The sequence below is a fragment of the Lonchura striata genome, chromosome 8 (assembly GCF_050655825.1).
Source record: "Lonchura striata isolate lonStrDom1 chromosome 8, ASM5065582v1, whole genome shotgun sequence".
In the NCBI taxonomy this organism is placed as follows: domain Eukaryota; kingdom Metazoa; phylum Chordata; class Aves; order Passeriformes; family Estrildidae; genus Lonchura; species Lonchura striata.
The window spans coordinates 231,266-300,517 of record NC_140710.1 but is presented as its reverse complement, the minus strand read 5'-3'; the positions used below and the strand labels follow the sequence as shown (position 1 = coordinate 300,517).

The 69,252-nt window shown below is 47.8% G+C and overlaps 2 protein-coding genes, 4 long non-coding RNA genes and 1 pseudogene across 15 annotated transcripts in view; 5 read left to right on the top strand and 2 right to left on the bottom strand.

Moving 5' to 3' along the window:
• LOC144246733 (uncharacterized) overlaps nt 1–23,568 on the top strand; it is a 25,257-nt gene extending 1,689 nt beyond the window's left edge. For 3 of the 6 annotated variants that reach the window (XM_085586045.1, XM_085586043.1, XM_085586044.1), the window contains exons 3-4: nt 12,819–12,913; nt 13,258–15,652. In XM_085586045.1, the coding sequence (XP_085442171.1) occupies nt 14,067–15,128 (1,062 nt within the window). In that variant the 5' untranslated portion in view covers nt 12,819–12,913; nt 13,258–14,066 and the 3' untranslated portion in view covers nt 15,129–15,652. Of the gene's footprint in view, nt 1–1,325; nt 6,532–12,818; nt 12,914–13,257; nt 16,680–21,092; nt 21,229–22,881 lie in introns of those variants that run through there. The other 3 variants (XR_014956969.1, XM_085586046.1, XR_014956970.1) reach the window with 3 other exon arrangements.
• Nucleotides 23,569–23,576: 8 nt separating this feature from the next.
• LOC146766711 (uncharacterized) lies at nt 23,577–26,888 on the top strand. Its single transcript, XR_014956973.1, has 2 exons — nt 23,577–24,262; nt 25,480–26,888. It is a non-coding gene; the product is annotated as an uncharacterized LOC146766711 (long non-coding RNA).
• Nucleotides 26,889–30,009: 3,121 nt separating this feature from the next.
• On the top strand, nt 30,010–33,614 carry LOC144246748 (UBX domain-containing protein 1-like). 4 transcript variants are annotated; one of them, XR_014956972.1, is made up of 7 exons: nt 30,010–30,296; nt 30,542–30,595; nt 31,081–31,200; nt 31,922–32,054; nt 32,299–32,442; nt 33,039–33,090; nt 33,348–33,614. XR_014956972.1 is itself a non-coding variant. In XM_077785295.2 (7 exons), the coding sequence occupies exons 1-4, from the start codon at nt 30,244–30,246 to the stop codon at nt 31,929–31,931; spliced, it is 237 nt and encodes a 78-aa protein (XP_077641421.1). In that variant the 5' UTR covers nt 30,010–30,243; the 3' UTR covers nt 31,932–32,054; nt 32,296–32,442; nt 33,039–33,090; nt 33,348–33,614. The 4 variants fall into 4 exon arrangements, 1 of the variants encoding a protein (XP_077641421.1); XM_077785295.2 differs by having other exon boundaries at nt 32,296–32,442; XR_013340422.2 differs by lacking the exon at nt 31,081–31,200 and having other exon boundaries at nt 32,296–32,442.
• A 3,327-nt stretch (nt 33,615–36,941) lies between these two features.
• Nucleotides 36,942–52,362, top strand: LOC144246621 (uncharacterized; annotated as a pseudogene). Its single transcript, XR_014956966.1, has 4 exons — nt 36,942–38,262; nt 38,357–38,476; nt 40,043–40,117; nt 40,239–52,362. The product of XR_014956966.1 is annotated as an uncharacterized LOC144246621 (transcript).
• Nucleotides 45,257–60,276, bottom strand: LOC146766710 (uncharacterized). Its single transcript, XR_014956967.1, has 5 exons — nt 60,138–60,276; nt 59,982–60,054; nt 55,563–59,904; nt 46,366–53,985; nt 45,257–45,875 (listed from the first exon to the last, which is right to left on the bottom strand). It is a non-coding gene; the product is annotated as an uncharacterized LOC146766710 (long non-coding RNA).
• LOC144248588 (uncharacterized) lies at nt 56,525–65,402 on the top strand. The gene is made up of 4 exons (XR_013341876.2): nt 56,525–56,665; nt 57,923–58,054; nt 58,146–58,431; nt 58,856–65,402. It is a non-coding gene; the product is annotated as an uncharacterized LOC144248588 (long non-coding RNA).
• Nucleotides 62,904–68,130, bottom strand: LOC144248585 (uncharacterized). The gene is made up of 3 exons (XR_014956968.1): nt 64,972–68,130; nt 63,025–64,894; nt 62,904–62,946 (listed from the first exon to the last, which is right to left on the bottom strand). It is a non-coding gene; the product is annotated as an uncharacterized LOC144248585 (long non-coding RNA).
• Between the last annotated feature and the right edge of the window lie 1,122 nt (nt 68,131–69,252).

Sequence of the window (69,252 nt, the reverse complement as noted above, 5' to 3'; positions counted from 1 at the left end):
ATCTACATGGTGAAAGCAAATTCAGCAGCCCAGGTTCCTGGTGTCAGTTTGTAGGGCTCCCTTGGGACTGTCAGGGAAGCACAAGTTTGGGGTGGGGGCAGCTGGGGTCTGAACATATCCTTCCATGTTCGGATTTTTTTCAGTCAGCCTCACCCGAAGTCCCAGGGGGCTCTGGGCAGAAACACAGGCCATTTTCCCTGGGAAAGAAAAGTCACCAGTCCAGGTTCCTGATGTCAGTTTGTAGCGCTCACGTGTTCTAGGACTCATGGCAGCTCAGCCTCCTCGAGAGTAGCTGCAAAGTTTCAAGACAGACAGGTGATCTGCTCCTCTCTGGCTAAGAAGGATGGATACTGGTGATGAAATTGGTGTTGCTACCTGAAATAGTAAAACTTTAAAAAATTCCTGAAGGTACAGCTGATATGTCTGCTCAGTCTATTCGAGTGTATTTCAGAAAAGGAGAAAATTCTTGGAGTAGATTCAGTCACCTTGGAGGGGTGCAGCACCTTGGAGGATGCTCATTAATGATTTCAAAGGGAAGTGTCACTGAAAGGCAATGTCACAAATCCTCACAAGTGGGTAACAGCAGTCAGGTTAATGTTTGTGGCTCTTCAAAAGCTTTACTTGGATGTCTCTTCAAAACAGTCTGGATGCACTGAAGGAGGGCTGTGCCTTCCTTTTTTCTTTTTGAGTAGCTGCCTGAAGATAAATATAAGATGGACTTTCTTAAAACATAAATGAGAAAACACCCAAGGCTGGGTGAAAGTCTTGAATGCTCAGACTTAAAAGTCATCAATTCCCCAGCAATGTTAGATGAGCCTAAAGTGTATAGGTCAGCAACAACTTCAGCAGGCAGCCTAAAAAACACAAGAAGATTTATTCTCTTGGATATTAAACATGGCATCTTATTCTTTGGCAGCTCATAGGTGATCTCTGCATGGGGCTGCACATGCCTTTCTCTGCGTGTGTGTATTTGCCTGCAAGTGTAATGTGACAGTCCTAAAGCATTTGTGGATGCAGATAAACCAAGTCCAGCTCAAATGTATTCCATAAACAGCTCTTGAGGTACACTCATCTTTGTGTTGTTTCATTTGTTCAGTTCTTGGAAAGTCACAGGAGCTTATTAGACTGCTCTGGCCTATGCCCAGGGGAGTCACTTAGGTGGGAATTGGACACCTCTAGCCGTAAACCTATAAAAGGAAGAAATGCATACCGTTATTTTTGTTGGGTCTTATTGAATGAACTGGCTGCTCATCTTCTGCAGAATCCTAAGCACTGTATTTAAAGCCTCCGAGTAAGTTCCTTACTTTGAATAATTGTCCCTGCAGGTCTGACATGCTGGAACAAGGCGGGCACTGGGGGTGAGAGAGCCCAGTGCTTCCTCCTCCTCGTGTGCGAGTTCCTGCAGTGCCGTAAGAGCCAGAGCTGTGAGCTTTTCCTTCGAGGGCTGGGCACGGCCACAGCAGATGGAGGCACGGGAGCAGGAGGCTTCAGGACAGGGCTCTGTGGTGCAGGGAGAGCAGCAGCTCCCGAGCAGCTCTGCGCTACAGGAAGGCTCCAGCTCCTGGCAGCACTTGCTGCTCCAAGGACCACTGTGGTCTCGTCCAGAGCATGTGCTGGGTGGGCTCAGACAAGCAAACAGTGCTGTAGAGAGCTGGTGACAACTCCTGAGGCCTCTTCTCCACTAAGTAAGCCATAATGTAACTTCGCTGCCATAGGTTTGTCTGTGAGTGGTCTGTGATTTTGTCTTGAAGATCGGTGCAAATTGGATGATTGGCTGTAGAGTGTGTGCATCTGTCTCTTCTAAGGCTGATGGAGGACTGCAGATCTCCATCCAGAATGTGACCCACCGGGAGCATATGCTGTGCCATTGGTGATGCATGTGGCAAGGACTAGTGGCCCATTTGTCTGCAGCTTGTCCCCATATGATTTCTTGCATGCCCCGTGGCAGGGCTGGTCTGTGTTACTCGAGTTCCAGAAGGCTGCGATGCAGTGAGAGTGGCATAACAAGTAGTTCTGACCTGTAAGGGCACTGGTTCCCAAATGCCTCCCAAGCAAGGCTGCTGCTCTCTCTTTGGCTATGCCAAGCAGCACATCTTGCTGCATATGTGGTCACCAGGGTGTGCAGATTGCACTGCACCAAAAGTCTCCACCACCAGTGCTGGCTGAATAATGTATTTTCACAACAGATATTATTCTGCATCTGCCTTGTGACTTTTAATTTCAGTTTTCTCCGGGAGCGTTTGGGCAATGATTGTTATCCGGTATGTGCCAGATTCTCACCATTGCCTGAGTGTTTCTTTTTGTCAGATTGAGTTTTCCTTTTCTCCAAGGAATTTGCGGCTTTTAAGCAGAAAATAGTTACATTTCTTAGCTGTTTGCCTGTGTGGTTAAAACAGGGCAATGCATGAGGCCAGGACCTCGCTTTGCTTTCAGAACTGATCCCGTCAATGCTTCCTGGCAGTGTTTCCTTTCGCACAGCACCAGGTCAGGACTGTTTCAGCATTTTGCTGGTAGTCAAGGGTGAGTCCAGCCATCCAGGTTGCCCTTGCTGTCCCCATATGGAGGATGCTCCAGCAGACTGAGGTCAGAGTGTGTTATGTGGCCGTGAGCTGAGCCATACACAGTCACTTCTTGTCTCTGGGCAGAGGACTTTGCTCCTCTGTTCCATTAAGTTACCAAGAGTGATCGTTGCTGAAATTACTCTGTTAAATAATCCAGAAGTTTGCCTTTTCCTCCTTTCTTTCCTGAGTTCAGAAGTTGGTAACCTAAGCACCCAGCCGTGCTGTGCATCCCTTAGTGCTGTGTGTGTTGCTGCAGGGCCTGGGGCTTGGGTCCAGAAGGTCTGGCTTGTTTGTTCCCCTGGGTCTGGAGGAATACAGATTTTATTTATTTTATTATTTTTGATTTTTTTTAATTTAAAAGCTATCCAGCAGTTTGTCAGTTGAAGCAGAAGACAATCCTTTGCACCGATACGTACTCATGTGCACATGCTGATCAGCTGAAGTGTTAGAGCTCAAGGTGAGTGCTCCAGCCTTTAATCAGTGACCAGTCATTGATTTAGCACATCCACAAGTTTCAGGAAGTAGTTCCTCCATTGCATCCAGCTTTTAGAGTACCTTTAGACACTAGAGATACTTTTCAATGTGTAATTGATGAGGTAAATGGTTTCTTAATAGCATGTGCTAAAGAGAGATGTGAAAAGCAGCTGAGCAATATTGCCACTTCTGGGGGTTACAGGTGGTGGGTACTATCAGTCAGAACTGGAAAACACAGAACTGTGACCTTTTATAAGTACTGAGCGAAACACTGAGTTACTGCTGGTCAATTAAAAGCAGTTTGGGTGCTTAATAGTTGTTTCTGATGATACTCATACACAGATGAGTGAGGAGCTACTTGAGGCAATGTGTGTGCAGCTGTCCAGCCAGAACTGAAGCAGCCTCTGGTGAAGGTGAATGCAGAGAGGCTTATGTGGCAGAGGAGCTCAGCAGATGACAGGGGGCTTGTCCACGGACTGAAAGAGGCGCTCGGGATGGGTGTGGGGTATTACAAAACAGCAGATGTCACAGGGATTGAGCAAAGGTTTAAAATGGAAGGAATCGGCCATGAGAGAGTGATGGCCAGATGGAAATCCAGCTAAGGCCCTGAAGTGGGATTATGTAAGGCAAACATCAATGAGAATCAGCTGGGGAGCAAGAGCAGCCAGCAGCCAGGCTTGTTTCTGGTCTCTTGCCATAGATCAGACATGCTTTAGGGTGTGCATGATGACTAGAGGCTGTGATAGCTTTAGCTGTAGCACTTCTGTCTCCAGCCATTGTGAGTGAGTTCTGTGCTTAGTTCTCTGCTCTGGTGCATTGCAGGATTTTTAGGGTAAATATTTTTTCCATCAGTGTAACCCACCAATTGCCAACATCTCGAGGCAGCTGGATGGGGTGGTGAATATGTCATTCTTTTGCTGGTGGCTATCAGAAACGCGTAAGAGGAATATTTCATCTTTGTTCTACATAGTGCTGTGCTAGCAAGTGCTTTCCAATAGGCTGTAATTCCCAGAGCAGTGGGGCAGGAGCTGCTCCATGATCCAGGAGCAGGCTCCCATGTAGTGGGTTGGATGCAAGGCACCCACCAAAGCCTCTCTTATCACTTGCCGCCACAGCTGGACAGAGGAGAGAAAATACAAAAAAGGGTTGAGATAAGGACCAGGAGAGATCGCTCGTCAGATACCGTCACAGGCGAAAGAGAGTCTTATTAGAGATACTAATTGAATTTATGGCTAAATAGTCAGAGCAGAATAATGAGAAACAACATAAAACCTTAAAAACATCATCTTCCCACACCCTCCTTCCCAGCTCTACCTCCTACCCCATCTGTGCAGGGACACAGGCAATGGGGGTGACAATCAGTTCATCAGGGAAAGCAGTCGCTCTCCTGCTGCTCCTTGGGGTCTCTCCCATGGGAGACAGTTCTCCATGAACTTTTGCAGCATGAGTCCGTCTCGCAGGCAGCAGATCCCTGTGAATTGCTGCAGTGTGAGTCCATCCCACAGGCAACACTCCCCATCACACTGCTGCAGTCTGTGTCCCTCCAGTGGGTGAAAGTCCCTTCAGGCTGCTGCAGCGTGGGCCACCCTACCACGGGTACAGCCTTTCAGGGACAAGCTGCTCCAGCAGGGGCTCCTCCTTCCACAGGCCTCCCACGGGGTCACAGCCTCCTTGCAGGCATCCCCCTGCTCTGGCATGGGTCTCCTCCACAGGCTGCAGGTGGATCTTTGCATCCCCATGGATCTCCATGGGCTGCAGGGGCACAGCTGCCTCACCATGGTCACAGAGCAATCCCAGCTCCTGTGCCTGGAACACCTTCTCCCCCTCCTTCTTCACTGACCTCGGTGTCTGCAGAGTTGTTCCTTTCACGTACTCTCACTCCACTCTCCTCTGGCTGCAATTACAACTGTGCAGAAACTTATTTTTTTCTTTTTTCTGAAACACATGATCACAGAGGCACCACCACCATTTCTCATGGGCTCAGCCTCGTCCTGAAGCACATCCATCTTTGGAGCTGCCAGGGACTGGCTCTGCCAGACATGGAGGAAGCTGCCAGCAGCTTCTTGCAGAAGCCGCCGCTCTGCCCCCCACCCTGCTACCAAAGCTTTGCCTTGCAAACCCAGTACAGTTGTATTTCATTGTTGGTCTGTCTGCACAGGCTATTAATGGTGGGGATCTGCCACCTCTTTGTTCCCCAGTACAAAGGTAAAAAGGATGTCTGCAGCTCCACGTCCAGTTTTTGGGGGTAAGGAGAGGAGTAAGCAGCAAAGGACGCACAAACCCAACTCCCATTCTGCCACGTGCCAGGTTTCCACAAGACAGGAACATAACGCACCCTACCTCTGCTCAGAAGAGTGTGGGGAGCCTAAAATTCTCTGTGCTAATTCAGTCAGACTGCCCAATGATACGGCCGAACTGTCAGCAGCTTAAATAGTTTTCATGGCTGTCATTGTGGTTGGGGAATTGCTTCATGTCTGGGTTTCTTGCCAGAGCCTGAGGAAAGGAAGTAGCCAAGACCAGGTGAGAAGCGGTGTAAGGTAGGCGATTAATTTCTGGATTCCTTTGCCACTCACAGAGCAGCTGCTAATGGGCTGGGCTTGGGGAGTCTGGTTTACAGGCACTTGGAAGTGCTGATACCATCTGGTGAAATGTTAGGTGTCTTTTTAAGAGAAAAAAAATGAAAGTGTTTCTGTTACAACCGTGAATAAAGAGCCTGGGCGCAGCAGTGACTGCCTAGTAGCAGAGGGACAGAGGCTGCAGGCAGGTTTGTATCCTCCATAGAGCTGGAGCAATGGCAGGATTACTTTGCCTGCACGTTCACTGCTTTGAGGGAGGAACAGGGTAGGAGAAATTAATGTAATAGGAAACAGAAGCACAGACTTGAGACTGTGCTTATTTCGTTGCTGTGGTGAAATAACGCAGGGACATTTGATGATTTTTAAAAATGTATTTATTTAAAGAAAAAAATGTGGCAAATCTTATCAGAAGAGTTTAGGTTCCTGGCAGCTTTACAAGTCAGGTACCCTGTGCCTACATACAGTATTAATAATGGCTTTGCAGTATTTTTGGTTAAAATTTACGTTCATTAAAAATTCTTCAAAGCACTTCGTAATTGGTGAGCAGCATATGAAAGGTTAATGAATGTTGAACATGTTTTACAGTTACCTTTGAGAAGGACCCTTTACATCCGTAAATGCCTGCCTGAGGTGGCCTCTGCTTTAGGACTTTAAAGCTTAAAGAAATCCTACATACAGAAGAAATTCTTCCCTGTTACGGTGACAAGGCCCTAGCAGAGGTTGCCCAGAGAAGCTGAGGCAGCCCCACCCCTGGAATTGTCCAAGGCCAGGTTGGATGGGGTTTGGAACAACCTGCTCTAGTGGAAGGTGTCCCTGCAGGGGATGGGATGAGAAAAGCTTTGGGGTCCCTTCCAACCCAAACCATTCTCTGATTCTGTGATTGTACATGTTGAAAAAGGAGGCTGTGGCCTTATGTGCTTAGGTACAAACCTCCCACCTATTCTTCTGAACATACCAGTTTAGTCATTTATTCTTTCCTTTGTGCTTTCACAAGAAGCCCTTGTGCCCTTCAAAATCTCCGTAGGAGTTTGTGGTCAGTTTCCAGAATAAACAGGGATGGAAACCCGAGCAGTTTGGTGCATCCCTACTTACTGCTGGAATGATTGTGGATTTGACTGACGGGGTTTTGTTCCTGAACACAAGAAAAGTTTTATTCCAGTGCCACACTCAAGCGTAGCAGTGGGGCCGTGTGCGTGGCTGACCCAGCAGATGGGGCAGAGTCTTCATAAAGTAAATATATAGTAGCAGTCCTTAAGGATGTGGCCCTTCTGGGAGTGCTTGCATGTGTATGTATCAAAACCGTTTACAGAGAGGGAGGGCCCTTTTAATGCAGTTGAACTGCTACGGAAAAATTTTGGTTTCAAAACCATTTAATTAAGGTTAATGAAATCTGGGACTTGGGCACTGTATCTCGTGCAGTAACGCACGTCTCTGTTCTTGATAGATGTCTTCCATTTGCAACAGTAGTTACATACTGGGGACTCAAATCCCCATTGTCCCCATGCCTTCAGAGTAGGGCAGGCTCTTGTCTTAATTTTACATTATAACCCTTTCCAAATGGAGACATAATGACGTAATTCATTGTTGCATTTTGAAACAGTGTGGTCAGCGTGAGGATTTGATCGAGCAGTTCCACTCTTCCAAAAGTACTAAGGTGCTTGCAGATATTTGATATTGAGCTATTTTGGCTCTCAATTGCAAAATGAATAGGTCAGGCAAGGCCTTTGAAAGGAACTTAATAGATACATGTCACAGTCACAGAGAAGCAGGAAACTCTTCTGCTAAAATGAGGCTGGGTTTGTGAAAGGTCACAGTTAACCTTTTAAAGTAAGTTTTTGCAGGTCTGCAGAGCAAATACTGCATTTTTAATGGGTATGGGTAGAATCTCTGTTTTACTGATAATGCTCCAAGTTTTATTTTTTCTCCAAATTGTAACAGAGCTTCTTGTAAGCTAAGCAAGCCAGCCTTAAGGCGTTTGCTTTATTGCTTCATAGTGAACTACTGAAATAGCAAGGCATTGAGCAGTAAGTACAAGAAGCAGCATAAGCTGCCAAAATAGCAGCAAAATACTTTATTACTGTTGTTATTATTATTACTATTGGTGACTTTTAAGTGCTGTCATCATTTTTTCAGAGACTGTTGTGACACAAATAGCCACCCAAGTTGGCTTAACTTAAAAGTTCATTTTGTTTGCCTCTATAAGCACCAATCACTTAGAAATTTGGGGAGGGGTCTAAAAAGGACTTCATATAGATACCGGTGTAGGTGGGTGTACAGATGTCTGTACATATTTAGCTATCTATTTATCTATCTTTACATACAGATATATGAAACACTTATAATAACTATACTTTCCTCCATTCCTAAGCTTCTCCCAGAAGTGCTTTTCTGCTGAATTTGGTGTTGCACATGTGACACGGGGGATGGGTTAGAAACCTCTGGTGGGGAGACAGGAGTTCAAATGCAGTCTTGGGCCTGGCATCTAAACCAAAACAAGCTTCTTCCAGGCTCCTAAAGCTTGCTCTGAGCCAACAGACACTTCTCTAGGCTACGTGGGCTGGGGTTCTCAGTAAATAAGTGACAGTGTCATTGCATCATATGGAAAGTTTAGATTGGGAAAGCGGAAATTGTCCTCGCTAAACTTTGGCATGTACTTGTATTTGAGAACATAGAGGCCCAGAGGATGTTTGTCATTGAGTGTCACAGCAGGAAGGAATGCAGGAAAAACCCCTCTTTGGTGGGGTCAGGACAGGATCTGCACCCTGTTATGCTCCTGCCCTGACAGAAGCTCAGCAAGCTCCTGTTGCTCCGTCAGGCCCCTGCAGGAAAGCTTTGAACAATGGTCAATGCAGGAGAGATGTCACAGGTGATGGAGCGTGTTTGTGCCAAGGCACAGTGCAGAAGTGAGCCCTGGCTCCAGTGAATGCCACGTATTTTTATGAGTTTTCAGTGTGTTTTCAGAAGTATCCCTTGGAATGCAGAACTGAGGATTAAAACTAATAGCTGGCTGTGTCAATACTGAGTGGTTTTACTCTGTAATGGTAGAATTCAGTGGCCTCTTCACTTCAAAGGTGTCAACTGAAAGATGTTGCAATGAAAAAGAGGTGGAGATGAACAGTGCTTTGAGAGAGCAGAAATGAAGGTTGCGGGCAATACTGAAGAAGAAGCAGATGCAGGTGGTGAGGGAGTTGGGTTTTTGCGAGAAGAGAGTGTTTCTCAGGAGCAGAGAGCCAGCGGGCTCTCCGGGGACAGCAGTGCTGGGGATGAGGTGAGTCTGTGCCCTGCACAGCTCCCTGGCCCCGTGATGGAGAGTTGTCCCAGTGGCTGTAGCTTGGGGGCCGAGTCTCCATCCTCTCAGCTTACCATGGGAGCCTATCCCAGCCCAGCAGAGCTGCTGGAAATCTCCCTGTATTCCTGCTTAGACTCTGGTCTTTGGTTTGGTCTGGGCAGTGCCCGGTGCTTTGCTCAGGGACCGTCTAGCCTTGCCCTGTACTTGCACTGCTGACCCCAGCATTTGCCACACTCTTCCCCGGGCTTTGATTGTGTTTCTGGACTCAAAGCTGTGCTTCTGACACTCGGTTTCCTTTGGCCTCGCTATGTGTTAGCTCAGTCTTTTGCTACCAGCCTGCTTCCCTGCTCAAGATTTCAATTGCTGGAGAGATGTGCAGACTCCCTGTAGAGCGTAGATTGGAGAAGCTCAGAAGCCATCTGAGGGCCTCCCCCAGAAATAAGCCAAGGGTTTGGTGCCTGTTTAGCTTCTCCGTGTTTGGCAAGTTCAGCTGTGCAGCCTGCCCTACAAGCAGGCATTTAAGCTAGATCATACTCAGAAGTCTCTCTTAGGCAGAGATAAATAATTGCTTCTACACTCAAGTCTCCCACCTCAGCCTGGGAACACAAGATGTGGGGCAGAATCAGTGAGGAGGGACCCCACACCAACTGCCTGAAACGCACGATATACCCTCAGAGAATGCAGCTGCAGTGCCTAAGGGGATCTTTGAGGTCCAGGAAATGAAATGTCTTAGGAACAGGCTATCAGACTGTCCCTCTGGAATTGCAGCTAAATTTAGGTTGCAGATTATCAGAGCATCCATTTGCTCTCTCCCTGGCAATGGCAATGCCTGCACAATTCCACAGCACATTCAAGAGGATGTTAGCAACTTGCTCAGTCTGAGGATCATCTGTTTCCTACCGATGGGTCTTTGCCCACCCTCTCCTTGCTGGAGGGCATGAGGAGCCCTCAGTCTCAGGGAGCTCTTGCCTTATTTGGCCCTGTGGAAACCACAGGAGAGAGTGGAGCTCTTGCTGAAATTGGATCCAGTATATTACAGGAGTGATGACTTCCAAAAGTGTCCTAAGGTGGTACAAGTCAGCATGCTGGCACCCTCAGTCTCTGCCCTCATTATTTCTGACAAACACTGTTCTGTTTCCTCAATTATTCTTGTATTTGGAGAAAAAGAGTGTTCACAGCCTTGTTCTAAGGACATGGTGCAGGGATAAAGATAAGTTTCAAACCATTACGTAAGAATATATAACATAACCCCAAACGTAACAAACACAGTGGATCATATAGTGCCTCCACACACCTTCTTCCCTCAAGGAACTTTAAATGTTCTAAGAGTCATAAGCATATTTAATTACTGGGGAATGTTTAAGCACAGTTTCTTGCAAAGGAGGAAAGAAGAGGACTGCTAGGATCCTTCCCGCTGGAGGTTTTGCGTGGTTAGTGCCTTCTGCTCTGATGGAAGGCCTTGGTATAGAGGATTCCTCTGGCGGAATCCTCTGGTATGCTGGCAATTAATTAACTTTTCCTACCTTGCACACATGGAGATAGTGAACAAAAATCCTCCTCTATTTGTGTCAGAAGGTTATTGAGAGACTGGGTTCGAGAGAGTGACTGCCTAAGAGAAATTCTCCTAGCAGCTACCTCAGAAAGCCTCAAGAAGGAAGCAGCCTTGGCTTCAGTGTTCCCACTTGTCCAGCACAGGCACCTGGCGTGGGTTGGCTTCACCTTCTCACAGGCATGGTGAGGGGCACTGCCTGTCCTGGGGCGCTGGGGCACTGCAGCCCAGCACATCCAATTGGCTTTTACATTTCCAGCTCTTAGGAGTGAGTTCTTCAAAGTCACAGCTCTAGCAGCAGCAGGAGAAAAATCTAGAGGCTTTCATGAGCAGCACTTAGGCTCTTCAGAAAACAGAGTCCAAGGCCACTTCACTAGGACTACTCTGGAGAAGGACAGAAAAGAGAAATTCAGCCTAGCCTCACCCCCACGACTTTGATTACCAGCTGAGGTAGGGTTAAATGAGTATTTAAAGAGGTTGGGTTCACTGACACCTGCTGGGATGCATTACCTCTTGTTAGGATGAACTAAGAGTTCTGCTGAGCTGAAGTAAAAGGCTTATATTTGTCCTCTTTGGGATGAAAGGGCTCTCAGTTGGCTTCAGTTCTTGTAAGTTGCCCTGATGATGCTGTAATGGAACAGGCTGACCTGTGGTTTAGAGCTTGCTGAATTAAATTAGTCACAGGTGACAAATGCAGTGTCCACAGAAGTCCCTCTCTGTCTGCTGAGCTGCAGCTCTACTTTGAGGGGTAATGAGTAAGTAAGGAATAAACGCATTTTGACTTTCGGGGTTCGAGCTGCACTTCCAGCTTTTTTAATTAAATAAAACATTATAAACTCAGCAGGCTTGCTCTGAAGACCCTGGAAATCACAAAATTATTAAGGTTGAAAGGGACCCACCAGTGGAGTCATCTTGTACAATGTCCCTGCTCAAGCAGGAGGAAAATGTCTGAAATCAGAGTTCAGTTCCCTATTGCAACAGTGGTAGAGTGGAATTTTGTCTCTTTTTCGAGTTTATGTTAAAAGGTGTAGGCAGCTATGATGGAAAATTGTAAAACTGGACGTCTTGCTGACCAAGCCCAGTGTTCCTTGACTTTAAATGCTGCACAGATATGAGACTACCTAAGTTTGTGATCCTCCTGCTAGTAATCCAAGTGCAAGTGTGTCAGGGATATGGAAGTCCTAGAGACCAAGCACTGAGTCATTACAAAGGAGAAATACATGTCAAAGAGAATCGTGCAGGTTCTTGCCAAAATGTATTTATTAAGAGATGGACCCTGAATTTTTCAAATCCTGCTGTAGGGCAGTGTCACTTGGGCTTTGCCCTAAGGTGGAATTCTGAGTATGCCAGGTATTCCTCTTTATTCCTCCCACTGTTAGGATAAACTGTGGCACTTTGTGTCCTAATCCAAGAATAAAAAGCTGTTCTTTCCCTGGCTGGGATGGGTTCCTCAGTCCTATGAGGGTAATACAGAGCAACAGACAGCACTCAAAGCTCCTGTCATATGGCACTGCAGGGTACACATTGTGCAAGCAAAAGGAAGAACTGGAGACTATAGGAGATCAACCTAATGAACAGCTCCTGAGCTCTGCGGAGAAGTGATACAGCTCCCTGGAGCACTGCTGGAAGTAGCAGAATAATTGGCTGCAAATAATGCTGTCCAAATGGAGGGCTTTTCTGTCACAGAAATGGAGAAAATGACTTTCATTATTCAGTTAGCTCCTGGCACGCTGGTTTCAGTGGTGCTTTTGACTCAATCTGAGCCTCCAAGGTGTGGTACCAGAAGAGGTGTTGCCAGCTTCTCCTAAGGCCACCATACAGACATGCGAGTATGTGAAAGTAACTGATAGCTCTAGCTCTAGTTCTGGTTAGAGATGTAGGGAATGCCCCTTTACTATGATAATATGCTGTAAGAGCATCTTCAAAAGGAAGGTGTCAGAAATTCTTTAGTGTTATTTTTGTGCTGTGGTCTGCAGAGGTGTAGCTGTCATTCCAGAACTATTTTTGTTTTGATGGTTTGAGGCATTGTGGGTTTGAGTCAGGAATAATTTTTTGTTAAGTTTATTTGTGATATTTAAAAACCCAGCTCCACGTGGGCCTGGATGCTGATCCCTTTTGCTGGTCAGTGAGAGCATCTGACAGCTCATATTTCCAAGTGCTTTATTTAACAGGAAGCTGGTTTGTTCCTTCTTGTGAGTAGGATCGTTGGCTTTGCATGGGCAAAGCCACTCTGGAATTTCAGGCTAAGAAAAGAGTTAGGGAACTCTTTTCAAACATAGTCCTGGAGGTAGCAAGCAGCTTGGCTTGGTAATCCTGTGGGGAAATAGAAGAATATCTGTTCTGATTTTTGTCTTCTCTTTCTTCCACAGCTGATTCTGTATCCCTGACTTCCCTTCACGTCAGGGACACGTGGCTTGGAGCACAGGAGCTGGATTTGTCACTTAGCTGCGGCAGGTTGGTGCAGGTAACAAATTACAGGTGACTTGGAAACTGGGGAACAAAGGGAAGGATCTGTTATGTCTCTTAGCAAAAAAAATTGGCTCCATCAGGGCATTAATTCAGGGGACTGACACTTCACCTTTAACGTTCTGCCCTGCTCCATCCTCATCGCCGTGAGCCATGAGAGCCTCCTGAGCTGTTCTCCTATAGACCTACCTTGTCTGGTCAAAAAAAAAATCAGTATTTTATTACTGGGTGCAAACTTGGGGAAGATTTTATTCATCATCTCTCAGTGGGACATTAAAGCTCCAATTTCCCTTTTCTGGAACACTTTGAGAGACAATATTACTTCTGTAATTTTTATTACAGGCATTTTTATCTTTTTGAAGAACCAAAAAGACTGCATGCGTGTGCCCTTCATATCCATCCTCTGTCTAATACAGGACAGGAGAAGAAGGCTGCAGAGCTTCCTACACTGGGGTGTAAGTACCCAGTATGAATAGAAGAGTGGGCTAGGGAATTAGGATGGTTTGCTTGGGTTTAAAAAGCTTGAATGGCACTTCAAGACATTTATGTCAGACATGGTTTGTTTTTATTACCCTTTTTTTAATTAAAAAAAAAAAACACGCGCACACAAAAAAACCACAAACCAAACCAAAACAAAACCCTAATCCATCCCTGCTGCTGCGATGTGGGACCAAAACCCGCGTTCCCTGCGCTCGGAACAGGTGAGAGGTGGAACTAAAGCCCAAAGGATTTTCTGCTCAGTGACTGTAGCTGAGTTTTATTGGGAGCTCTCTGGGAAATCTGGCACATCGTTCGGGGATGTGGCCGTGAGGGGAGCGGAGCCCAGCTGCAAACAGACAGTGCCGGAGCGAGAACCTCTGCAATGCAAACCGGGCTTTCTTCCGTGGAATCCCGGCTGTGTGCTGCCCCAGGGCCTTTGTACAAATAGCGTCACCGGAGCTGCACGTTCCTTGTGATGTGGATGGGATTTTGGGGGGGTTCAATAAAAAGGAGATGCAAAATGAGGGAATTGCTTTTACGTGTAACTATTCTTGTCCTAAAGGAGCCATCAGCTCTGTCCCGAGAGCTGAGTTACGAGTGTGTGTGTTGAAAGAACCGCAAGCCTTTAGGGGCTGCAGTTTGTGTGCCCTGTGCTGAGGTGCCCTGAGGAAATGTGTGAGCCGGAGGGAGCCGGGGCCGGGCGGAGGGAGCCGAGCTGTGGGAATGGGCGAATGGAGGCGGGTGCGGGCGGGACTAGGCGAGCGTGGGCGAAAGCGGCCGAAAGGGGCCGAGGAGGCGAGCGGAGCCGAGCTTTGCCGAGTTCAGCCGAGGCGAGCCGAGCTTTGCCGAAGAGGCGAATGGAGGCGAATGCGGCCGGAAATAGCCGAGCGTGGCCGAAAGTAGCCGAAGCTGGCCGAGGAGCCGAGTGCAGCCGAACGGAGCCGAGCTCTGCCGAGCGCAGCAGCCCGGGCAGGGGGGGCGCCGGGGCGGAGCCGGGGCGCCGGGAGGATCCCCTCCTGTCCCTCTCTCTCCCGCTCCATGCTCCTGCCCGTATTCAGTTACCTCTCTTTCCCCCGTTTCCATGTCCCCCCCAAACCCGGCTCCTTCCTGTCCTGCCCCTGCCCCGCTGCTCCGTTCCATTCCCCCTCTCTCCCTCCTCTGTGCCCCGTCCCTCTTGCTGCCCTGCCGGCCTTTCCCTTCCCCGCCCGCTTTCCTCCGCAGCCCGACCTCCCTCCCCGCCCTTTCTCCTGTCCCGCTCTCCCTCCTCTCTTCCCGTCGCCCCTTCGCTTCTTTCCCCCGCAGCCGCGGGGCTCGGGGCGCCGGAGAATAAAGCCCCGAGGGCCGGAGCCCGGCGCCCCCCGGGCCTTGCGGGAGTCCCCGCACGGGGCCGGAGGCTCTCGGCGGATCCCCCGCGCCGCTCGGACCCCGCCCCGGCGCTGCCGGACCTGCGGCTCCGCCGGCATCGCGCTGCGAGCGGCCCCCGCTCCGTGCCGTGCCGGCCGTGCCGCGTCCCCGCCGCCTCTGCCGCTCCCTCTTTCTGCCCCTGGCCCGCGACAGCGAGGCGGGGCGGGAGCTTCGAGCCTTCTGGGGGCTGCCCCCCCCTTTCTTGTTGCGGCGGAGTCCCTTTCTGGGGGGATGGACGCGTGGGAAGGGCTGGAAGGGAGTGCTGGGCTGCTGTCCGGGGCAGTTGGACTCGTCCTGTGCCTTCTTCGGGGGTCAGGGTTAGGGGCTGAAGCCTCGGGCCTCTGATGGCATTTGGGGGACCCCAAGGTCGCTAGGAGAGGGACGCACACTGCGGTGGAGGAGCGGGTGGGTGGCGAATGAGGGGAGGGGGTCACGCTGGGTGCCGTCCCGCAGAGGGACCCAAAGCTGCCCCAAAATTCCCTGGGAGGGGTGTGTGTAGAATACTAAAACCGGGCAAGTGTTTCGTTTTCACAGCTATTGGTAAAGAATAGGAAGCTATGGCTGACCTCATTTGGAAAGAAGCCCTCTCTCGACCACTCATTTGTACCCAGGAATGTAGGAAACTCTGACTGTGGATGGGCAGTAGTTTTGAAAATCATGCCCTAGCCTTTTTCTCTAGGAACGAACCAAGCAAGTGCCCTGAAACCAGCGGAGCAGCTGCAGGGGCTGAAGGGAACAGAAAGGGCTCCCGGCACCTTTTGCCTCCGTTCTCTGCCATTCCCCCAAACGTGTCGCAGTCCCGGAAGAGGCGTTTGTCATGCAGCCTGCCAAAATAAAGACCTGTAAAATCCTAGCTCTGCCTTTTGTTTAACGTGTTTTTACTTCCTATTTATGTCATCACAGAAAGCAAGGAAAGAATAAATATGTCTGGTTCCCACTATTGCTCCGTGCAGGCATTTTTAAAGGCTGCTGTACTTCTGTCCTCTTTTTCCACTCCAAGCTTGACTTTTCCCCTCCTTTTTCGAGGTCTGCTGCTTTGGGTGTCCCAAGCAGGGCTGGGTTCCTCGGCAGGGGTCTTAGGAGTCGGTGCCGATTCTGCTTTTTCCGAAGGTGTAGCAAAGTGTGCCAGCAAAAGGACTGTTTTCTCCAGGGGAAAGCTTTCTTTCAATCACCATCAGAGCATGTATGTGTTTTAATTGTGTAACCAGGTGGATTAAGAAAAGCCGACAGCCGTAGCAGATTTCTGTTGAATCTGTATCTGTGAGAAGTGGGCTGTGTGCTGGAGACGGAGAGACGCTGTTGGAGAGTGGAAACAGTGGCAGGTGTGAGCTGTGAGGATGATGAGGAGGGCTCAGAGCAGCCCCAGGTGTGAGTTATTAGGATGATGAGGGCTCAGAGCAGCCACAGGTGTGAGCTGAGAGGATGATGAGGAGGGGGCGGCTCCTCCGGCGGCTGATTTAGGGGGTTTTCCTCCCATCGGTTTTGCATGAAGCTGCTGGAGAAGAGGAGTTTATGGGGGACTCCAGGGGCTATCTCCTGGAAGGACGGTGGGTGCTTCGGACAGGGTCCAGGGGATCACCTGGATACGTGGAGCATTGCTCAAAGGAGGAGCCGAGGGACAAACCTTTGTGCCGAGAAGCAGCAGCCGAGCAGGTGAGCTGGTGCGCTTTTTTAGCCGGGACTTTTCTCCTTTCCCTTGAAATTTCGTCATCCTGAGGTTGAATTGGAGGGGGCAGTCCTGTGGTCCCGCCTTTTAAGGGGTTTGGATTGAGGTAAGAAGCCCCCTTTTGCCATCATTTGAGGCAAGCCGCTTCTTTTCTTCTCTTCTAGGGGACGCAGTTGAAGGGGAGCGCACGTTTCTGTGCCCTCGTTGGGGTGAGGTGAGCGCCGGAGCGTGGCGTCAGTGTCGGGGCTTCAGAGGAAGGGAGCTGCAGCCGTGGCAGCGCTGGCAGGGCGGGGATCGGGCTGTGCCGCTGCATTCGGGGCGCTTCTTCTGCCCCCGGCCCGGCAGCGAAGGGTCCGGCGCGGAGCCCTGCCGGCAGTGCCGGGGCTGGCCGGGGCGGAAGGGGAGCTGGGCGCGGCTGGGCTGCCGCGGGCCCGCCGGAGCCGCGCCGGTGCGAGCCGTGCGGAGCCGAGCGGAGCTTTGGCCGGGCCGGCGGGCGGGGGAGGCGGCGCGGGCGGGGCCGGTGCCGGCCGGTGCCGCCGCTCCGTCCGCTCCGGGCGCGGGGCTCGGGCGCCGCCGGGGCCCCCCGGGCCCGGTGCCGGCCCCGCCGTGCCGGGGGCAGCGGGCGGGGGTCTGCCGGCGCGGCGCCGCCTCTGCCTGCCGGAGGAGCCGCTTTCCTGCCGGAGCCGCGCTGCGCCCGGGGCCGGGAGCGCGGCTCCGCATCTTCCAGCCTCCCTCGCTGCGCTGCTTTTGAGGCGCTCCTGAGGAGCTCCTGGGATCGGTGGCTTTTGATCGGCGTCGCTGTAGGAGAAGGGCCCCGGGCGCTTCTTGGTTGTTACGGTTCTTGCTTCGGGTGCTCGTGACAAGGTTTTTTTTTGGGTTGAGTGTTGTTGTTGGATTTCTTTTTGATCGGTTCTTATGTTTTTTAAGGATGCGTTTCTAAAGGTTTACACTGGTTTTTATGGGTCGTAGCATGGAGTAGAGGGTCGTTTTTCAATTCGGTTGTGGAGGCTTTTATTAGCGCGAGTGCGTAGTGGTTTTTTTTGGTGGGCTTGAGGGAGTGCCCTGGAGTTAATCGGTGAGGTTTTCTTTAATATTGATGAATGCATTCTTATTTATTATATTATAGGGGTTTCATTCATTTGGCTTATTTGGTTGCCGTGTATGTTTCATTGTTGCAGAGAACTTGGGAGATATTGTTTGTGGTTACATTTCTCTTTTGGCGACGTGTTTATTTCTAGGTGTTTTTTTTGTTTTGAGGCAATTTTTGTTTCTTGAGTTAGGAACTTATTTTGTTGTTGTTAATATGTATTTTTTTGTCGTTTGATGTGTTTGGTTGTTGTTTTTTATTGGTTTTATTTTTGTGAACATGGGCATTTCCATGGTGGATCTCTTTAGGTGTTTATTTTATCTGGGGGGTGAATTTTTTGTTTCTTCGTGGTTCCCTTATTTTTATATCTGTAATTATTTGGTGGGTTTTTTTTAGTTAATTTTATAGAGCATTGGGTTCTCTTTATGAGTTAGTGTAGTGGTAGAATTTTGGTTACTATTTTTTTTAGGATCGTTGGGAGTCTCTTGTATGGTTTGAAGTATGGTAAGTTAGTTGGCTTTTTTTTTTTTTTTCCTTTATAGTGGTTTTTGTGATTTGCTGTGTGGGTTTCTATAGGGTTTTTTTAAATGTTTGTTTCGTTTTTGTGACGTGATAAGAGCTGCTAATGAAAGGAGTGTAGTGCGGGTTTTTTTGCTGGTAGTTGGTTGGCTGGTGGAGCCTTTCTGAATTTTTTGGACGGTATTGGTGGGAATTTGATGCTGTTTGTTTTGGCATTTTATTTTTAGGAATTAGATTATAACTGCAAAGTTTTAACTATAATTCTAATGAAATCGAACACATGCATAAACATGATAATGGGAATATAAAACTTCAATTTTAAATGTAAATGGAAAACATATAAATGAAACATGTAACATAAATAATGCTGTCCATTACTATTAGGTATAACCTTGTTTGATATGGAGTATTTTATATGTTTATATGCATATAAATATCGATTATAAACATAAATGTCCATATAGAAATGTTTAATTAATACATGTGGATATATGAATATTACAAAACAATAGGAATCAATACAGTACCTAATGCATATTTTACTGTATGTGTCTTATTACAACGCATTTCATGTCATAAATACTATATATTGAAATATAGTACCTCAATATGTTGTGATAGAATAGATAAGTACTTGTAAAAATCAAAAATAGAAGTATAGAAATATTTAAATATAATTTAGAATAACGGGGATTTTTATTTTCTATTTGGTATTAGGTAGGGGTTTTATTATTAAAATTATGAATAGAAATAAAATTAGAAGTCTTTGTATAGAAATATATCCTAAATACGTTAAGATCTATATGAAAATTCAAAGGTAAGTAAATATAAATATTAGCAGTGTGTACGAAATAGAATTTAAAAAATAATTTATCTATCTCGCTAACTTATTATATATATATATATAAAATATATTTATAAATACATCTATATAAAGTAGAAGTTCAAATGTGACTATAATGATGAAAAAAAAAATATTCGAAAATCGTTTAAAGAAAGGGCTTTTTTTGTTTTTATTTGGTTGGAGGCAGGGTTTTAATGGAAAAGAGATGAATATACATTTTAGTTTGATATCATTCTAAATATGGAAATATATAATCAATGTATACAGGTGTATATATAAAAATATAAAATAGAAATTAAAATTAGTATTAGGAAGAGATAGACTATAAATAGCATCATACATCAATCTACATTTAAAATATACATTTGAATATAAATGCGAAAAATAGAGATACATTTAAATGGAGTTTAAATAAAGGGGGTTTTTTAAAAGATTTTTACTTGGATAGAGGCAGGGTTTTATTTTAAGCAATATAAACCTTTTAGAAATCTAAATCTAACTATAGAAATATGTAAGCAATCTAATAAGATATGTATAAAAAAATAGAATAGGAATAAATGTAAGAAATTATAAAAATACAGTTTTCCATCAGTATCCATTACAAATCCGACTGTGAGTATAAATCTGAAAAATATAAAAACAAACCCTGTTGCAATGCAGTTTAAGAGGAAAGCTTTTTTCTTTCGGTTCCTGTCGGGTCGCAGGCAGGCTTTTTGTTCCGTTCTTTCCCGCGCGGACGCTTTGGGGCGTTCGCTGCCGAGGCCGTGCCGGCGGGGACGGCGCGGTGCTGCCGCCGTGTGGGCAGAGAGCGGTACTGCAGCCCGCGGCCGCCATCTTGGGAGTGGCGTGGCGCGGCCTCGCTTGACCTTCTCGAGAGGGCGCGAAAACGAGGACGTTGAAATTCGAGGACCCGTGTCTGTTTTTTACACTGCCTGAATTACCCGCACGGCCGGCGCCCCCCGACGGGATTTTCCGCGGCGGTTCGGGTGCCGTGCACACGGGCTGTGGGGTCAGCAGCACCGCGAGCGTGCGGGTTTTTGGCGGGAGCCGACAGGCATGGGCGAAAAACGCCTCTCTCCGTCAAGGTCCCCACGGGCCGCCATCGTGTCGCGGACCCTCTGGACAAGTGCTGCCGCCTTGTGGGCACGGGGCGGTACTGCAGCCCCCCAGCCGGAGCCCGGCCGAAGCGGCGGGAGGGGCGAGGGGCGGGAGCGAGCGGCGAGCGGGGCGGTGTCTGTGAGTGAGGGGAGGGCTGGAGGCGGCTCCGCGGGCCGAGGGTGGCCGGGGCCGGTGCCGGCCGGCGCCGCCGCTCCGTCCGCTCCGGGCGCGGGGCTCGGGCGCCGCCGGGGCCCCCCGGGCCCGGTGCCGGCCCCGCCGGGCCGGGGGCAGCGGGCGGGGGTCTGCCGGCGCGGCGCCGCCTCTGCCTGCCGGAGGAGCCGCTTTCCTGCCGGAGCCGCGCTGCGCCCGGGGCCGGGAGCGCGGCTCCGCATCTTCCAGCCTCCCTCGCTGCGGTGGCTTTGAGGGTCTTATCGATGTGTTTTAAGGATTATGGAGCTGTTCTAAGAGCTCTTAGGAATATGTAGGGATTTTTTTTTTTAAAAGCTTCTTTGGGGGCTTTTAGGGGGGTCTTAAAGTAGGGTATTTTTATTGTATTTTAAGGGCGTTCTGAGGCTATTTTTATGTTTTTGTGGGGGTTTTAAGGCATTTTGAAGATGTGGGGTTTTTTTAGGGCATTTTTATGGGGTTTTAGGGTCTTTTCATGGCATAGAGGCTGAGGGGCAGCTTGAGGGGCACTGTGGGGCCTTGAGGGTGACGGAGGCTGGGAGCTGAGGGGGGAACAGGGGAGGGGACAGTGGGTGACACAGAGAGATGCTGAGGGGGGCAGGGGCAGCTGGAGGGTGACACAGAGAAGCTGGGGGCTGAGGGGCAGAGGAGAGGGATTAAGGGTGGCACACAGGAGCTGAGGGGCAGCTGAGAGGGGGCTTGAGGGTGACAGCCAGAGCCTGAGGGCTGGGGGGCAGAGGGAGGGGTCAGGGGTAAAGGGTGAGGCCTTGAGGGCTGGACAGTCCAGTGGAGATCAGGGCTACAGGGTACAGCTTAGGAGGCAAGTTAGGGTACAGGTACGGCACCCCTCACGCCACCCGTACCTCACCCTAAGCAGCCTTTTCCCTTTTCAGCCCCAACAACAGCAGCACAGCATAGCAAGCCTGACAGCGAGACCACACCGGAAGCCTCCCAGTGGGACAGGGCAGCGACCCTCGCACCAGGACAGCGCCGGAACCCTCAGAGGACAACAGGACCCACTGCTAAAAGGTAGGGATGACATCTGTGGGCTAGAGAGCAACAGGAAGGGGTTTGGAGGCTGAGCAGGCTTCCTTGAGTGTTTGTTTTTTTTTTGCAGGGCTATTAGGAATATTTAGGGGAATTTTGAAGGCTTTCTTTGGTGACTTTTAGAGAATTGTTATGCCTTCCTAATGGCTATTGTAGAATTCCTTGGTGCATTTTTAGTGTCAGGATGTGGGTCTGACAGAATGCCCACTGAAAATGCAGAGTACTACTGGAATGTACTGGAATGCTTTGGGAAGGTGCCAGTGGAGGGCCAGTGGGTAAGGTGCCATAATGCTGGTCTGAAGGTTGTGATTTGTGAGCAAAGCGAAGTGGTTGTGGTTAGGGTTTTATGGTGGCAGATTTCTTGAGGTGAAATCCAGCACAGAAAATATCAAGCCCCAAGCTTTGTACTGTCAGTTTGCAACAGGTATTTGGTAAGAAATAAAAAACCCTGAGTACTTGGGGATGGGAGATTTGGACTGGGAGAAATCCTGCGCTGTTTTGACATTGAGGAGGCAAAAGGAAATTTAGGACCTGACAACCCAGGGGCATTGCAGGGCCCTGTGAATAAATGAGGGATATCTACTTGGTGAAAGCAAATTCAGCAGCCCAGGTTCCTGGCGTCAGTTTGAAGGGCTCCCTTGGCACTGTCAGAAAAGCACAAGTTTGGGGGGGGGGGGGCAGCTGGGGTCTGAATATATCCTTTAATATTCGGATTATTTCCAGTCAGCCTCACCCTAAGACCCAAGGAGCTCTGGGCACAATCACAGGCCATTTTCCCTGGGAAAGAAAACTCACCAGTCCAGGTTCCTGATGTCAGTTTGTAGGGCTCCCTATTATATTTTATATTATCTTTATTATAATATTAACTATAATTAATATTAAATATAATATAATATTAAATAAAATATATTTTATTATCTTCCCTGCAAGCAGAAGGAGGTGCAGATTCACGGTGCTTTGTGCTCAAGAGGGGCAGTGAATCTCTGTGGGTGCTTCTGCCCTTTTTCCCTGACCCTAAAGAGAAGAGACACTGTCCCTGCATGGACAGTCTTGGTCTGGAAGTAGTTGGCCTCAGTAACACAGTGTTTTAAGGGCAGAGGAGAGGAGAGGTGGTTCCCATGCCTGTGGGCAGCTCTTCCCGAGAGCAGGAGAGGGGACTGCATTGTTAAGTAGGAAGTGGATGTGTTTCCCAAAGAAAACTTCAGAAATTAAGCTCCAGGGGCAAATACTGTGAGGTTCTACCACCTCCTTGAGGACAGCGTTAAAACCACAGAGGCATCAGCAGAGCTTGGAGCAGGACTGGCCAACCCCAGAGCGCCTCACGAAGCCCTCTGTGTGTCTGTGGCAGTCGAGTAGCACCTGGGGGGTGCTGAAAGTCCCAGTTCTGAGAGAAAATTCTGTTTAACTTGTACATGTTGGCTGGGTGTGTCCCCCCAGTACAGCTCGGTTCTTCTCTGAGGCGGTGCCTGACAGGGTCTCTCCCTGTTAAGGGCCGGGCGTGTTTTTGGCACAACACAGCAAAGTGGATTATTTGCCCGGCGTTCTCAGGAGAATAATGGTGAGCAGCAGAATTGCTGGGTTGTGGCTGCTGTGCAGCTAAGATCATGCAGTGATGTTTGGTGTTCTCGATTGTAGCTGAGCACGGGACCACAGCCCGGTGACCATAGGACATTCCCCGCAGGCGAAGCAGCCTCCATTGCCACGCGACGTGGATTCTCATCCCCAGATGCCAGAGAGATAAGTGGAGGGCTAAGGCCCACAGAGGGGGTGAAAGTGGGGTGCTGGGAGGGCCTTTTGAATCAGCTTTGGGGGCAGGGATGTGCAAGAAGTGTCCCCTTAGACCAGCTAAAGGGAAAGTGTCTGTTTTGATCACAGTGCTGAGGTGCTCAGGGCAGAGCAGTTCTGGTGTGTGTCCTGTCACTTGTCTCTGGTGCACTCTGTGTTCTTTGGGTCTCTCGGTCCTTTCTTCTCCTCAAAAGCTCTCTCTCCCTGTCCTGTGTCACGGGTGTCTGCACGTATTTGTCCCACAGCTGCTCTGCCCTGCTGCATAGCCTGTAATAGCACAAGTCCTGGGGACTTGAAATTTGTAATTTGCAGGGTGTAGTTGGGCTCTAGATTGTATCAGGAGATTGACATAACATGTTTGGTGCTGTTAAGTTGTCCTGCAGCCATTTGACACTAGTCCTAACTTCCTTTCAGATGCAGACAGTTCAGATCAGTGGCAGAGAGCCCCAGTCCTGGGTGAGGGTTTTCCCATGATCGGGTCAGTCATTGTTTGCATTTTCAGGGGAAGCCTAAATAGTGACCATGTTACAGCTGTGTTCTTTGCCTTTATTTTTAGGAGGTCCAGGCAGATAGCAGCAGTCAAGGCCCTGTGTGCCAGGTGAGCAGTGGACAGAAGGAGTTGTTCTTGCTCAGGTTTCAGGTTTTGGTGCAATTGTAAGCATCCACTCTTGGTTACTTTGTTTTATTTTAGGCAGTCATCTTGCAAGATGTCTCTGGTCCGGATGTCTGGATGTCCAAGGCCAGGTGGGTGCAAGCGTAAGGTCTGGGTGGGTGTGCTTTTCAGGTCAGGGGGATGTTGTTTTCACAGTATCTCAGTGTGGGTTGTTTTGCTTTGTTTTTTTGCAGGTGCTGTCGCTGCCCTAGCTGTGTGAAGGAACAGAGGCGAGCGGGTGAGTTGGCATTTTGGCACAGTGACTCACAGGTGACCCTTATGCAGCAGCATGCTAAGTGTGTACCCTTTTGTTTTTCAGGTATCCTCCAGGCAGCTTGTGGAGTCAAATTGAGACTTCAGGTGAGCCGGGGCAGCGGTGTGTCGGAGTTTCGGGGATTCCTCTTTTCGTGGGCACTAGTTGCATTTTCTGTTTTGTCTTAGGTACCCTGAGGAGGAGCGTAGCTGAAGTTTGGAAACGGCAGCACCGAAGCTGATGCAGAGAACGTCTCGCCGTCCACATCCAACTGACATTGGATTCCATCCGGTTGTCTTGCAAAAGCCAAGTGCTGGGGCCAGTAGGTGGGAGATGGGGGAAAAACCTTTACTATCACAGGAGGCTATTTGATGTTAGCTTGGAGAATAGGCCCATAGTGGGACGGGCCCCTCGGGAGCAAAGGGAGAGGGTTTCTCCTCAGCCCCCCCAGAGTCTTCGCCGGGCAGGGCAGTTCCGATCCCTCTCTGGTTCTCGTGACGTTCGCATCGGCGGCCTTCTTTGACTCTTGACGTTGTCGTGGATCTTTTCACCATAGGAGCTCGCCTTCATGTCTGGAGCTATAGCTACAGTCACCCTGTAGTCATTTCTTCCTTCTCTAGGCCTACTGAGCTTCTTAGGCTTCCTCTTAAGTGCTTTGGCACTAACATCTTGAAAGGAGTTGCATGTCATCATCAAGTGCTACTGCCCTAGGGCTTTCTTTTCTTTGGCATAATCAGCCCATGGCTCATCTTGGGCTAGGAATCTTGGGTCCATAAGGTGAAATTGCCAGGCAGTTTCCATTTGTGTCCGTGTCACGTTGTCTGTGTCCGTGTCACGTTGTCTGTGTCATAGGCCTTTGTTACATCTCCATGCTTTAGCAACATCATTTTGTGCCGTATTGGCCATATTTTGCTCACGTACCTTCCCGGATATCAATTATTCTGGCATTTTTACATATTCACTTTTTGGGTCCGGACGATGTACACGAGATGTTCTCATCCGTCTTCATTCTCAGTTTTGGTAGCCCTTCTCATGGACTTCCGTATGGAGCTTATTAGCCCCTCATCACCTGACCACAGTAGTTCCGTAGCATCTGCCTTCTCAAAGGATATAGGGCTCAAAAATTAGTCTTCTGGAGAATTATATCAAGTCCTCACTTATCTTGTATCTCTGTCAGCTTACGTTGTATGCACTTATGATGCACCTACCTGTGTCGGCTTCTATTGTATGTGCGTATGTTGCGCCTACCTATGTTAGCTTATATTGTTTGTGCTTACACTGTATGTACCTACGTTGGCTTATGTTGTTTGTGCTTATACTGTATGTACCTACGTTGGCTTATGTTGTATGCACCTCTGTTGTGGCAATTATGATCGGAGCTGCCTTGACCGGGCAAGTAGTCACGCTCAGGTAGAGCAGTTATAAAGCTTTGCCGTTCATCTGTTCTCTACGGGGTTTGGGGTACAACACTGATGGGCCCAGAGTTGGTATAGCTCCTAGCTCTCAGATAGTCAGTCACTGACCGCCTCCCCTTGTCTCGTAGGTCCCCGGGTCCCTACAGAATTTCCTGGAATCTACCATTTGACATGGAGGTCCTGCGGTCAGAAGAAGCGTTTAAGCATATTCTTCAGTGCAGCGTTTCACGTAAGGGTGGCAGCCAGCGTGTCAGCAGAAGAATGTGTGAGAGTGTGACTGTCTGTGTCTGTCTGTGAGAGTTTGTGTGTGCTTGTGTCTGCAGCTGTGTGTGTGTGTGGAGCAGATACAACCTTGTGTGTATGGCCTTTGCCTTTCGGGGGGGTTTTCATCAGGCAGGAGGATTTTTTGGGAGTCTCTGGAGCGAGTTGCCGTGAATGTGAGTTTGTGCGTAACGCGAAGGGGGCGTGCACGTCGGCGGAGCGTTTTGCGCCGTTTTTGTTCCGGGTGCGTCATAACAATAAAAGCGTTGTGGACTTTTCTGAAATGGAGACACGGTTATATTGTGTCAATATGTATTTGGCTTGTAGTACATTATATTGTTCTGTCTTTGCAGTTGTTCCTATCTTTTGATGTATTTTGCTGTATGTAAATTGGACTTGTACTTGTGTGCCTAGGTATGATGTATTCTTTGTTGTATTTGTCTCTGTACTTGCATTTGTATGCATTGTTTCCCTGTGTGTTGCTGAAGTTTAAGGGAATAAAGATTAATCAGCCCTAATAATGATGCCTCTTACCCTCTGCCCTGCCCACCATTCATCTCCTGTCTTTCTTTGGTGTGGTTGAGTCCTATCATTTTCACCCTTTTTCTCCCTTTGCCTCTTACTTTCCTCTTTAGTCTATTCCTCACTTTATCCTTCCATGTGTAACTCTTTGTCTCTGGCTGTGTTTTCCTTTGTTTCCATTTCTAACACATCTCTATGTTTCTCTAACCCTATTTCCTTCTCACCCTATTTTCTTCCATTCCTCTACATGTATTTCCCCATGTCTCTTTGTCTGTCTCTTTCAATCTAGGTTTCACTATGTTTTCTTCTTTTTTTTTTCTTTGTCAGCCTTTGTCTTTCTAACACTTGCTATCATTGTCTTTGTCTCTGACCCTTTTTCCTTTTCTGTCCAACTTTAACTTTTTTGTCTAACTCTCTATTTCTTTCTCTCTTGAACCCTACCTTGTGTTCAGTCTCTCCATTTGTTTTCCTGTAGGTTTTCAGCTCTATTTCTTCTTTTTCTTGTCTCTCTATTTGCTTTTCTCTTTCATTTCAAGTGCTTCCTTTTCTGTTTGTCTTTCACTCTTTTTCTCCTTACCCCTCCTTTCTTTTGCCTTTCTCTTTCCAATCTGACTTTTTTAGTTTTTCTTTTTATCTCTCTTTTATTTTTCTTGCTCTGTTTTCTTCTTACTCTCTTCCTTTTCTTCTTCTCACTCTTTCTTCTTGCTCTCTTCTTCTCTCTTCTTCTTCCTCTCACTATCCTCGTCTTCTCCTCGCTCTCTCCTCTCTCCTCACTCCTCTTCCTCCTCTCTCCTCACTCCTCTTCCTCCTCTCTCCTCTTCTTCTCACTCTCTCCTCTTCTTCTCGCTCTCTCCTTTTCTTCTCACTCCTCTTCCTCCTCTCCTCTTCTCACTTTCTCCTCTTCCTCCTCTTTCTTCTTCCTCTGACACTCTCCTCTTCTTCTTACTCTCTCCTTTCACTCTCCTCTTCTTCTCACACTCTCCTTTTCTTCATCTCACTCTCTCCTTCTCACTCGCTCCTCTTCCTCCTCTCTCCTCACTTTCTCCTCTTCCTCCTCTCCTCTTCTTCCTCTCTCCTCTTCTAGTTCTCTCTTCTTCTCACTCTGTCCTCTTCTCACACTCTCTCCTCACACTCTCTCCTCTTCTCACACTCTCTTCATCTCTCTCTCCTTTTCTCCTCACTCTGTCCTCTTCCTCCTCTCTCCTCTTCTTCCTCTCACTCTCTCCTCTTATTCTTCTCACCCTCTCCTCTTCTTCATCTCACTCTCTCCTTTTCTTCTCACTCTGTCCTCTTCCTCCTTTCTCCTCACTTTCTCCTCTTCTTCCTCTCTCTTCTTCTTCCTCACTCTCTCCACTTCTCACCTCTCCTTTTCTTCTCTCTCTCCTTTTCCTCCTCTCTCTCTCCTTTTCCTCTCCTTCTCACTTTCTCTTCTTCCTCCTCTTTCTTCTTCCTCTGACTCTCTCCTCTTCATCTTACTCTCTCCTCTTCATCTTACTCTCTCCTCTCACTCTCCTCTTCTTCATCTCACTCTCTCTTCTTCTCACACTCTCCTTTTCATCTCACTCTCCTTCTCACTTGCTCCTCTTCCTCCTCTCTCCTTTTCTCACTTTCTCCTCTTCCTCTCCTCTTCTTGTTCTCACTCTCTTTTCTTCTTCTCACGCTCTCCTCTTCTTCTCACTCTCTTCTTCATCTTTCTCCTTTTCTTCTCAGTCTCTTCCTCCTCTCCTCACTTTCTCCTCTTCCTCCTCTCACTTCTTCCTCCTCTCTCTTCTCACTCTCTCCTCTTCTTCTCACTCTCTCCTCTTCTCACACTCTCTTCTTCATCTCTCTCCTTTTCTCCTCCTCTCTCCTCTTCCTCCTCTCTCCTCTCTCCTCTTCCTTCTCTCTCCTCTTCCTTCTCTCTCCTCTTCCTCCTCTCTCCTCTTCCTTCTCTCTCCTCTTCCTTCTCTCTCCTCTTCCTCCTCTCTCCTCTTCCTCCTCTCTCCTCTTCCTCCTCTCTCCTCTTCTTCTCACTCTCCTTCTCTCTCTTATCTTCCTCCTCTCTCTCTCCTTTTCTTCCTCTCACTCCTCTTCCTCCTCTCTTCCTCTTGTCACTCTCTCCTCTCTTCTTCTTCTCACACTCTCTTCATCTCTCCTTTTCTTCTCACTCTCTCCTCTTTCTCCTCTCTCCTCTTCTTCTCACTCTCTCTTCTCACTCTGTCCTCTTCTTCTCACACTCTCTTCATCTCACTCTCTCCTTTCCTTCTCTCTCTTTCCTCTTCCTCTTCTCTCCTCCTTTGCACTCGCTGCTCTTCCTCCTCTCTCCTATTCTTCTTCTCTCTCCTCTTCCTCCTCTCCGTCTCCTCTTCTTCCTCTCACTTTCTCCTCTTCCTCCTCTCTCTTCTTCCTCCTTTCTTCTTCTCACTTCTTCCTCCCACTCTCTCCACTTCTCACTCTCTCCTCTTCATCTCACTCTCTCCTTCTCACTCTCTCCTCTCTCTCATCTTCCTCCTCTCTCCTCTTCTTCCTCTCACTTACTCCTCTTCCTCCTCTCTCTTCCTCTTGTCACTCTCTCCTTTCCTTCTCACACTCTCTTCTTCCTCTCACGCTTTCCTCTTCTTCTTGCTCTCTCCTGTCCTTCTCACACTCTTCTTCATCTCTCTCCCTTTCTTCTCACTCCTCTTCCTCCTCTCTCCTCTTTTTCTTCTCACTCTCTTGTCTTCCTCATCTCTCTTTTTCCTTACTCTCTCCTCTTCCTGCTCTCTCCTTTTCTTCTTCTCCCTCTCTCTCTCCTTATCACTCTCTCCTCTTCTTCTCACTGTCTCCTTCTCTTTCTCTCTTTTTTTTCCTTTCTGTACTTAGAATAAAAAAGCAGGAGTAGAAAATACTGTGCTCCGAGGAAGTAAAAAAAGAAAACAACTTTAAAAATAAAAATTTCTACTCCCTGGGAGCATCAAAGTAAAAATAAAAATTTTTACTCCCTGGTAGCATCAAATTTTCTACTGCTGCGCCTGACAATCTTTTTGGGTAGGGGAGGGGTCTGTCTGGTAGCCACACCCCCACCCTGAATCCTCCCTCTACCCTAACCCCTTCCCTGACCCACCCTCCACCCCCTCCCCCACACCCTGACCCCGCCCCTAACCACGCCCCCAATGCTGACCCCCTCCCCCTAACCCCCCCCGTCCTTACCCCCTCCCCTGGCCCCGCCCCCAGCCACACACCCTCCCCTGACTTCTACTGATACCTATTAAGATACGTATAAAAATCTGAAATAAAATATAATAGGAATAAATGTAAGAAATTATGAAAATATAATTTTCCATCAATATCCATTACAAATCCGAATGTGAATATAAATATGAAAAATAGAAAAATAAAGCATATTGAAATGCAGCTTAAGAGGAAAGCTTTTTTCTCTCGGTTCCTATCGGGTCGCAGGCAGGCTTTTTGTTCCGTTCTTTCCCGCGCGGACGCTTTGGGGCGTTCGCTGCCGAGGCCGTGCCGGCGGGGACGGCGCGGTGCTGCCGCCGTGTGGGCAGAGAGCGGTACTGCAGCCCCCCAGCCAGTGCCCGGCAAAACCACCGCTTGAAAAGTGCTGCCGCCTTGTGGGCACAGGGCGGTACTGCAGCCCGGCTGCCTTCTTGGGAGCGGCTAGGCACGGACTCGCTTGAAAAGTGCTGCCGCCTTGTGGACAAAGGGCGGTACTGCAGCCCGGCCGCCCTCTTGGGAGCGGCTTGGCGCGGACTCGCTTGAAAAGTGCTGCCGCTTTGTGGGCACAGGGCGGTACTGCAGCCCCGCCACCCACGGCCGCCCTCTTGCGAGTGGCTTGGCGCAGACTCGCTTGAAAAGTGCTGCCGCCTTGTGGGCACAGGGCGGTACTGCAGCCCCCCCAGCCAGCGCCCGGCAAAACCGGCGGGAGGGGCGAGGGGCGGCAGCGAGCGGCGAGCGGGGCGGTGTCTGTGAGTGAGGGGAGGGCTGGAGGCGGCTCCGCGGCGGCGCCGGATTAGGATGGCAGCGGCGAGGGAGGCTTTCTGTCCCGTTCCGGCCGCCGTCCGTACCGGAACGCTTTGTGCCTTTCTGTCCCTCGCCGGCCGCCGTCCCCCACGTGTCGCGAGCCCGGCGCCGCCGTGATGGCGGCGGGCGGTGGGACCGGGCTCGGGCGGCTCTGGAGGCGCTGCTGGAGGTGGGATTCGGGGCCCGGCGCGCTGAGGGCGGCGGCACCGGGGGGACAGCGGGGGAGGGCGGGCGGGAGCAGCCGGAGGGGACCCGGCACCGGGAATGGGATTGGGGGGGGGGCGGGACACACGGACAGGCCCCGGAGCCCCCGGGACCCCCAAAACGCCACCGAGACCCCCAAAAAACCCCCCGGGACCCCTCAGAACCCTCTGGGACCCCCCAAAAATAACGGGGAGCCCCCCAGTCCCGCAGGGCGAAGGCGCTGGCGCTGACCGGGAACCGGGGAGTGGAGCCGGCCATGGACTGGTGAGGGGGGACCCCAAGAACACTCCCGGGACCCCCAAAAATACCCGGCGGGATCCCCCCAAAACAGCCCCGGGATCACCAAAAACAGCCTCGGGAACCCAAAAATTCCCTTCAGAAGCCCCAAAAATCCCCCTGGGACCCTCAAAAACCCCCTGAGACCCCCAAAATTCCCTTCAGGACCCCAACCCCCCCCCCAGGACCCCCAAAATTCCTCCCAAAAACCCCCTGAAACCTCCAAAATTCTCCCCAGGACTCCAAAGCCCTCCCTGGGACGCCCAAAATTCTCTTTGGGACCCCAAAACTCCCCCTGTGACCTCCAAATTTCCCTTTAGGACCCCTGAAATTCCTCCTGGGACCCCCAAAACCCCCTGAGACCCCAAAAGTCCTCCTGGGATGCCCCAAAAACCTTCCAGAACCCCCCAGGACCCCCTCCAATTTTGGGTCCCCCCCCGATTCGGGGTTCCCCCCGGTTTTTGGGTCCCCAGGCTGGTGGCTCATGAGGACGACCCCGACTCGGACCCCGAACTCCCCCCGGGTTTGGGGGCGCCGCCCGCGGGCCTGGGGGGGCCCCGGCAGCCGCCGGCCCCCGAGGACGAGACCCAGAAGTGAATTTTGGGGGTCGGGGGGGAATTTGGGGTTTGGGAAGGAAATTTTGGGGTATGGGGAGCTCAGGGATATTTTGGGGTTCAGAGTGGTTAATTTGGGGTTTCAGGGTGTTTATGGGCAGGGTTTTCGGGTATTCTCGGGAGGGCTTTGGGGTATTCTTTGGTGGGTTTTAGGGTATTTTTGGGTGGATTTTTTGGGATATTTTTGGGACGGTTTTGGGTTGGTTTTGAGGCATTTTATGGTGAGTTTTTTGGATATTTTTAGGAGGGTTTGGGTAGTTTTGGGTGGGTTTTTTGGGGGCATTTAGGACGATTTTGGGGTATTTTTGGGTGGGTTTTGGGCTGAAGGCGGCTCAGCGGCGGCGCTGGAGAAGGATGGCAGCGGCGAGGGGGGCCCGGCGGGGCCCTGCCTTTGCCAGCCCCTCCTGCCGCCCTCCTTGGAATGGTTTGGGGCAGTATGGGGTTATTGAGGTAGGAGTAATTATTTTGTTGTTGTTGATTTAATGTGGTGGTTTTTTGTTTGTTTGTTGTTGTCGTTTGATGTGTTTGGTTTGTAGAGCAGGAACTGTAGACAGAATCCTGCAGAAGTAATATGGAATTTGTCCTCCCAAAACCCACCCGGCTTCCAACCACTTTCAGCACGTGGTCTTCCTTAGCAGCACATGGTACCCCACACTTGGGAGCCGGTGCACTCTACTTTTCTCTCCTCCTTTGCTGATAGATCCTGCTGAGGCTGAGGACAAAGCCCTACCCCTACACGGACAAGGCAGCAGACCTGGTTCGGGAAGCCAGCGTGCTCCAGGCTGCTCCAGGACTCTGATCAAACATCAGCATCCCCGTCTCTCACATTGATGGTACGTGGTAACCCCTTAAGAACAGAATTCCACCTTTTCTAACCCTAAGCAGCAAACTGGGGATGGGTAACTCTAGAAATCTAGAAATCCTGTCATGTAAGGACCTCCAGGTTTCAGCCCTCCGTGTGTCCTTGGTATCAGAAGCTGGAATTGCAGAGTTGCCACTTTACCTCCAAACGTAATTTTTGATGTGGTTGTGCCACTTTAACAGTATATGAAATCTCTCTTCGTGTTCTTGCAGCAGCAATTTCGAACCACAATGGAAATCTAGTCCTTCTGCCCGGAGCTGTTCACAGAATTGTGGAATTCCAGATGGGTTTGGATGGGAAGGCACCTTTTTTTTTGCAGCATTAGATTTTTGCAGCATTGCAGCTTTTCAAGCTTCTAAGTAAGTTACTTCATTCAGATTTAAACTCTCTTGAAGCATGCTTGATATGGTTTGTTTTTTTCATTGTTATGTTAGTTTTTGTTTTGGTTTTAATTTGGCTTTCTTTTTTGCCTGGCGTAGGAAAATTTTACAGCTCTCACTTTTTTCTTCTCCAGTTGAGTATTACCAGTGTTACCTTCTTAATTCAAAAACCATTTGCTGTATGGAAAAAGCACCTTGCCTTTGTGAAGGGCCAGGTGGGAACTGTTTTAATGGCCAGTGGCACAGCCCCGTAGCACACAATTCCCAGGAAGTGGGGAGCCCTCTGCCAGGCAGAGCCACCTGGCCAGGTTCCTGCGGGTGCTGCTGCTGTACCCGGCTGATGAGGTGAGAAGCAGCTTGGCTTTACTGCCAAAATAAAACTCACCCGTTTTCCTATGAATCCCAGCAAAGTGGTCCCAAAGGCTCTGTCACTCAGTCTCTGCTTCCATTGGTGTGGAGAGGCTGGATCCCAGTTATCACCCCAGCAGTGCCCCTGCCTCCCTTTTCCCCACTTTTCTGTTCCAGTCGTGCGAAACATTCAGGCTTTGTTTTCTTCCCCCTGCGGTTCACTGCAGATCCCAGAAAACCCACAGGAGGGAAGATCATTCCTTGTGCTTCCACCTCCAGGTGAGAGAGGAGATGGTCACATCCTAGGAGCCTGATTTTGGAATGTTTTATGGAATTGGCCCAGTGGCTTTTACTTCTGGGGTTCCTGGAGTCTGTCCCTGGCAGGTCCAGCCTGTGCTTCAACTGAGAGCCCTCAGTCCGCAGGGAAATGAACCTTTGGGGAAGTTCTTACAGCTCTGCTTAGTGCTTTATGAATGGTGATGATTTTCTGGAAGTAGGCTGTCCATTCTGACCCTTTTTCTTCCCTCTCCCTGCAGACTGTACCTGCTGAGAGGCTGAGGTGAGACCAGGATCTGTAAAATCCCTGACTCTCCGTGTTTTCCTGAGGCTGAAGCCGTGTTTGCTGTCAGTGACGACAGGGTGGGAGATGCTAAACACTGAAAACTTTGGGGTTTTTCCCCTGAACTCCCCAAGACTCTTTGCAGCTGTGCCCTGTCTCTCTCTTGAAAGAGTTTCTGGATTTACAAAGGTTTTTACATTCTGCAATATTTATCTATAACTCGATTAAAAAGAATCATACTGTATCAATGTGGTGTTAATTACTTTGTTTGAGTCGGTTAATTAAAGCAAATTGTTGGTAAGGGGTTTGAACATCCCTTAGTTGGAGCTGGCAGCTCTTATTTAATTTCTCTTCATTCCTTTAATTTCTTTCAATTATTTCTTGAGCCATTACTGCAATTAGGATGTACAGTAAGGACAAGAGCATTTCTGCCCTGCTGGATTGGGAAATCCGAGCCCAATTCCTTGGAGAGATTGAGGGGATGGGGATCTGTGCCTCAAGCTGGGTTTTGACAGTGGGAATTTGGTGAGGAAGGAAGAGGAGAGATCCCACGGAAAGTGGCTGAGGCCAGTTCCGCTGGCTTTGGGTGCTCCTACCCCCGAGAAAATCATCCTGGCTGAAGGGAACTGGAAGAAGCCAGGGGGCTGCGCCGGGGGCTGTGCAGGGACCCCAAACCCTGGTCAGGGGCGCTGGGCAGTGCCAGCTGCAGAGGAACGCTGCAGAGGGGCTGCGCTGGAGCCCCTCAGCTTCCATGCAGAGATGCTGGCACTGCGGGGCTTTCGGGACACTGCCGAGAGGCTCCGCTGCCAGAGCCGGGGAGTTCTCCCGTTCTTTTCTGTCGTGCTGGGCACTTGGCAAGTCCTTAGAGCCCCGCAGGCTGCCAGTGCCAGCGGAGCAGCTGGAATCACAGACGGTCACACAGAAATCGGGCTGGGAGAGCAAATGAGCCGTTCCATGTTGTTTTTCACAACGCGTTTTGGATTTATACCAGAATCTCTTCTCTCCCCTCAGACCCCGTACCCCTGAGTTCTGAGTTTTCTCACAGAAATGTCTCGGCCTGCACCGGGAAAAAGAAAATTCCCTGGCACGGCGGGGAGCGGCGGGGTTTGAGGGTGCTGGGGCGGCACGGGGGTCCCCGCGCCCCGGCCGGTCTCGGTCAGCCCCGGGAAATCGCCGCCGCCGCCGGCTCGGCCCCGGCGCCGCCCCGGTGCTCCGGCCCGAGAGAGACCCCGACCCGCCCGCCGGGGCAGAGGCGGCACCGCCGGGAGCCGAAGCGGCAGCCCCGGGCCCATCCCGGCGGGCCGGGAGCGATGGCCCCGCCTCCATCCCGGGCGGGCCGGAGCCTCAGGGGCGGGGCCGGGCCGGAGCCTCAGGGGCGGGGCCGGCGCTGGCTCAGGTGCGCGGGACCGCGGGGCACCTGCGTGGGGTGGGGCCGAGCTTATTTAAGTGCCGGGAATCGCTGCAGCCGCCATTTGCTCACTCGGAGCGCGGTGCGGGTGGTGGGTTCTGTGCGGGCTCCGCAGCTTCGCCCGTCTCTCCTTCTCCCCCTTTACACTTCCTTCCTCCTGCTCCCATTCCCCTTCTTTCCCTGCCTTTCCCCCGTTTTCCTGTCCTCCCCAAAGCCGACTGCTTTCGCTCCCCTTTTGTGCCCCCTTCTACTCTTCCTTCCTTCTGCTCCTATTCCCCTTCTTTGTCTTCCTCCTTTTCCTTCTCGTCCCATTTCGGCCTCCCGTCCCACCATCTACCCTTCCTTCGTTTTCTCCATATTTCTGTTTTTTATCCCCTAAACCCACTCTCCCTCCTCCCCCAAACGCGACGCCCCCCACTCGTCCCTCACCTGTCCCTGCCCCGCTGCTCCGTTCCATTCCCCCTCTCTCCCTCCTCTGTCCCGTCCCTCTTTCCCCCTGCCGGCCTTTCCCTTCCCCGCCCGCTTTCCTCCGCAGCCCGACCTCCCTCCCCACCTTCCCGCATGCCCCGCTCTGCCTCCTCTCTTCCCGTCCCTTTTTCCTTCTTTCCTCGCAGCCGCGGGGCTCGGGGCGCCGCAGAATAAAGCCCAGAGGGCCGGAGCCGGCGCCCCCCGCCCTCGCTGGGGTCCCCACACGGGGCCGGAGCCGCTCTGCGGGTCCCCGCATTGCAGTCCAATACACAGCCCGACACTGCCGGGGTGCGGCTTTCCCGACATCACACTGGGGGTCGGGCTGGGGGTCGGGAGGGGGTCCTGGGGTGAGGAGGGTGGGGGGGTTAGGAAGGGCCCCCTCATTAGGAGGGGGTCCCGGGGGAGGAGGGTGGGGGGAGGGGGATAGGAAGGGCCCCCTCCGGAGGAGGGGGTCCGGGGGAGGGGGGCCAGGGTGGGCCCCCTCCGGAGGAGGGGGTCCGGGGGAGGGGGGCGGGGTGGAGGGGGGGGCCTTCCCCCCTCCAGCCCCGGCCCCTCCCCGGGACCCCCTCCTCCGGACCGGGGCCCGGGGGGGTTGGGGGGGGGGGGGGTGGGGGGGGGAGGGCGGGGGGGGTGGGTGGGGGGGCGGGGGGTGGTGGGGGGGGGGGAGGGTGGGGGGGGCGGGGGGGGGGGAGGGTGGGGGGGGCGGAGGGGGGGGGGAGGGTGGGGGGGCGGGGGGGGGGCACGTCACTCTGTGCCGTGAACAGACATTAAAAAAAAAAAAAACCAAATGGCCGGCCGTTCCCCCCTTCCCACCCCACCCCCCCCGCCCCCCCCCCCCCCCCCCCCCACCCCAACCCCCCCGGGCCCCGGTCCGGAGGAGGGGGTCCCGGGGAGGGGCCGGGGCTGGAGGGGGGAAGGCCCCCCCCCTCCACCCTGGCCCCCCTCCCCCGGACCCCCTCCTCCGGAGGGGGCCCTTCCTATCCCCCCCCCCACCCTCCTCCCCCGGGACCCCCTCCTAATGAGGGGGCCCTTCCTAACCCCCCCACCCTCCTCCCCCCAGGACCCCCTCCCGACCCCCAGCCCGACCCCCAGTGTGATGTCGGGAAAGCCGCACCCCGGCAGTGTCGGGCCGTGTATTAGACTGCAATGGGGGGACCCGCAGAGCGGCTCCGGCCCCGTGTGGGGACCCCAGCGAGGGCGGGGGGCGCCGGCTCCGGCCCTCTGGGCTTTATTCTGCGGCGCCCCGAGCCCCGCGGCTGCGAGGAAAGAAGGAAAAGGGGAATGGGGAACGAGAACAGGGGAGCAGAGGGGGCGCTCAAGGGGAGGGTGACAGGGACAGGGGGCAGGTGGGGGCAGGTCGGGGTGTGCAGGGGGCTGGGGGAAGGCAGGGTGAAGGAAGAGAAAGATTGAAGGCAGCTTTGGGGAAGGAGGCGGAATATGTGGAGGGGGAAAGGTATCACGGAAAGGCGGCAGGAGGAACCGGGAGCGCGTGGGGGGGAGCAGGGAGAGGGGGCACGGGGGAGCCCGGCTGGGGAGAGAAGGAACAGGGAAAGGATGGAGGAACAGGGTAGCGTAGGGGTGAGTAGGGGAATAGAGAGGGAGGACAAGGAAAGGAGAGTAGGGGGGCCCGCCCGGGAGGGAGGGAGGGGAGGGCTAGGGGGGAGAGGGAGGGGGGGGGGTTTGGGGGGGGGGAGGGTGTAGGGGGTGGGGGAGGGGAGGAAGGGAGGGTCGATAAGAGAGGCATAGAGAAAAAAAAATACAAAAGAAAAGAAACGCGCAACAAAAGCAAAAGAAAAAGAGATATAGAGCCCGACCGGCCGCAACCTCCCGCTCCGAGCGCCCAGCACCAAATGGCTCCGCCGGGCTCGCCCCGCGGTTTAAATACCCGCGGCCCCGCCCCGCGCAGGCGCGCTGGGGCCCCGCGCACCTGTGCGCGCACCTGTGCTGGCCCCGCCCCCGGCCCCGCCCCCCGCCCGTAAATGGCGGCGGCTCCGCGCCCGCCCCGTGTTCTGTGTGGATGCTCGGACGGACTGCGGCGGGACCGGCGCTCGGAGCTCCGTGCGGGGATCGGATCGGGGCAGCTCCCGGCCTGCGCGGCGTCCGAGGCGCTCAGCTGAGATCGGGATCGGGATTCGGGTTCTGGTCCCGCCGGTGTCTGCTGGGGGAGCCGGGCGGAGCCGCTCCTTCCTCGGCGGGCAGGGAGGGGGTGCCGGGGCCGGGGGGTCGAGGCGGGATCGGGGCTGGGATCGGGACCGGCAGCGCCGCGGCCGGGAGGAGCCGCTCCGGGACGGGCGCCGCCGCTCCAGCTGCGGCCGGCGCGGGGCTCGGGTCCCGCCGGGGCTCGGGTCCCGTTCTCGCTGTGGCCGCGGGGAGCCGGGGCTGCGTCGGGGCCGGGACCCCATCGGCACCGCCGCTCCCGCAGCGCCGCCTCCGGCCCCGCGGGCGGACACGGAGCCGCCCCGCAGCCCCCGCGGGATGCCGAGCCCCCCCGCCCCGGTAGCCCCGTGGCCACCGCGCTCCCCTGCGAGCAGCAGCGCCCGCCTCCCCCGCCCCGTGTCCGCATCCCCGGGGGAGCCCCGCCGGACGAGCGGGGCTGCGGCGCCGCGGCCGGGAGCGGCCGCTCCGCCGGGGCCGCTGCTCCCGCTCCGGCTGTGCCCGGTGCGGGGCTGGAGGAGCCGGAGCTCCGAAGGGCAGAGAGCACCTCCTGTCCTTGGCTCTGCGGGGCGGGAGCTGCCGTGCCCTGCCCGTGACTCGCAGCGTGCCGAGCGCACGTCCCGGCACGGGCACCGGCGCACGGGACAGCGCTGGCACGGACACGGCTGAAGGGCTGCCCGCGGCTCCTCGGCCAGGGGCTGCTCCCCACAGGCACGCAGGGATGCTTCAGCCCGGACAGACGCCACCGACAGCCCACAGGGACCCCAGGGAACGGCTGGCATTACCTGGGAATGGAGGCACGGCCGTTTGCAGAGGGGCTCTGACAGCAATCCCTGTTTCTGACCTCCCACACAGCTGCCAGGTATGTTCCAGCCATCCCAAATCTCCTCCCTCTTTTCTAGCCGGAGGCTATCATTCACCAGCAGCATTTGAGCCAAGGCAATCTTCCTTCACAGGTACTAAATGCCAAGCAAGAGCCTTGGAGATGCCTTGAAATCAGAGGTTGGAGTGCAATTATGTTTGGAGATTTCCAGGGAGCCAGCTGGAGGTGCAGAAGGGATGGAAAACTCTCACAGGTGGGTCCCACTGGAGATGTGCTGCAGGCAGGGATGTGCATCCCTTTCCTGAGGGGAAAGGACATGCAGAGGCCACTGCCGAGGCTCTGAAAGGAGCTGAGCTTCTGCAGGAGAGATGTTCTGCCTCAGCACAGGCCGGGAGCTCATCCAGCCACTGCCTTGTCCTGCTTTAAAACATCAACTGGAGCCTGAGCTCCGGGGAGTGAAATCAGTTGAATTCCAGGGAACTCTGTCAAGTGACCCCAGACACATCCCTGGGGCTGGGGGATGAGGGTTTTAAATAGCAAGTTCTGTGGAATAGAGACCTGTCCTTGTCCTGATCCCACTGAGCTTCCCTGGAACCTCTGCTGGTTCCTGACACAGCTGGTGCTAAAGTGGCAGCTCTGCATGGGAATTTCCAATCTCCACGAGGCACTGTCAGGTTATTCCAGCAGGAATTCAGCAGGGAACCTGGGGCTGTGGGTATAATTCATCTGAACTAGCAAAGCTGATACTGAACCCCAAATCCAGGCACCATACAAAGAACAATCTTTGTGCTAAAGCCCCTGGGCTGGGAAATTTCAGCAGCCAAATGTATGGAATGATCTAAATCCCAGCAGGCAGCATCCCCCAGCGGGACAATCCAAGTGCCAGGGTGGGAGCTCTTGTCCTTCCCCTGCTGCTGGTGGGACAAATTCCCTTGGCACAGCTGGTGGGGCAGGAGCTGAGAGCAGGAGGGGCAGGAACAGGGATGGGAGATGAGGCTGCTGGAATGTCACCTGGAGCACCTGAACACGTTCTGTCCCTGCAGGAGCCAAAGCAGATCCCTCCTGGCCGGGCTGGAGGGCAGCTGCTGGATCTGCTCTGGGGGAAAACTCCCTGCCCCTGCCAGGAGCACTGGCTCTGCTCTTCCTCCAGCTTCTGAGCAGTGTCAGGGCCACCGTGAGGGAGTTCAAACCCGAAAAATCCCCACAGCCCACGGAGTGAATGATCCCAGGAGAGAAACGCAGCATTGAAATAAAAATCTTACAGCTCTGTCAAAAAGGCTGTGACAACACTGCAACGGGATTCCCAGGAACCTTCTGGTTTGCTCTCGGAATGCTCTTGGTTCTCTTTTATGTATTTTTAGTCCCTCAGTGGGCAGCTTGTAGGATTTATTCTGGGACTTAGAGGTTGAGCAGGGTTGGCTCAGGATTGACCTTCACCTCTGGTGCCTCTTTGTGCAAACACAACGTGGCCGGGCTGGGTGAACTCGTGACCTCAGCTTTCCCCTCCAAAATGTCCCTCACTAATTTCCCTGGGGTGAGCTGGGATTTTGGCCCAGACTGTCACTCCTCGCCTCCCCGTGCCCGCGCAGTGTCCGTTCTGTCCCCACGGTGCCCTGGGGACACCGTGGGGTCCCTTTGCCTTTCTCCTGCCCCTTTCCAGCCCGAGGCTCCTCTGCCCGTGTCCCACACAGCACAGGGGCACCGAAGGGGAAAGGCTCCAGAAAACATTTCTGCAATTCCTCAGCATTTATTTATTTATTTATTTATTTACTTATTTATTTATTTACTTATTTAATCACATTCTTCTCCTCTTCCCCAGGGAGAAGAACATGAACTCACAGCCACCGAGGCCTGACGGGTTCCTGCAGCGAGAGCTCGGTGCGTGTCCGCAGAGGTGAGTGCAGCACCTGAAAGGAAAAAACACAGGGGAAAATGGGATTTATTTTGCTTCAAAGTTATTGCAAGTTCTTAAAGCCCAACCAACTTTTGCTCTTGCTTTTGGTCGGGTGGAGCAGGAGCAGTGGGCAGAGGTGGTGCCATCGATGTGGACGTGCCCGATGCTTTCTGGGGCAGAAAAAGGAGATTAAGCTCACCTTACATCAAGCAGGTATTTAAAAAGATTTATAGCTCTTCAAACGTAGCACCCTTTAATTACCATAATGTTTCTTCCATGATTTTAACTAATTCTCAGTGTATTTTATAAAACTTAAAATAACACCTCCTCCCCATAAAACAGACTCATCAAGCATTAGATAAAAAGTCCTTGTGCCAGTCTCAGGCTTCCACATCTAACAGGAGACCCTCCCCGTAAGCAAACAAAAAAAATCAAAATAACGTACCAAAACTAGTCCTTGCTAACACTAAAAATACAGCTCGACCGTATCCAAAAAACCCCCGATTTTATTTATTCCAAACACCAAATATTCTTAAAATTCTAAATCAATAACTCTTAAAAAAAAACCCCATCAAAACTTACTTCAAATATAGAAAAGCCTAACTGTATAGATAAATATTTGTCCAAGCCCACAAAAAATATAAAACAATCTAATCAATATCCTACATTTAACAAAACCCACTACACAAATTAGTACCATTTAAAATGTAACATAAATAAAAATCTATTACTGAGAAACATATTTCCCAATAAATAAAACTACCCTGTAAAGATATAAGTAATAATCTTAACTCAACAAGCTAAAATGTCTCCAAAACCAAAAGACTTAAAATACCTTCAATATTTATAAATAACAACATTCAATATGTTAAGTGTTAATAAAATCAAACAAAATTAAATGTCAATACATTTAAATAAATACATTAAGTTTCTTTTTATCTATTAAAATTAAGTTTATTATTCCTTACTATCAAAATTCATTCAATCTAAATTTAAATGTTATTTAATATAACCTATCCTAAGTTTTATTAAAAATCACTTCTCTAAACTATACAGTATATGGTTAATATTCTTAAAAAAAATAAAACAACTCAAATTAAAACAACTAAAAGAAAACACTACCAAACACCTATTCAGAAGTAAAAAAAATACAGTGTATTGTATCATCAATTTCATCAAAAATTCTGTTCTTCATTACAATCTCTACTCTTACATAAAATTTCTAATTCCTACTTTTTTTTTCTCTACTTTTACAGCTCTTAAAACAAGTTAACTCTCTAACTAATCTCTACACTAACTCTATAATTTAACCTAAATTTATCTCATAGTTTTAAATATTTTTCAAGACTAAAAAAAATATATTTCATTAAAAACCTCCTCCAAACTGTTAATCTGATCACTTTCCTCAGTTATTATTACAAAATCACTTCAATATAAAACTCAACTACAACATTAATTTCTTTTTCTAAGTTTCACACTAAGTAATCGCTCTCTCATACATTTCCTCCACCTTCACACTCTCAATATCCAAATCCAAACTCACAATCCTGTCCATAACCACTTTCAAATCTTTAAAAAAAAGTTTACTATATTCAAATATATTCTAAAAACACTTCTAAAAAATCCAATTATTAAATAATGTGATTCATCTTTAATCCTAACATTTTTACTCTTAACTACTATTTTTAAAAACATTATATAAAAATATATTAAGTAACATACACCAATTAAAATTTAAACTATAACCTAACCCTATATCTACCTAAATAAAATAATTAACAGGAAACCCAAATATTTTCTACGTCAAAAATAAAATTCAAATAATTTTAACTTAACAATTTAACTTTATCAATATAACAAATAAACTTATTATTTTAAACTTAAAAAATCATTATCCACACATAATTATTTAACTTACTACTAATTTAACATTTATCAATTGTTAAAAACTCTAAAATAATGTACCATCTTTTAATACTTACTAATGATATAATTTCACCTATGTTACTAATTATAGATATTATCTAAGTAATTCCTAATTATTATCAATTTCTTCTTTACTACATACATTATTTTATTCTTATATTTCTTCATGCTTATAACTGAAAAATTATAACAACTTATACCATTATCTTGCAAGTCTATACAATTTTATAAAACAAAACTTAACAATACTTATTTCTTATATCAAAACATAAAGTTTACTTATATCTCAACAAGTACAAAAACCCAAGTAAATTTCAATAAGGAACATAAAACCAGATCACACAAAAAACACACTCACCACTCCACAAAACACCAATGTAAATACACAGATATATTACACTATGTAAATACAAATGTAGATTATGCAAGAATTGCAACTTACACCTGACGTCTTGTACTGCACCCACCAAAATATATAAACTTTAGGTTTCTTTATAAATATAAAAATCAATATTATAAAAATCTTATTTAATAACTTTCAAAGTATAAAATTCTATCAAATATTATACTTCTACTCTATTTACTTTATTTACTTATAATTATATCACTTTACCAATTAACCAACCTAAAACAAACATTTAAGTAACTTTCACTAAAGTTTCAAGTTTAAATACTTTGTATTTATCTAGCACTTCTCAAAAAAATCCATTTTTTACCTACTTACTTAATATACCAATAAAAAACATTACAAATAATCCATATAATTAAAAAGCCCTTACATTATTAACTCTTAATATAAAAATAGTTACCAATTTAAAACAAAAACCTCATTTATCCAAGGCGGGAGATGGGCATGCAAGGCAGTGAAGTGCCAGGGAGTGGTAAGAGGCCAAGGCAAGTCTAGGGTTGGCTTTGTCAGGAAAGCCAAGGGAATAAAAGCTGGCGGGAAAACACCAGAAAATTGTGAGAAAGGAAGAAAAGGGGTGTTCCTCTGGGAAGGTGACACGGCTGACAGGCAGGCTGAGGCGCCTTCCATCAACACCTGCAGCACGGGCAAGAAACAGGAGGAGCTGGAAGCCGCTGTGCTGCAGGAAAGTTACGGCCTTTTGCATCTCTGGGATGTGGTGGGATGAATCCCATGACTGCAGTGTCACTACTGAGAGCTCCAGCCTGGTCAGAAGATACAGGGGAGGAAGGGGAGATGGAGGGATTGCCCTCTGCACCAAGAAGTGGATTCCACGTGAGGAGCCGTGTTTGAAGAACAGCCACGAGCAAGTCCAAAGCCTGTAGGCAAGAACCCGTGACCAAGGCAGCCAAGGAGCCCTGTGGATAGTATCTACTCCAGGCTGCCTGATGAAGGGGATCCTGCTGACAAAGGCTTCTTTCTAAAGCTACAGGAAGCATTGTGCTCGTTGGCTTTCGTCCTGCTGGAGGGCTTCAACCACTGCGCAGTGCAGATCCTTTCTTGACAGGTGACTGAAACAGAGTTCCAGTGACCTTCTCAGTTAAGGTCTGTCACATGCAAAGAAATGCTGCTTTTAGCATCACTAGAAATTAATGCCAGCTGTAGATATGACAAAACCACAAGTGTCTTGCCCACTGAAAATTTTGAAAGAAAGCAGACTGTCTTCAGCAAGATTTAGGATCAAATGCAAAGAGCCACATATCTCTTACCTGATTAATTTCATAGCCACGATTTCGTGTCTTTTGGCTCTTAACATGGATAGTCTTAAGCTGTACTTTGTCATCATTTGGTCAGCTCATGAGGTTTTTTAGTTTTAAAAAAGGCAGAGAAACTGCAACTATCTATCTTTGAGTAGAGGAGCACATACAAAATGTCAGGGTGAAAGATTACTCATACCAGTGTGAAAAACGCCAATCACTTGGTTTTTAAAAGTTTAAAAGTTTAATAATAATAAAATGGTTATAAAAATAATAATATCACTAGAGTACTAAAGTTTAGAGTTAGGACAATTACAAGACAATAAAAAAGTAAAGAATTACGGACGTCCGGATGTTCTCGGACATTAAGTTACGAAAAGCATGACTTGTGAATAAAGGAATCACCCTTAAACTAATATACTTGTTGCACATTTATATATCTTTTATGGTTACGAATGCATTCTATTTTAAACAAGAAACTCTGTTTGTTGTATGTTAATTGTTTCCTTTAATCCCCTGGCATCTTTGAGTCTGAGTAAGGCCTGAAGAAATTAACTTCTTCTGATAAAAGCCATAAATTCCTCTGCTTTGGAAGATTTAGGTGTTCTTTGAAGTAAGTATCTCATTCCTAAAAAAAAACTTCCCCACATACATAGTCTCTATTTTAACATTAGGTTAGAACCTAAAACTGTATTTAACACACTACTTAAGTGAATTAACACAGCATAACGTTCTAACATTACACATAGAATATTCATTATAGCCTTTGCGAAAAGCCAATCATAAAATATGCATTTTTCACACCAGCAAGGACAAGGAGGTATTGAAGGAGACTGTTGAAGGAGAGGTAAAGTCTTAAATGCTAAAACTGAAGACAGAGCATCACTAAGTTAAAGATTTGTCTATTTGCTTTTAAACTGATACAAAGCAAGACAAAGTAAATTATTATAACTACTTCAAATCTAGTTGAAAATGTGCTGAGGTGTGCATTAAGACCAAGGTGGAAGTTTACAAGTTACAAATGCTTAAGACAATTCTTGCTAGGGATAGATAGCATTGCATCAGGCAGTTTACTGTTCCAACCATTCCTGAAAGATGTGCATCTCAAAAAGATATGGCATATGAATTCTTAAATTAGACCAATAATGACATGCACCCAAAAAAGAAAAACATTCTCTCTTCTCCCTTTCTTTTCTGCTTTCTTGTCATAGTGTGACTAAGGAGAAACTGAAAGAATCCATGAGTGACAGAGCTGATTCCAATCAGTCCTCCCCGATGGAGGGATCAAAGGCCAACTGTAGTGGACCAAACAGGGCTTTCCCCTTGGAAGTGTATTCCATCCCGTCGAGATCAGCACAAACACAAGGGATGAAACCGACTTCCCACGGCTGCCATCCAAGCTATGACACTGTAACTCAGTACCACCTGCACATTTTTTTTGCTTGAATCCTTAAAGTAATGATTCTCTCCATCTCCATCCCTTAAAATCCAATTCTGTCAGCTTTTCAGTGTTCATAAATGAACTAGTTAAGATAGCACTGAGGAAAGAAAGAAGAAAATAAGCATATTTTATTGTGTAAGTAATTAGATTTGAGATGGAATTACTAAAAGGTAAGCATACATGGACCCCCCACACACACAGTTGTCTTTTTGCAGTTGCACTTAAGGATTGTACTTCAAATATGGTTACACAGATATCTTCCCCCCTCCACATTGACTGCCTCTTAATATTAGAACTAATCTGCCACAAAATTACATGAAATAAAACAGTGAGAAATATACTTGAGAATGACTGTTGTTTACGAAATGGGTAATTTATAGTATACAATTACTGATAAGGTAGAACAAGAGTTCAAAAACTGGACTGCATTACAAAGCACTTCTTCAAACATCAATTTTGGATTATTGCTGGAAGGTACTAACTGGTCTGTTATAGACTAATTTACAGACATTCATAAAATAGTGAAAAATGCATGCTTTAGAAACCTGGGACATTTCATGCCTTTGTGCTAGCAGAACATGAAAATGGAAGTGATTGGCATTTTTCAATGTAGGTTAGTAGCATTTAGAGTTTTTATTCTGGTGTACTAACTGATTCTTTGTATTTTTTCTCTTTTTCTTCAGGTGATTTTTCATCTTCAGGTTTAGTCCATGGAGGGCTGTGAAACTTCTGTAAAGGTAAAAATATGGTGTATAGAATACATATATACATAAACAGAAATAAAAAAGTCTGTTAAAATTGGAATTGTCCCTAGAAAAGGGTCCTGATCTCTAAGTGCAAAACCATACAAGTCTGATGCTACATACAGCTTCATATCACTGCATATTATATATATATATATATAAACAACCACATAGGTATTTAATATTCAATTATTTTGGAAAACTCTCCTTACTCCTGCTTCCAGGGCTATACACATGACACTGTCAAATTAAGTAATTTGACTACCAGCTTTCCAAATATTTAATAGTTTGCAAATTGTTACCAGCCAGAAATAATTTTGAACAGATCAATTACAATCAGACACAGTCAAAGTCTGAATTAAGTAGTCTTCTCTTTTGAGACAGAACTTGGTGAAGAATGTGTAAGTCTACTTTAAGTAACTGAATCTCATGAGACCTTTTAGTAAAACCCCAAAAATTACTCTGGAAGAGAATACCTGAAAGCTTGTCTCTGTTTCTGCTGCTTCCAAACGAGATGTTGAATCATTACGATTCCCCAGACATGTATTGGCCACCTGTCAATAGAAATGTCAGAGATAACTACTTCATATTTTTTCCAAAAATATTCAGTTTAAAAAAAAAAAAAAACAAAAAAAACCCAACAACAGCAAAAAAATACAACCCAATTTGGGTCTTCTTTTAAGCCTCCTTGATGAAATGGAACTAAGTTTTCATAGCTAAACTTATCCCAGACTCCCATCATCCCTGTAACAGTCTTCAACAATACAGTCTCGTGACAGCGAGTTTAACAACTTCATACTTACCCAGCTTTTTTTCTTCGTGTTTAAATCTCATCACCAATAGTGAAGTTTACTTCTACAGGTGGTCCTAGGGAACAGAAAATTAATTACAAGTGCCTTTTATGGGTGAGGAAATAGTAACAAACAGTAGAAAATCAGCATTACAGTTAGAACTTCTCTATTACTATTCTCTTGGCTATACTCTGGATCTCTTAGGTATAATAATCCCTGAATAGGAATATAAAGTCACTGAATGGAGAAGTCAGGTGACTCTCAAGGCAGAAAATCTTGCTGCATTACTTCCTGTCATTTTATTCAAGAAATAATGTCATATTCTTTGCCAATATGCTTTTTAATATCTGGGAAAGCAGAGTTGCACAGCATAAATAAAATTAATTACAAAGTGGATTTTTGAACTAAGGAGATCTTCAGGTATGAAACCAGAGATTTGCTCAACACTGGAAATTCTACTGTATTTAAATCCAAGTCCCTTCAGGAGTAGGGTTAAGGATGCAATAAGAAAAGGAGCTGAAAGATTAAATACAGTCAAATATTCATAATACTTGGTCATTGCTCTAAAATGAGTTCACATTGGAATTTCTCTACTTGTTTTGCTATTAAAAGTGACACATTTAAATGGAGTGAAAACGACAAGGTTTTTTTAAAGTTTTGAGTCATCAAGACTCTTTCCAGTGTAACAGTGGGAGGGGTTTAGTCATGTTTAAGCTACTGAAGGCAGCCTCTGAGATGATGCAGATGGATTTGATGTGGGGAACTCTTTCTCATATTTTCCCACTCTAGACAGTAGAAATAAAAATTGGATTCATGTAGGGAATAATCGAGGCAGTATTGATTAAAATAAAGTCTATTGATAAAGCACCTACTCCTTTTATGACAAAAAATCAAACATCAAACAAACATGTGGTTTATGTCTTAGATAAAGACTAAAAAGTCAGATGACAGGGTAGCAATTTTTCGTAGTCTTGAAATACTTCAAAACCTTATACGTGTGGTCCTGTCAAAACTTCCATTTAAATTATTTACTCTTAATCTAGATTTAAAAAAATTATTCCAAGCTGAATTATCCTCAGAAAAAATGAAGATTTAGGTGACTTCTAGGTGTGTGGCTTGAGGACAAAAGATACTCTAGGTCCAACAATCAATAGTATTGCAAAATGTGTAATAAAGAGGATAGAAATAATGCTAATTAAATATGATAATTTACATATCCAGAATTTTCTCTGACTGTACCTACTAGAACATGAAATCAGGTGACCTATTTCACCAACATCATTTATAGGAGATAGGAAGCAAAAACTATTAATTGCATTAGTAAAGCTAAAGGTCAACTTCTTAAGACATATGCAAAGGAAAAAGAAAAAAACAACCCCGGTCTGCTTTAGAGAAAATAAAAGTGAACAATACAACAATGCTGTATGAGTGAGTAGTCTTGCAGTGTCTTCATAGGCCAGACAACAAAGGCTATCTTGATAGGAAAAGAGCAATAAAGATTAAGTCTGTATTATTTCACATTTGTTCACTCAGAGATCATCTCCTTTTAGTAGCACACCATATGGATCACTGTTGGAGAAAGACAGGGACTTTTTCCTAAGGATGTCTTTATGATGTTAAAGCATAACATATTCATTATTGACTCCTTATCACTGTGAAACATTGTATATCATTACCAAATAAATTACAGCTTGAAAACAACAACAGTTCAATAGCCAGCACTGTAACCAGCTCCTGTGGACGAGGTGCAAACACACACACACAGAGGGCTGGGTTTAACAGAACACAAACTGAATCCCACACACATATGACCTCAGGCATATATATATATATAAATACATACATATACATACACCCCCACCTGTGTGTATTTATGTGTTTTTATATGTCTATATCTACATGCATATATAAACACATAAATATGCAAACACGCATAACACATATATCTTTGTGTCCCTCAGCTAAAGATCAGCGGCAGAATATAAACTCAATGAACTAGAATACCTTTCACACCCTTAGGTGACAAAGAAAGCAAAATATTAAACTTCTGTTATTGTTGTTAGTTCCCTCTATGCCAAATAGTGGATTGTTTTGTATGTTTGTCCGTCAGATTTCCTCCCATGAGAGGTACAATCATTACCAATGGACAGAATGGGAGCTCAACATGGCAGAAACTATCAAAAAAGCAAAAACTATTTGCTGTGTTGCTTTCCTCAGCTTAGCGTGCAGCCCGATTAACAAATTATCTGTGTGTGAAATTATGGCTATAAAATCTGCATATTGATTGGTCACGTACACAAAATTTGGGAAGTTATGGTATTCAATTGTCCTAGTAAACAGCACTGCAAAGCTGGAGAGCTTCACAGCTGGATGTATAAATGACAAAGGTGGATAAACAAAGGGTGCATCTTTATTACTGTGAGAACCCCGGCCTTGCTCTGGGGTCTCATGTGGTGGTGAAATTCCTCCTCCAACCCGTGCTTCCAAAGAAAAACTCCGCAGGCTTTAGCTGTTCGGTCTCAAGGCAGTTTATCGCTAGTTATCTAACAGATTATGTTCTTGGACTGCGGCTGTTTGATCAGCGGCCTGGGTAGAGGCACACACAGCCCCTGACATCCTCTCGATCTGCTGTCTTCTTCGTCTCCCTCTCCGCCCAGGGCTGCTGCTATCTTTTATAAGATATATTACGTATAACATGTTTACAATTATTCCCCAATACCTACTACCTAGTTGCCAAGTGTTTTTCTACTCTAAACCAATCTGTGAGTGCCAACATCACCAAGAACATGGAGGTAAGGAAAAAGAAGGAGGAAGAACAGGATCAGCCCACTTTCCTCCATCTTAGAACTTCTGACCCCCACCTACAAAGTGAAAACCCCCCTGTACAATACTAAAAAATTTCCCCTCTACTTTGTAACTACTTTTACTATACTATCTAACCTTTTGTGATTGCTTGTTCCACCTCCAAAGTTGGCAATTCATTCCATGGCTCAAACTCAAAATCACAGCTGTTTTTCAGCTGTCTGCCAGGGTCTAGAATGCCTCTGACCAAGGCCTGGAACCTCTAAAAATGTCTGAGAGACATTTTGAGTTCCCACATATTAGAAAAATTTTAACACGCCAGTCAGAACTCAGCATGTCCAGTGGCTATTGAATCATGCAACTTTACCTGCGAACAGCTGAACAATGTAAATATAAGTATTTTCTACTGCATCAACTCAGCAAATCAGAACTGGCTTTATGGTCAAAAAAACCATAACAATTTAAGGTCAAATAATCAATTCACAAGTGAACAGGAAATCAAGTTTAAATAAGTGGTATTATAACAGTTTTTGCAGTTAGAAAAATCATTCTGCTGCTCCTAAAAAGCATCATCCAGATTTAGTTGACCAGACATTGGAGTTTCAGTGTTCCTGTGCATCACTGCTCCTCTTGGCTTCATAGGGCACAAAAAGCAGATAGGGAGGTTGTTTGTAAAGCACGATGGGGGAGAAAGTACTGGGTTAATTCTGAAGAAAAGAAACCAGATACAGGAGAAAAGAATGGTGTGGTTAGATCAACTGACAAACTATTTATCTTAGTTGTCAGGTTAGGTTCACAGTTTACTCAAAGACACGTTTTATCAGATTTGCTCATGAATTTGTTACAGATCTGTACTGGGAGCTGCTTTAATCACTGTTTAGAAGAAAGATACAGAACAAGAAGTATGTGAAATGTGCATATACCTTCTCAGAAGACACCTCTGCAGTTTTTCATACGCTTTTCCTGTTTTAGATCAGTGTGCTAAGGGGATGGTTAAACTCCGATGATGTAACTTCTTATGACCTTCCTCTTCCTAGTCCTCATTTACAGAATCAAATTTCCTCTAAGGATTTTATTTGCTTGAAATTTCGTTATAAAAATGGTTATTTTTTTTCTCTTATTACACCCTTTGGAAAACAATTGGAGAGTGCAATTTGATCAAAGCTCTGAAACAGATTTAAGAAAATAAAGCAAAATGCTGTAGTTGCTTAGAAATGTATACAATTTTGGCTCCAATACAGAATATCCTTTGTCGTTGAATGATTAATGAACATAGAGTGTTTTTTTACTGCAGGAAATTAAGGCGGTAAATAAAAAGCACTACCACTTCTATTTATCAGAGAAGATTCTGTAAGGACAAAGCAAAAAATCTAATAAGAGAACAAAGAATAATTTTATAAATTCTTTGATGTTGTAGCAATACCAAGCAGGTAGTTAAAAATGAGATGTTATATGCATAAGAATTATCTGACACGAAAAGGCAATTAAGTAAATTATGGTGTAAAAGCCAAAATCCCAAAAGCTTTTGGGAAGACAGAAAAGGGAAGGAATACAGGGGAAAAAGCTCTGCAGAACTCTGGTTCTGCACAGAGGCTTTCAGGAGTCAGACATAAGAAAGCATCTCCGGATAAGGCTAAGAAAAAGTAGTACTGACAAGATGCCTCTAATAAAGTACAAATAATAAAAAGAATGGAAACTTTTACAATACTGAAGGTAATTTGGAGGGGGGTTTTGATGAATTTCAGATGCTGTATCACAGGATATTCTACCTACTTCTGGCTATTGCTGGTCCTATGCCAAATTTCATTACAGATAAACATCAGCAGCGTCTAATTTCCAGATTTGCTACTCTGTATCCCATTTGCCAATAACTTTTCATTTTTTGTATTTCAGTATTTGTTCTAATGTAAACAACACTAATTACTCTGAACAGGCATAAACCCCATAAATACAAAATTGCAGAAAGATCACAAATATAAGATAGAGATGCTTAGCCGTACAGACTTAAAAATACCAGTTGGAACCAGCAACTAACCATTTTGCTTTATTTTTTGCCTCAGTATCTATAAGGTTGCATGTTCTTCTCTAGTTAGTCTTCACTACCTTAATTCTTTCTAAATAGAAATCACATTTTATTTATCAGAGACACAATAAAAGGACCTTTGTGAAGTTCTGAGAAAGGATTATTGAAATAATAGGTTTCTAAGCAATGCAGTTTCTAGTACATCTTCACTAATATTACTTTGAAATGCTGCATTACAACCTTAACCATCCAGCCTTAATCTTCCTTCATTTGAATGCAAGAAGCTGTAAAAACTTCAGAAAAAAATGACAGAGTCAAGTAATGAAAAAAACAATTAAAACTCTTCCTAAGTGTTGCATTTTCTCCAAGTGATACTGTTCACAGGTACAAATGGCAGCTTTGACTTACCAAAGAATTAGGATCCTTTGGGTATAAATTCCTTCCAGTACTTTCAGAACTTAAAGTGGTATTTCTAATGCCACTATATGTAGGCTAATTGTGGAAAGAAGATTTTTATTTCAGTTCTCAAAGCTAATAATTTGAATTCCTTGTGCCTTTCGTCTCTCTTTGTTAATGTGAGATGATGATGATGAAGAAGAAAAGGTTGCTAACCAATGTCATCACCTGCACTATTTTTATGGCCATCTTAGCCTATGTTAAGATGGACAGGGTGTCTGTCTGCTGATGGACTGAACAGTTAAAAATACAAGCTGTTAGAAGGACAAAAAACAACCACCTAAATAAGTAAACCACCATCTCACTAACTAAAACCTTGATTTTATGGAAAGGTGAATCTTTTAGGTGTCTTTGATTGCAATACTTGATGCAGAAATTAAATACTGGTTTGACTTTTGAAATATATTACCAGTTATTTTCTTTTCCTTTCTCTTTTAATGTATTCACTTCTGTATAAAAGACCTGTTTAAAATGTCTGATACAAGTATTTAGCCTAAGAGGAAGAAGAAGAGGAGAGAGGAGGAGAGAGTAAGAGGAAGAAAAAGAGAAGGGAGGAAGAAGAAGAAGAAAGAGGAGAGAGTGAGAAGAAAGAGGAGAGAGTGAGAAGAAAGAGGAGAGAGTGAGAAGAAAGAGGAGAGAGTGAGAAGAAAGAGGAGAGAGTGAGAAAAAAAAATGAAGAGGAGAGAGTAAGAAGAAAACAGAGCAAGAAAAATAAGAGTCGGAGATAAAAAGAAAAACCAAAAAAGTCAGATTAGAAAGAGAAAGGCAGAGAAAGAGGAAAGAAAGGTGGGGTAAAGAGAAAAAGAGTGAAAGACAAACAGAAAAGGAAGCACTTGAAATGAAAGAGAAAAGCAAATAGAGAGACAAGAAAAAGAAGAAATAGAGCTGAAAACCTACAGGAAAACAAATGGAGAGACTGAACACAAGGTAGGGTTCAAGAGAGAAAGAAATAGAGAGTTAGACAAAAAAGTTAAAGTTGGACAGAAAAGGAAAAAGGGTCAGAGACAAAGACAATGATAGCAAGTGTTAGAAAGACAAAGGCTGACAAAGAGAAAAAAAAGAAGAAAACATAGTGAAACCTAGATTGAAAGAGACAGACAAAGAGACATGGGGAAATACATGTAGAGGAATGGAAGAAAATAGGGTGAGAAGGAAATAGGGTTAGAGAAACATAGAGATGTGTTAGAAATGGAAACAAAGGAAAACACAGCCAGAGACAAAGAGTTACACATGGAAGGATAAAGTGAGGAATAGACTAAAGAGGAAAGTAAGAGGCAAAGGGAGAAAAAGGGTGAAAATGATAGGACTCAACCACACCAAAGAAAGACAGGAGATGAATGGTGGGCAGGGCAGAGGGTAAGAGGCATCATTATTAGGGCTGATTAATCTTTATTCCCTTAAACTTCAGCAATACACAGGGAAACAATGCATACAAATGCAAGTACAGAGACAAATACAACAAAGAATACATCATACCTAGGCACACAAGTACAAGTCCAATTTACATACAGCAAAATACATCAAAAGACAGGAACAACTGCAAAGACAGAACAATATAATGTACTACAAGCCAAATACATATTGACACAATATAACCGTGTCTCCATTTCAGAAAAGTCCACAACGCTTTTATTGTTATGACGCACCCGGAACAAAAACGGCGCAAAACGCTCCGCCGACGTGCACGCCCCCTTCGCGTTACGCACAAACTCACATTCACGGCAACTCGCTCCGGAGACTCCCAAAAAATCCTCCTGCCTGATGAAAACCCCCCCTGAAAGGCAAAGGCCATACACACAAGGTTGTATCTGCTCCACACACACACACAGCTGCAGACACAAGCACACACAAACTCTCACAGACAGACACAGACAGTCACACTCTCACACATTCTTCTGCTGACACGCTGGCTGCCACCCTTACGTGAAACGCTGCACTGAAGAATATGCTTAAACGCTTCTTCTGACCGCAGGACCTCCATGTCAAATGGTAGATTCCAGGAAATTCTGTAGGGACCCGGGGACCTACGAGACAAGGGGAGGCCGTCAGTGACTGACTATCTGAGAGCTAGGAGCTATACCAACTCTGGGCCCATCAGTGTTGTACCCCAAACCCCGTAGAGAACAGATGAACGGCAAAGCTTTATAACTGCTCTACCTGAGCGTGACTACTTGCCCGGGCAAGGCAGCTCCGATCATAATTGCCACAACAGAGGTGCATACAACATAAGCCAACGTAGGTACATACAGTATAAGCACAAACAACATAAGCCAACGTAGGTACATACAGTATAAGCACAAACAACATAAGCCAACGTAGGTACATACAGTATAAGCACAAACAACATAAGCCAACGTAGGTACGTACAGTATAAGCACAAACAACATAAGCCAACGTAGGTACGTACAGTATAAGCACAAACAACATAAGCCAACGTAGGTACGTACAGTATAAGCACAAACAACATAAGCCAACGTAGGTACGTACAGTATAAGCACAAACAACATAAGCCAACGTAGGTACGTACAGTATAAGCACAAACAACATAAGCCAACGTAGGTACGTACAGTATAAGCACAAACAACATAAGCCAACGTAGGTACGTACAGTATAAGCACAAACAACATAAGCCAACGTAGGTACATACAGTGTAAGCACAAACAATATAAGCTAACATAGGTAGGCGCAACATACGCACATACAATAGAAGCCGACACAGGTAGGTGCATCATAAGTGCATACAACGTAAGCTGACAGAGATACAAGATAAGTGAGGACTTGATATAATTCTCCAGAAGACTAATTTTTGAGCCCTATATCCTTTGAGAAGGCAGATGCTACGGAACTACTGTGGTCAGGTGATGAGGGGCTAATAAGCTCCGTACGGAAGTCCATGAGAAGGGCTACCAAAACTGAGAATGAAGACGGATGAGAACATGTCGTGTACATCGTCCGGACCCAAAAAGTAAATATGTAAAAATGCCAGAATAATTGATATCCGGGAAGGTACGTGAGCAAAATATGGCCAATACGGCACAAAATGATGTTGCTAAAGCATGGAGATGTAACAAAGGCCTATGACACAGACAACGTGACATGGACACAGACAACGTGACACGGACACAAGTGGAAACTGCCTGGCAATTTCACCTTATGGACCCAAGATTCCTAGCCCAAGATGAGCCATCGGCTGATGATGCCAAAGAAAAGAAAGCCCTAGGGCAGTAGCACTTGATGATGACATGCAACTCCTTTCAAGATGTTAGTGCCAAAGCACTTAAGAGGAAGCCTAAGAAGCTCAGTAGGCCTAGAGAAGGAAGAAATGACTACAGGGTGACTGTAGCTATAGCTCCAGACATGAAGGCGAGCTCCTATGGTGAAAAGATCCACGACAACGTCAAGAGTCAAAGAAGGCCGCCGATGCGAACGTCACGAGAACCAGAGAGGGATCGGAACTGCCCTGCCCGGCGAAGACTCTGGGGGGGCTGAGGAGAAACCCTCTCCCTTTGCTCCCGAGGGGCCCGTCCCACTATGGGCCTATTCTCCAAGCTAACATCAAATAGCCTCCTGTGATAGTAAAGGTTTTCCCCCCATCTCCCACCTACTGGCCCCAGCACTTGGCTTTTGCAAGACAACCGGATGGAATCCAATGTCAGTTGGATGTGGACGGCGAGACGTTCTCTGCATCAGCTTCGGTGCTGCCGTTTCCAAACTTCAGCTACGCTCCTCCTCAGGGTACCTAAGACAAAACAGAAAATGCAACTAGTGCCCACGAAAAGAGGAATCCCCGAAACTCCGACACACCGCTGCCCCGGCTCACCTGAAGTCTCAATTTGACTCCACAAGCTGCCTGGAGGATACCTGAAAAACAAAAAGGTACACACTTAGCATGCTGCTGCATAAGGGTCACCTGTGAGTCACTGTGCCAAAATGCCAACTCACCCGCTCGCCTCTGTTCCTTCACACAGCTAGGGCAGCGACAGCACCTGCAAAAAAACAAAGCAAAACAACCCACACTGAGATACTGTGAAAACAACATCCCCCTGACCTGAAAAGCACACCCACCCAGACCTTACGCTTGCACCCACCTGGCCTTGGACATCCAGACATCCGGACCAGAGACATCTTGCAAGATGACTGCCTAAAATAAAACAAAGTAACCAAGAGTGGATGCTTACAATTGCACCAAAACCTGAAACCTGAGCAAGAACAACTCCTTCTGTCCACTGCTCACCTGGCACACAGGGCCTTGACTGCTGCTATCTGCCTGGACCTCCTAAAAATAAAGGCAAAGAACACTGCTCTAACACGGTCACCCTTTAGGCTTCCCCTGCAAATGCAAACAATGACTGACCTGATCATGGCAGCACCCTCACCCAGGACTGGGGCTCTCTGCCACAGATTTGAACTGTCTGCATCTGAAAGGAAGTTAGGACTAGTGTGAAATGGCTGAGGGAATGAAGCCCCTTGGCAAAGGCTGGGGTTAATATACCCTGATTGGGCCCGCCGCTCATTCCCGTGGCACCCAGGAAAAGGGAAGGGGCAAACCCCACCGAGTAGAAAAGCCCTCAGAGCAGCTGCAGCTGTTCGGCTCCTCTGGCTTGAATTCAAGGGGAATAAAGGGCTGGATATAGAAGGAAACTCTTCAGGGAAATGACAGCTCTTTTTTCTACAACTACTTGGAGCGAAAGGGCAAAAAAACTGGTAAGAAATAAAACTTTGTTTTTAGGCAGCATATCTAGATAAGTTGGGTAATTTGCTGTTAACTTACATAATTATTCCTCAGTGACTACTAAGTAGTGCTCAACATGAGACTAAGGGTGGAGAAAAATACTAATTATATGAACAGTCTAAGTCTTCTTCTTGGGGTTACTAATTAGGACTAACTACATTATAAATAAGAATAATAATAGGCTCCTGGGCAGCATAAAGGTTAAGTATGTGCTAGGCTTGCCTTTCTCTGAGGTACTTAGTCCTAGGGCACAGAAAGAAGTGCCCTGAAAGGTAGTTTTAAATGCTGAAAAATCATTTTAAAAGAGCCTCCTTCAAGTGAATCCCTTAAAATGAGGAAATGGGGAATTTACCTCCACTGAAATGGATACCGTGGCAAATAAATGGCTTCTGCCCTTTCATTTAATCCCTTGAATACTGGGAAAAGAGAGGCTTTCCTCACTTTAAATCTCTCCAGTGATGAAGACAGAGGGATTTTCCCCTCAATCCAAACCCTTAAGAAAGAGAGATAGCTGGGCTTCCCCCTCAATTTAAGCCTTAGGACAACAAAAATGGTTACTCTTAATTCAAACCCATAAACGACACTGTCAAGGTTTTCCCCCTCTATTTAAACTGGAAAAAAATGGAATATGGGGATTCCCTGTCAATTAGCACCCCTAACAGCATAGAAAAGGCAGGGACTCTTTCAAATGAGACCATTAAAATTGCAGGGGAAGTGCGTTTCCTCATTATTTGAACGCAAGAAATGACGGAAAAGGAAGCTTTTTCCCATACTTGAAACCCCTTTTCTCTCCATAACCCCTCTTTTTTCTGGGAGTGCTGTGGAAGGTCTGGGGGTTCTAGGGGAGGACTGACATAATAAAAGGGGAAAGTTGAAAGCTCTCCCGTGGAACCCCACATGCTGCCTGGCCTGCTCAGGTGCTGCCCCTTGGCAAGAGGGCTCTTCCCTTGGCATTTTCTCCAAGGGATGCTCCGTGCCTGGGTGGGTCCGGCTGCTCCCTGGTCCCTGCTGGATGTTCCGACCATAGCTCCTGGCAGGTGTGCCCAGGTAGCTGCACTGAAAGCAGCTGCTCACGCAGGGAGCTGCTACACCTAGGAGTGAGGGATGAGGTGAAGAAAGGTCCTGTGGGGTGTTCCCTCCCCTACACAGCCCCTTGCCAGACCCTTAAACAATGGGGTGCCAGATTTTCATTTCAAAGATAATTAACAGTCTTTCCCCTGGCCAAACAGGAATTGCGCTTCCAAAATTGCAAACAGCGAATGATTTCTCACAGACCACACCTGCCGACACCAGAAACTCCCGCAGCCCTTGGAGAGCAGCACGCCTTGAGTGAACAGACATCAACACACAGGGAGGGTGAGGTTGGTTTTACAGGGAAAAAGGGCAGAGGTCAGGTCACGAGGTCTGTGGCCCCAAGTGACTTTCAACATCTTTTCGTTCTGAATGGCACAGGATTAATCCTGGAGCAAAACTGCTGCCAGCAAGAGTTCTGCCTGCCCTGGAAGAGACAAGCACCTCCTCGAAACCAACATCAGGAAGTGTAGAGGGTGAGCCGTGTTTCACAGAGAATAGGGCCAGCAACAGAGTCCAAGAGCCAGGGGCCCCGAAAGAAGGGCCACCCCCTGAAAATCTGAATGAAGAAGGAGGTGTTGTGGACCCAAGCTGCCCTCATGTCGATGAGGAGTTGCCTTGAAGATCCCAAGTACAACTTGCAAATTGACATCAGGAACCAGGACTGGTGAGTTTTCTTTCCCATGGAAAAGGGCCAGAGTATGTGCCCAGGTGCCCCTGGCCCTCAGCTGGCCCCTGACTTCACAAAATCCAAATATCAAAGAACGTATCCCAGACCAAAGCTGTCCCCGCCTCAAACTTGTGCTGCCCTGAGAGTCCCAAGGGAGCCCTACAAACTGACATCAGGAACCTGGACTGGCGAGTTTTCTTTCCCAGGTAAAAGGACCGCTGTTTGTGCTCATGGCCCTGTGCCCACCACTGGGCCTCCTGAAATTCCGAATGGGATGCCAGATGCCTCCCACACCAAAGCTGCCCCTGGCTCTTGGCCTGGCTGCCCTTGCCGTGGTCCTGGGTGGCCCCGGGGTCTCAGTATGGAATATCCTGCGGCTCTGGGATGACATCAGCTCCCTTTGTCTCCTTTTCCATGGCAGATCGCTTCCAGGAGTCCCCGAGTCCTCCCAGCTGCCCCAGTTCCCTCCCAGTGTGCTACCCAATGTTCCCGCTTCCCTCCTGATTTTCCCAGTGTCCCTCCCAGTGTTCCCAGTGCAGGTACTGGACACAGTAGAAGTGGTTCTGTAACTGCTTTGAGCCTTTATTGCCACTATGGGAAGGCTCTGAGGGTTCTCGGGGAGGGCGGGAAGGGATGTGGGGGTCCCAGGGGTGCCACTCTGGGGGTTGGAGGTCCCAGATGGATTCCGGAAGGGGGGCATGGAGTGCTTGAGGGGGTCTCTCAATTGTCACACCGGGAGGGGCCCCAGCGGGTCTGGGGAGGCGGCCCAGGGTGTCCTGGGGGCCACTGGGGATTCTCAGGGATCCCTGGGGACTATTCAGGGGGTCCCAGAGAGTTCAAGGTGGATCCCTGGGGGATCGTTTTGGGGGGTCGCAGGGGTCAGGGGGATTTCCCAATGAAGATCTGGGGGGGAAGGGGGAGTCCTTCAGGGCCTGGCAGAAGGAGGACAACTAAGCATCACCAAACATGTTACGTCAATCTCCTGATACAATCTAGAGCCCAACTACACCCTGCATTACAAATTTCAAGTCCCCAGGACTTGTGCTATTACAGGCTATGCAGCAGGGCAGAGCAGTTGTGGAACAAATACGTGCAGACACCCGTGACACAGGACAGGGAGAGAGAGCTTTTGAGGAGAAGAAAGGACCGAGAGACCCAAAGAACACAGAGTGCACCAGAGACAAGTGACAGGACACACACCAGAACTGCTCTGCCCTGAGCACCTCAGCACTGTGATCAAAACAGACACTTTCCCTTTAGCTGGCCTAAGGAGACACTTCTTGCACATCCCCACCCCCAAAGCTGATCCTAAAGGCCCTCCCAGCACCCCGCTTTCACCCCATCTGTGGGCCTTAGCCCTCCACTTATCTCTCTGGCATCTGGGGATGAGAATCCATGTCGCGTGCCAATGGAGGCTGCCTCGCCTGCGGGGAATGTCCTATGGTCACCGGGCTGTGGTCCCGTGCTCAGCTACAATCGAGAACACCAAACATCACTGCATGATCTTAGCTGCACAATGGACAAAACCCAGCAATCCTGCTACTCACCATTCTCCAGAGAATGCTCGGGTCACACACTTTGGCCAGGCTCGGAGGCTGCCACCGTCATCGCAGGGTCTGCCTGGGTTAAGAAGAGACAAAGTGACTCGGCATTGCTGAAACACGAGTGGACCTTGGCTCCCCCTCCCTACCTCGGCAACTCACCGCAACTTCTCAGCCATTGCCAAAGGCAACCCTGATGCAATCTTGAAATACAAAATTTCAAGGCTTCATCACAGAGTCCTGCAATACTTCCCAAGAGCTCACAAGCACAGAAAATCCAGGCCATCAGCTGTTGGTGACAAGGGCTTGGCATACGCTGAGTGGATTCCCTAAAGCACACAAACAACAATGGATGCTTACAATTGCACCAAAACCTGAAACCTGAGCAAGAACAACTGCTTCGGTCCACTGCTCACCTGGCACACTTGGCCTTGACTGCTGCTAACTGCCTGGAGCTCCTAAAAATAAAGGCAAAGAACACAGCTGTAACACGGTCACCCTTTAAGCTGCCCCTGCAAATGCAAACAATGACTGACCTGATAATGGGAAAACCCTCACCCAGGACTGGGGCTCTCTGCCACTGATTGGAGTTGTCAGCACCTGAAAGGAAGTTAGGACTAGTGTCAAAAGGCTGCAGGACAACTTAACAGCACCAAACATATTATGTCAATCTCCCCATATAATCCAGAGCCCAACTACACCCTGCATTACAAATTTCAAGTCCCCAGGACTTGTGCTATTACAGGCTATGCAGCAGGGCAGAGCAGTTGTGGGACAAATACGTGCAGACACCCGTGACACAGGACAGGGAGAGAGAGCTTTTGAGGAGAAGAAAGGACCGAGAGACCCAAAGAACACAGAGTGCACCAGAGACAAGTGACAGGACACACACCAGAACTTCTCTGCCCTGCACACCTCAGCACTTTGATCAAAACAGACACTTTCCCTTTAGGTGGCCTTAGGAGACACTTCTTGGACATCCCCATCTCCAAAACTGACTCAAAAACCCCTCCTGGGGAGTCCCAACCCAGCACCTCTCTTCCATCCCCTCTGTGGGTGGTAGCCCTCCACTTATCTTGCACATATCTGGGGATGCAAATCCCCATCAGGTGCAGAACGAGGCCTCCTGCCTGTCTGGGAAGTTCCAGTTGTCACCAGGCTGTTATCTCTTGCTCTGCCAAGAGAAAGAAAACCAAATGTCAGTGCACTACCTTAACAGCACATGGGGCAGAACCTGACAATTCTGCTACTCACCGTCTCCCAAGAAGTATCGGGCCACACACCTCAGGCACGCTTGGATTCTGACACAGTCATCTCAAGGCACACCTAGGTTAAGGGCAGACAAGGTGACATGGCACTGCTGCAACTTAAGTGTACCCTCGCTCCTCTTCCCTGCCTCACCGCAACTCCGTGCCCATTCCTGTGGGTTACCAGGAGGGGACCTTGAAATGCAAAATTGGAAGGCTCTGTCACAGGGTCCTGTAATGCTTCTGGCAAGACCACACGTGCATGAAACCCGGTCCATCAGCCAGGTGGAGACAGAGGTATGAGTACTCTGAGTGGATTCCCTAAAGCACACAAACAACAGTGGATGCTTATAGTTCCACCAAAAACTAAAAGCTGAGCAAAAACAACTGCTTTGGTCCACTGCTCACCTAGCACAATGGGCCTTGACTGCTGCTATCTGCCTGGACCTTCTAAAAATAAAGGCAAAGAACACTGCTGTAACACGGTCACCATTTAGGCTGCTCCTGCAAGTGCAAACAATGACTGACCTGATCATGGCAACACCCTCACCCAGGACTGGGGCTCTCTGCCACTGATTGGAGTTGTCAGCACCTGAAAGGAAGTTAGGACTAGTGTCAAATGGCTGCAGGACAACTTAACAGCACCAAACATGTTATGTCAATCTCCTCATACAATCTAGAGCCCAACTACACCCTGCAAATTACAAATTCCAAGTCCCCAGGACTTGTGCTATTACAGGCTGTGCAGCAGGGCAGAGCAGCTGTGGGAAAAATATGTGCAGACACCCGTGACACAGGACAGGATGTGACAAACCAGGGGACAGGACAGGGAGAGAGAGCTCTTGATGAGAAGAATATCTGCAAGGACCGAGAGACCCAAACAACACAGAGGACACCAGAGACATGTGACAGGACACACATCAGAACTGCTCTGCCCTGCATGCCTCAGCACTAAGATCAAAACAGACACTTTTCACCTTTAGATGGTCTAAGGAGACACTTCTTGGACATCCCCAATTCCAAACTGACTGAAAAACCCCTCCTGGGGAGTCCCAACCTGGCACCTCGCTTATCACGCCTCTCTGTGGGTCATAACCCTCCACTTATCTTGCACATATCTGGGGATGCAAATCCCTGTTGGGTGCAGAAGAACGCCGTCTCCCTGTCTGGTAAGTTCCAGCTGTCACCTCTTGGTCTGCCAAGGGAAAGAAAACTAAACATCAGTGCACAATCTGAACAGCACATCGGCCAAAACCTGGTAAATCTGCTACTCACCATCCTCCTCAGAATGCCTGGGTTCTTGGCCCTCACGCTTTGGGCGTGCTTGGATTCTGACACCGTCATCGCAGGGGACACCTGGGTTAAGGGCAGACAAGGTGACATGGCATTGCTGAAACACCAGTGGAATCTCATTCCTCCCCGACTCACTGCAACACCTTGGCCATTCCTCAGGGCTACCAGGATGGGACCTTGAAATGCAGGATTGGAAGGCTCCATCACAGGGTCCTGTAATGCTTCCAGCGAGATCCAAAGTGCATGAAACCTGGTCCATCAGCCAGTTAGTAACGGAGGTATGCACACTCCGAGTTGATTCCCTAAAGCACACAATCAAGAATGAATGCTTAGAATTGCACCAAAAATTGAGACCTGAGCAAAACCAACTGTTTCTGTCCACTGCTCACCTGGCACACTTGGCCTTGACTGCTGCTACCTGTCTGGACCTCCTAAAAATAAAGGCAAAGAACACTGCTATAACACAGTCACCATTTAGGCTGCCCCTGCAAATGCAAACAATGACTGACCTGATCATGGGAAAATCCTCACACAAGACTGGGGCTCTCTGCCACTGATTGGAGTTGTCAGCAAGTTGAAAGGAAGTTAGGACTAGTGTCAAATGGCTGCAGGACAAATTAGCATCACAAAACATATTAAGGCAATCTCCTGATACAATCTAGAGCCCAACTACACCCTGCATTACAAATTTCAAGTCCCCAGGACTTGTGCTATTACAGGCTATGCAGAAGACAGAGCAGTTGTGGGACAAATACGTGCAGACACCCGTGACACAGGACAGGGAGAGAGAGCTTTTGAGGAGAAGAAAGGACCGAGAGACCCAAAGAACACAGAGTGCACCAGAGACAAGTGGCGGGACACACACCAGAACTGCTCTGCCCTGAGCACCTCAGCACTTTGATCAAAACAGACACTTTCCCTTTAGGTGGCCTTAGGAGACACTTCTTAGATATCCCCATCTCCAAAACTGACTCAAAAACCCCTCCTGGGGAGTCCCAACCCAGCACCTCTCTTCCATCCCCTCTGTGGGTGGTAGCCCTCCACTTATCTTGCACATATCTGGGGATACAAATCCCCATCAGGTGCAGAATGAGGCCTCCTGCCTGTCTGGGAAGTTCCAGTTGTCACCAGGCTGTTATCTCTTGCTCTGCCAAGAGAAAGAAAACCAAATGTCAGTGCACTACCTTAACAGCACATGGGCCAGAACCTGACAATTCTTCTACTCACCATCTCCCAAAGAAGTCTAGGGCCACACACCTCAGGCGTGCTTGGATTCTGACACCGTCATCTCAAGGCACACCTAGGTTAAGGGCAGACAAGGTGACATGGCACTGCTGCAACTTAAGTGTACCCTCGCTCCTCTTCCCTGCCTCACCGCAACTCCTTGCCCATTCCTGTGGGTTACCAGGAGGGGACCTTGAAATGCAAAATTGGAAGGCTCTGTCACAGGGTCCTGTAATGCTTCTGGCAAGACCACACGTGCATGAAACCCGGTCCATCAGCCAGGTGGAGACAGAGGTATGAGTACTCTGAGTGGATTCCCTAAAGCACACAAACAACAGTGGATGCTTATAGTTCCACCAAAAACTAAAAGCTGAGCAAAAACAACTGCTTTGGTCCACTGCTCACCTAGCACAATGGGCCTTGACTGCTGCTATCTGCCTGGACCTTCTAAAAATAAAGGCAAAGAACACTGCTGTAACACGGTCACCATTTAGGCTGCTCCTGCAAGTGCAAACAATGACTGACCTGATCATGGCAACACCCTCACCCAGGACTGGGGCTCTCTGCCACTGATTGGAGTTGTCAGCACCTGAAAGGAAGTTAGGACTAGTGTCAAATGGCTGCAGGACAACTTAACAGCACCAAACATGTTATGTCAATCTCCCCATATAATCCAGAGCCCAACTACACCCTGCAAATTACAAATTCCAAGTCCCCAGGACTTGTGCTATTACAGGCTGTGCAGCAGGGCAGAGCAGTTGTGGGACAGATACGTGCAGACACCCATGACACAGGACAGGGAGAGAGAGCTTTTGAGGAGAAGAAAGGACCGAGAGACCCAAAGAACACAGAGTGCACCAGAGACAAGTGACAGGACACACACCAGAACTGCTCTGCCCTGAGCACCTCAGCACTGTGATCAAAACAGACACTTTTTGCCTTTAGATGGCCTTAGGAGATGCTTCTTGCACATCCCCATCCCCAAAGCTCATTGAAAATGCCCTCCCAGCACCCCACTTTCACCCCCACTGTGGGCCTTAGCCCTCCACTTATCTCTCTGGCATCTGGGGATGAGAATCCACGTCGCGTGCCAATGGAGGCTGCCTCGCCTGCGGGGAATGTCCTATGGTCACCGGGCTGTGGTCCCGTGCTCAGCTACAATCGAGAACACCAAACATCACTGCACGATCTCAGCCGCACAGCAGCCACAACTCAGCAATTCTGCTGCTCACCATTATTCTCCTGAGAACGCCGGTCTCCTCGGGCCGCACGCTTCGCCCACGCCCTCCTGGCAGGGTCTGCCTGGCTGAAGAGCAGGCGAGGTGAGGTGGCGTTCCCAAAACTCGAGTGGACCCTGGTCCCCCTCACTAGTAGTTCCCCCACTTACAGCAACTCCTCGGCCGCTCCTGAGGCTCCCTGGTGCCACCTCCAAGTGACAAAGATCAAGGCTTCGTCGTAGAGCCGCGTGCCGCTCCCCGAATTCCCAGGAGAGCGAAGGAGCGGCTCTGCGGCCACTTGCAGGGGGGACTCGCTGGTACACGAGTGGACTGCCTAACACACACAAACATGAATGGATACTGAGAGTTGCAGCAGAGACACTACAGCTGCAGGCACACAAATCCATAAATAAATAAACTAATGAAATGCAAAAATTCTACCAAAATATTAATTTTATTTACCCAGTATCCAAATTGCCAAATAGATTAACAGAGACACCCTGTCCTATCCCCTCAATTACACCTCTAAAATCTATGCCAAACAAATCCTGAAAACTAAGAAAACCCTGCCTGTATTGAAATAAAAACAAAAAAAAGTCTTGTAAACGTTATAAATTCGTTAACCTAACACATCAGAACCATAAAAATATTAAACCTTTATGAACACCAGTATGCACTACCCTCGTTTCAACGTATAAAAGTAAAGCTATCCCTACTACTACCTAACACAAATATCACAAAATATAGCAGTAAGAAAAGAAAAAAAAAATAATCCTCACTATAACTAGAATATAAATTTTTTATTTTAAGCCAAAAAAATTCATACATTCTAAATAGGAACTTCCTCAAAATCAAGTATTTCAATAAACCCAAAAAACTCTAACATATTTCAAATAACTACAAAAAGGCTAAAAAACATAAAACAATCAAGCAACCCACCACAACTATCTAAAACTATCTACAATAAACCTTCTTTAAAAAAACCCAACAAATACTCCTTACCACCTCAACAATACATCACCAGCGACACCAAACAACTCAAAATACTCTAACTCCCATCCAAAAAATGCTCTATCAACTGAAACACTAAAACTCATCTAAAACACCCGCTTACCCTTCAATAACCTCCTCTAACTTACACACAAATCTAAAACCAATAAGAATTAACTATAAACTATCATACCTTAAAGAACTCCACCATTAAACACTACCGTACGAGACTTACTATAAATCAAAAACCCCAAAAAAACACACCACTGTTAACATCACCAAAACATTTTTCTCTATTCCTCTAACAACCAAATACAAACCTTGATTTACCTTCACTTGAAAAACATACAATACATCTACAACCAACTGCCCCAAAAATAAGAACACAGTCCTACCATCCAGCATAAATTCATCCAAATGAAACTTAAAAAAATAAAGCTCCAAAACATCTGTAATAATCCAGCAACATTAGATGAAAAGTATAACAAAAATACTTTTAAAATCATCCAAATTCTTCTAAAAGACTATTACACCACAAAAAAAAAAAAAAAAAAAAAAAAAAGCAAAATCAAAAAGCATCAAAGTCCCACCAATTTCATCAAAAACAGCCAGAATGGCTCCACGAGCCAACAAAAAAAAACCCCAACCTACAAGAAAATGCCAAACCACCTCAGAAACAAACAATAAAACACAGCCCCTCTTACCATGGTATTATTTTAGTACTATGATTAAAATACACATTCTATACAAAAATGTCCTCTACCCTGCCATCAATGCCACATAAAGCAAATAAATTAACTGTTATCATACAGGACATCCATATAAAAAAATCTCAATCGCCCTAAAACCTTAAAAATAATTAAAAATTAACCCCAAAATGAAAACTTTAACAAAAGAAACCCAAAAACAAACAACAGAGACTAAAAATACACCACCATAGAACTAACTACCAGCAAAAACAACCCCACACTACACTCTTTTCACTAACAGTTGTCAGTGAGACACATCACAAAAATGAAACAAAAATAAAAATCAGCCCTAGAGAAACCCACAAAACAAATCACAAAACCCACTAGAAAAAGAAGTCCAACCAACTTACTAAACTTCAAACCATACAACAGACCCTGAAAGCTGCTAAAAATTAAAACCGTACCTCTACACTAACTCAAAGAGTAACCAGTATTCTGCTAAGTTAGCTTTAAAAATCAAAGTAATAAAGGAGATTAACAAAAACCTAAACCACTAGACAATAAAAAGAGAAGCACCCACATAAATAACTACCTAAAAAAATCCACCGTATAAATACACAAGTTCCTAAAAAAAAACACTAATAAAAAGCAACCAACAAATACATCAAACTGAAACAAAAACCCAAATAAATACAGTAACAACAACAACAAATTATTCCTAACTCAATAAACCCATAATGCCTCAAACCATCAAAATACAAATACCACAGCAGAGCTTCACAGGGGGAGCGGCCGCCCATTCTCTTCCCTCTCGCAGCCCAGCACGGCACCGCTCGGGGTGCCGCGGCGAGGGGAGTGCCTGCCGCGTCACAACAAGAAATAAACACGTCACCAAAAGAGAAATGTAACCACAAACAATAAGTCCCAAATTACCGGTAACAATAAAACGTCCAGAACAATTAAACAAACCAAATGAATAAAACCTCTATCGGAAAATTTAAAAAATGCAATTACCAAGATTAAAAAAAAACCTCACTAATTCACTACAGCACACTACCTCAAGCCCACCAAAACTAACACTACATACTCATGCTAATAAAAGCCACCACAACCTAATTAAAAACCAACCCTGTACTTCATGCTACGACCCATAAAAATCAGTGTAAAACCTTAAAAAAACATATCCTTTAAGAACATAACTACAATCATATTTTCACAATATGAAAATAATCAAAACAAAACAAACATCCAACATATCGCACAAAAAAAAAAAAAAATCCAACAACAAACTCAATCCAATAAAACCCTTGTCACAGCACCTGAACCAAGAACCGTAACAACCAACAAGTACACCGTGACCGTTCTCATACACCAACTACGAACAAAAGAAAACGACCCAAAAAATTCCTCAGGAGCGCCTCAAAAGCAGCGCAGCGAGGGAGGCTGGAAGATGCGAAGCCGCGCTCCCGGCCCCGGGCGCAGCGCGGCTCCGGCAGGAAAGCGGCTCCTCCGGCAGGCAGAGGCGGCGCCGCGCCGGCAGACCCCCGCCCGCTGCCCCCGGCCCGGCGGGGCCGGCACCGGGCCCGGGGGGCCCCGGCGGCGCCCGAGCCCCGCGCCCGGAGCGGACGGAGCGGCGGCACCGGCCGGCACCGGCCCCGCCCGCGCCGCCTCCCCCGCCCGCCGGCCCGGCCAAAGCTCCGCTCGGCTCCGCACGGCTCGCACCGGCGCGGCTCCGGCGGGCCCGCGGCAGCCCAGCCGCGCCCAGCTCCCCTTCCGCCCCGGCCAGCCCCGGCACTGCCGGCAGGGCTCCGCGCCGGACCCTTCGCTGCCGGGCCGGGGGCAGAAGAAGCGCCCCGAATGCAGCGGCACAGCCCGACCCCCGCCCTGCCAGCGCTGCCACGGCTGCAGCTCCCTTCCTCTGAAGCCCCGACTCTGACGCCACGCTCCGGCGCTCACCTCACCCCAACAAGGGAAAAGAAACGTAGGCTTCCCTTCAATCGCGTCCTCTAGAAGAGAAGAAAAGAAGCGCCTTGCCTCAAACCATGGCAAAAGGGGGCTTTTTACCTCAGTCCAAACCCCTTAAAAGGGGGGACAACAGGACTGCCCCCTCCAATTCAACCTCAGGATGACGAAATTTCAAAGGGAAAGGGGAAAAATCCCCGCTACAAAGGCGCACCGGCTCACCTCCTTGGCTGCTGCTTCTCGACACAAAGATTTGTCCCTCGGCCCCTCCTTTGAGCAATGCTCCACGTATCCAGGTGGGGATCCAGGTGGGGATCCAGGTGATCCCCCGGACCCTGTCCGAAGCACTCACCATCCTTCCAGAAGACAGCCCCGGGAGCCCCCCAAAAACTCCTCTCCTCCAGCAGCTCCGTGCAAAAGAGATGTGAGGAAAACCCCCTAAATCAGCCACCGAAGGAGCTGCCCCCTCCTCATCATCCCCACATCTCACACCTGCCGCTATTGCCACTCTCCAACAGCGTCTCTCCATCTCCAGCACGCATCCCAGTTCTCACAGACACAGATCCAACAGAAATCTACTACGGGTGTCCGATTTCCTTAATCCATCTGGTTACACAATTAAAAAATATATATATACCAAACATCCTGATCCAGT

Excerpts from the sequence above, each read along its gene's own strand:
- LOC144246748 (XM_077785295.2), top strand. The coding sequence starts at position 30,244 with ATGGCGGCGGGCGGTGGGACCGGGCTCGGGCGGCTCTGGAGGCGCTGC. Across the intron at positions 30,297-30,541 it reads CTCTGGAGGCGCTGCTGGAG|GGCGAAGGCGCTGGCGCTGA; the intron begins GTGGGATTCGGG and ends CCAGTCCCGCAG. Across the intron at positions 30,596-31,080 it reads GTGGAGCCGGCCATGGACTG|GCTGGTGGCTCATGAGGACG; the intron begins GTGAGGGGGGAC and ends TTGGGTCCCCAG.